This window comes from Scyliorhinus torazame, chromosome 4 (assembly GCF_047496885.1).
Source record: "Scyliorhinus torazame isolate Kashiwa2021f chromosome 4, sScyTor2.1, whole genome shotgun sequence".
NCBI classification, from domain to species: domain Eukaryota; kingdom Metazoa; phylum Chordata; class Chondrichthyes; order Carcharhiniformes; family Scyliorhinidae; genus Scyliorhinus; species Scyliorhinus torazame.
In genome coordinates, this window is record NC_092710.1 from 68,613,623 (window position 1) to 68,685,711 (window position 72,089).

The following is a 72,089-nucleotide window of genomic DNA, read 5'->3' on the forward strand; positions in this document are numbered from 1 at the left end:
CCACAACACACTCACTACTTAAACTGAAATACCACACCTGAAAAGCAACCACAATAATCTCACCTCTCACTGTCTTTAAGTTCTCAAAGCCAACCCAATAGATAGACTTTTATCCCGGACGAGCCCCCAATTTGTTATGGGCCAGGGTTTAGAGAACCCCAAAGTGGATCATGGAGTTCACCTGACCGACAACTTGGAATAGATTGTGGTTATGGGGAACACACGGTACTCTGCAGGTGTAATACAACAGAAATCTATAATACTTTTAAATTAGAACAGTGTTTATTTATGAAACCAGTTAACACTTTATGAGCCCACAGTAAACATCTTAACAACTATCAACAGCAATAAATCCCCAAAGAATACATTTATCTATAGATAACCCTCAATAAATTCCCAAACAACATCCGGAAGACAAAAGACCATTTTTAACACAGAGATCAGGTTTAAATTCTTTACTGAGAACAGTTATCACTTAAAGTGACATTCCCATGCCACAAGGATCAAATTTTATCTCGAGATTATTCAAGGGTGTTACGGATAGATGAGGAATAAAACAATTTAAATCAACTGTGTACCATCCAGAATCACAGGCAGCATTAGAACGGCATCAGACTTGAAAGACAACGTTGAGGGCTTATTGTCAAGATTATCCAGAGGATTGGGAGAAAGGAATTGCATTCGTATTGTTTGCAATTATGCACACGCCTAATAGTCAACCAAATTCAGTCCTTTTGAACTAATGTTTGGTCATGGGGTAAGAGGACCACTTAAATCGATTAAGGATAAATTGTTGAGTGAGCTGTCTGAAACTACATTGTTGGATTATGTGTAAAATTTTAGGGAACGATTAAATAGAGCAGGTGAATTGGGTGCACAACATTTAAAAGTTGCACAACATGTGATGTAACAGGTAACAGACAAGAAAGCAAAAGTTCGTAGTTTTGCCAGTGGAGATAAAGTTTTACTGTTGTTACCAGTGGTAGGTAAACCTTTAAAAGCAAGGTTTTGTGGACCTTATCAGATTGAAAGGAAATTGAGTGAGGTGAATTATTTGTTAAGAACGCCAAATAGAAGGAAAACTCGCAGTGTGTCATGTAAATATGCTAAAAGCGTATTTTTAAAGGGAAGGAGGGCAAAAGGTTTTAGTGATTCTAACTCAAAGTGAAAAACCGAAACTAGATGACTCTGAATTTGACATTCCTCAAATAAATTGCATAACGAGGATGTTCTTAAAAATTGGGATACATTATTGAGTTACCTTCCAGAGAAAAAATGAACTGACCTGAAAGAATTATTAATATCACATGGGCATGTTTGTGGAAATAAGTTGGGAAGTACTAAAATGGTTATACATGATGTAGATGTGGGAAATGCTGTTCCAATCAATCAACATCCATATAGACCTAACCCTTTAAAATTGGCACAGGTTCAGAACAAATTGAAAGTATTCTTAAAAATGGCATAATTGAAGTGGGTTGCAGCCAATGGAGCTCACCCATAGTGATGGTACTGAAACCGGGCGGTACCCAACGATTATGTGTGGACTATAGAAAGGTAGTTACAAGAACAGGATCTTATCCTATCCCACAGTTGGAGGACTGCATTGAGAAGGTGGGATAATCAGCGTTTATCTCCAAACTGGATTTGCTTAAATGTTACTGGCAGGTAACTTTATCCAAAAGGCTGTAGGAGATTTGAGCTTTTATGATTCCAAATGGTATATACCAATTCAAAGTTATGCCATTTGGCATGAAAAATGCCCCAGTTACATTTGAACGGTGAACTAACAAAGTCATTTCAGGATTACCCAATTGTGCTGTGTACACAGACGATCTGGTGATTTTCAGTCAGACATGGAAAGAACATTTGAAGCATTTGATGAAGTTATTCGATTGACTTCAGGAGGCGGGTTTGGTGGTAAATCTAGCCAATAGTGACATTGTAAAAGCCCAATACAATTGGACAGGGTCGAATGGTCCTACGGGATGCGAAAACAAAAGTTATTGGACAGTTTCTAATACCCTCGACATGAAGGGGAATAATGAGAATTCTTGGCATGAGTGTTTTTTACCGTAAGTTTGTGCCAAATGTTAGCAGCCTGGTTCCTCCACTTGCTGCAGAAGCGTAGCAGATTTCTGTGTACGGTGGAGTGTCAACAGGCATTTGACGGCTTGAAGGCTGTGTTAACTCCTGCTGCTGTGTTGGCCACCCCAAATTACACAAAACTATTCAAGGTGCGTATCGGTGCGAGTGATGTGGGCGTAGGTGCTCTGCTCTTGCAAGAAGATGACTAAGGAATAAAAGAGCCTACTAGGTATTTTTCCAAAACATTAAAGATCACCAGAGGAAGTATTCACCAATTGAAAATGAGACTTTGAGCTTGGTGCTGGCTGTGCAATATTTTTACATTTATGTTACCAGCAATTCGTCTGAAACAATTATATATACTGATCATGATCCATTGACGTTTTTGGAGAAATTCAAGAGTGAAAATGCCAGACGGCTTAGATGGAGTTTATTATTACAACCATTTAATTTAAAACTTAAACGAGAAAACGTGATAGCCGATGTTTTGTCATGAATGTGATAAGGAGAAGCAGTTTCGATGGTGGAAAACAAAGAACCGAAATGGACCGTATTATTGTAAATGTTTGCCTGTTTTGGGGTTTTAACATGCATGTTTATTGTCAAGTGTTAGGAACGGGGAGGTGAAAAATGAAACCATCTTTGAAGTTGATGGTTTATTTTTTTTTCTTAGTGGGAGGTGTCATGGGAGTGTTCCTTCAAGAAAGGTTTTTGACTTATCACATGGCTTCAGTGATGTCATTTTGTGGGTGGAGCTGAGCTGTGGCTGTGAGGTTCTTCACTTGCACTTCCGTTTTGACTGTTGTGGACTATAGAGAGATAAAATAATTGATTTGGCCTCGTCTCTCACTATTTTCGTTTTGAATATCTGTTCCAGAAAAAATAAGCATTGAATATAGCCACCTGCTTTGGTAACTTAATATATATAGTTTGCTTTCCGGAACGGTTTAAACCTGCTTGTGGGACGAGGTAAGACTCTCAGGAAAAGCCAGTCTTATTCAAGTCAGAATGCAGAGTGCTGGCCACGCCCTTGAAACGAGTTTCTTGGTTTATGGGATTTTGTTTTTGAATTGGAACAGTTAAGGGGGAATTCATTAAGTGTTAGACATAGATTACAGTAGCTGTGTGGTGTCTTTAATGTTTGTAATTGAGAACAATTCATGCTGTGTGTTTATATAAATGTTAACTATGTTCTTAGAATAGAGCTTGTTTTGATTAAAGTGTCTACGAAGACTGTTGAATCACACCTGAAGGGAAGGCGCTTGTGTTCATCCTAGCCAAATTCAACTTAAAAGTTGTAGGTCAGGTGGACTTCATAATATACTTTGGAGTTTCTCAGCCCTGGCCTATAACAGTATACCCAATGTGCTATTAGGGAGGTAGTTCCAGGATGTTGCCCCTGTGATAGTGAAGGAATGGCGATATATTTCCAAGTCAGGGTGGTGAGTGACTTGGAGGACAACCTCCAGGTGATGTGGTTCCCAGGTACCTGCTGCTCTTACCCTCCTAGATTGTAGTGGTCGTGGGTTTGGAAGGTGTTGTCGAAGGAACCTTGGTGAATTACTGCAGTGCATCTCCTAGATGGTACACAGGGCTGCCACTATTCATCGGTGCTGGAGGGTTTGAATGTTTGTGGAAGGGGGAGTAATCAAGCGGGCTGCTTTGTCCTGGATGGTGTCAAGCTTCTTGAGATTGTTGGAGCTGTACTCATCCAGGCACGTCCAGAGTATTCCATTACACACCCGACTTGTGCCTTGTTGATGGTGGACAGGCTTTGGGGGGTCAGGAGATGAATTACTCACCATAGGATTCCTTGCCTTTGACCTGCCCTGGTAGCCACAGTATTAGCGTGACGAGTCCAGTTCAGTTTCTGATCAATGGTAGCCCTCCTGGATGTTGATTGTGGGGGATTCAGTGATGGTAATGCCATTGAATGTCAAGGGGCGGTGGTTAGATGCTTTCTTGTGGAGAAGATCATTGCCTGGCACTTGTGTGGCACGAATGTAACTTGCCGTTTGTCAGCCCAGATATTGTCCAGGTCTTGTTGCATTTGTACATGGACTGTTTCATTATCCGAGGAGTCGTGAATCGTGCTGAACATTGTGCAGTCATCTGTAAATGTCCCCATTTCTGACCTTATGACGGAAGGAAGGTCATTGATGAAGCAGCTGAAGATGGTTGGGCCTTGGATACAACCCTGAGGAACTCCTGCAGTGATGTCCTCGAGTTGAGATGATTGACCTCCAACCATCACAACCATCTTCCTTTGTTCCAGGTATGACTCTAACCAGCTGAGAGTCCCCCCTTCCCCCCCCCCCCCTGATTCCCATTAACTCCTTTTTAGCTCGGGCTCCTTGATGCCAAAATCGGTCAAATGCTGCCTTAACGTCAATGGCTATCACTCTCAACTCACCTCTCGCATTGCACTCTTTTGTCTATGTTTGAACCAATGCTGTAATGAGTTCAGGAGCTGACTGACCCTGGCGGAACCCAAATTGAGAGTCCGTGAGCAGGTTATTGCTGAGTAAGTGCCGCTTGATCGCACCGTTGATGACTCCTTCCATCACTTTGCTGATGATGGAGAGTAAACTGATTGGGTGGTAATTGGCTGGGTTGGATTTGTCCTGCTTCATGTGTACATGACAAACCTGGGCAACATTCCACATTGCATGGTAACCTGTGAACTTCGCTACCATGAGTAAGCAGTTGAGGTCAAACATTATTTATTTCCAATAAGGAATTCGATATAGATCTTGGGGTTAAATGAACTACAGGATATGGGGGGGGGGGGGGGGGGCGGGGGCGCGGGGGGGGGGGGGGGCAGCAGGAACATGCTGTTGAGTTGGATGATCAATCCTGATCATAATGAAAAGCAGAGCAGGCTCGAATCGTCCACATGGCCTGCTCCTATTTTATATGTTGCTATGTTTCATCTCAGATGGAATCTGTGCAATTCGCTATCGCTCCCCAATATCAGATGAACAAAGGCCTGTATCATGATCCACAAGGATCAGTGTTTGTACCACTGTTATTGATTATTTACATTAATGGTCTGCATTTGGGAATAAGTAACTCAATATCAAAATTTGCAGCCGATACCACAATTGCGGCGTACAACTAATTAATAGACGATACACTGGGAAGGCTGCGACGTATGGTATTATCCATAGAATTCCTCCAGTGCAGAAGGAGGCCATTCAGTCCATCGGCTCTGCTTTCAACCTCCAAAAGAGTACCCTACATAGACCCACACCCCATAAACCTATACATCTTTGGACACCATGGGGCATTTTACCATGGCTAACCTATCGACCCTCCACATCATTGGACAGTGGGAGAAAACGGAATACCTGGAGGAAACCCACACAGACCGGAGAACATTCAAATTCCACATAGACAGTCACTCAAGGTCAGAAATGAACGCGGGTCTCAGGTGAGGCAGCTGTGCTAACCACTGAACCACTTTGCCGCCCTTTTCATTTCCCTAGAAATCCACAGAACAAGTGTAATGCTCTGGGGATGGGGATTTGAATCCCATTGCGGCACTTGGTAAAGGTTTTATTCAATAAAAATCTACACTTTTTTGGCCAGCTATTACCCATTACAGAGTCTGATGGCCCCTTTTGTCCGATAGTTACATTTCAATAGCATTGCACTGTTCTTTTGGGGAGTGGGAAATGGAACAGCCAAGATAACGATAACGGGTTCAAGTTTGGACCCCCCAGGAGGGAACCTTTACGTGAGGGGCTGGGCGAAACTCAGAGAGAGAGGGAGAAAGAAAGATGTTTGAACAGGTAGGGGACAAGGATTTGTAAAGCCACCAAAATAGGTAATGGAAAGCTGCACCAGAGACAGGCTTTCGAAAAAGTGGTTAACACTTCTGCCTCACGGCACCAAAGATCTGAGTTTGATCCCGGGTCACTGTCCATGTGGAGTTTGCATACTCCCCCCGTGTCTGCGTGGGTCTCACCCCCAGAACACAAAGATGTGCAGGATCTAGTGGATTGTCCTTCAATTGGATTTTTAAAAAGAATGCATCTGAAAGAAAAGAGCAGCATATGGGAACACTATCAGCTGAAGGTTCCTGTTCAAGCCACACATCATCCTGACTTGGAAATATATCGCTGTTCCTTCATGTCGCTGGGTCATAATCCTGAAACCCCCTCCCTGAAAGCACTGTGGATGTCCCTACACCACATGGACTGCAGCAGTCCACATGGACTCACCTTTCCAACGACAATTGGGGATAATGAATAAATGTTGGCTACCCAGTGACGCCCACAGCCCGTGAATAAATTTTTAAAGGATTGAGAACAAAAGAAGACTAATTTCACAGTCGCAAAAGTGGCAGAGGTGACCTGAGGGAATGGTTAGGATCTGGAATGCACTGTCTGAGAAGTGGATTCAAATTCAATCAAGACCTTTAAAGGAGAATTGAGGGAGAACGAATATGTAAGGAAGTAGCTCTCGCAAGGGCGGCATTGTGGCACAGTAGGAATTCGATGGCTCTGTGAAACCTCCTTCTGCATTGTTGGAATCATTGATGGATTATATAATTAATAGAGACATCCTCCCACAATCCCCCGCGCCCCAGAAACCACTCTATCAATCTCGCTAATTTCCCCAGGGGGTGTGAGTGCGCATGCTCCCCAGGCCACCCGCGGGGCATTCTGGGCGGCTCCTTTGTTTTGAGTCGGACTCGGTGGGAACGGGAGAAGAAGCCGGGAAACGGCGGCGAGAATGGGGGAGGGGCTGCAGCATCGCTTCAATGGTCACCCCCTATCCCCGACGCCCATACCTTCCCGTCAACCCGGGGTAATGTTGGAGAGGGGCCATTGATTGTCCTGGCAAGAGGAGCTCAGAGGCAGGAGGGGCAAAGGCAGCAGCGAGTTGTGTCCCCAATCTGGGAGGGATTGAGGACTGGAATTTGAGTCAGCCAGTCAGGGGAATCAGTGTGAACCCCTGGGAAATCATTCAGCTCTTCTAAATTCAATGAGTATTTATTTTATCAATAAAACAATTTGACAGTTTTCAGTTTTATTCTTCTAACATACTCTTTATCATTTCAATCCCAGGATATCGCTGGGGTAGTATCTCAAGGCAGTGCCCTTAGCCCAACCATCTTCCGCTGCTTCATCAAGAACCTTTCTTCCATCATAAGTCAAAGTTGGAAATATATCAGCGTTCCTTCACTGTCACTGGGACAAAATCCTGGAAATTCCATCTGAACAGCATCTACACAATGAGTATTGCAGGAGTTTAAGAAAGTGGTTCACCTCCACCTTCGCCAGAGCAATTGTGGATATGCAACAAATACTGGGCCTTGGCAGTGACACCCACGTCCAATAAACAAATTATGAAAAGTTGAGTAACTGGAATTGTCTGTTCGGAATTTCCAACCTGTATTGACTTTTGTAAACTCCTTTGACAGGATATTCAAATAGTTGGATTTGCAGACGGGAAATTTAAACCAGACATAACATCAAGATCTTGCAGATCTGTTCAATGCACCAGGAGCTAGATATCATTCAACATTTATGCGGAAGGAGAAATGTTTTAACCAATTGCACAGCCTATAAAAGCATTCCACTATGCAAAGTAGGACTAAATAATGTGTGAACGAAGCTTGAACTGATCATCCAACCTGGAGAGACACAAGGACACCAGCATCATGGAAAAACCGTGGAAATGTGGCGAATGTGGAAAGGGATTTGGTTCCCCATCAAAGCTGGAAATTCATCAACGCAGTCACACTGGGGAGAGGCCATTCACCTGCACTATGTGTGGGAAGGGATTCACTAATTCATCCAACCTTTTGCGACACCAGCATATTCACACTGAGCAGAGTTTAATCATCTGCTCTGTGTGTGGAAAGGCAATCAGTCATTCATCAAACTTTCTGAGACACCAACAAACTCACAGTGAAGAGAGGCCATTCACCTGCTCTGTGTGTGGGAAGGGATTCACTCAGTCATCTTACCTGCTTTCGCATCAGCGCATTCACACAAGGGAGAGTCTGTTCAGCTGTTCCTTGTGTGGGGAGGGATTTAATCGATTACCCAGGTTCCTGAAACATCAGCGCCTTCACACTGGGGAGAGTCCGTACACCTGCTTTATCTGTGGGAAGGGATTTAATCGGCCATCCAAACTACTGACACATGAGCGAATTCACACTGGGGAAAGGCCATTCTCCTGCTCTATGTGTGGGAAGGGTTTCACTAATTCATCTGACCTGCTGACACACCAGCGGGTTCACACTGGGGAAAGGCCTTTCATCTGCTCTGTGTGTGGGAAGGGATTCATGCGATCATCCCACCTTCAGACACATCAGCTCGTTCATTCTGATCAGAGACCTTTTAAATGTTCTGACTGTGAAAAGACATTTAAAGATGAAAATGATTTACAGACACACCAGCAAGTTCACACTGGGGAGAGCTCATTCCCCTGCTCTGTGTGAGGGTAAGGAATCACTCGATTATATTCCTGGCTGACACACCAGCGAGTGCAGAAGTGACTGAAAGGGTTGGATTCTGGAGGCACTGTTGTTGTTCATCATCTTCAGGATTGAATTATTTCATTCTGACAGTTTGAGATTGATTTTGCTGATGTTAATAAAGCAGATACATGGGCTGCTCTTTACTATTCTAGATAAAAGTCAAATAACATCTCAAGCTTTGTGTTATACACATTGTTGTGGATTTTTATATTTCCCTGGTGAGTTTTTAACATTACCTGGCTAGAGCTCAGAAAGGACAATCTGGGGAAAGAATCATACAACTGGAACAGAACCTCAACCTGAACACATTCCTTCAGGACCACACAGAGGAACAAACGGCACTTTGGTCTTTCTCATCTCTCTTCACTGACAGAAGAGTCCCTGTTTGGGTTAATCTTCAGGTGTGTAAGAAATGTGTCCCAGCTGCTTCTGTGCAGCATGTACCATCTCAAGATGATCAAGATCAGGCTATGGATTCCATGGCCACAGAGAGATATGGACTGAAAAATACCAACTACCTGGAACTCTAACCCTCTGATTTGTAACCATCGTGTTTCAAAGCTCCCAGGCACAGAGCTGAAGCTCTTTTACAACTGTGGGTGTGCAACCTGAGTCAGACAGACTGGAAACGTGCTGTTAAATCAGAGATTGGTGTAAAACTGTGCTCTCTGCTGACTGAACCTGAAATGGCAGGATTCAATTGCCAGTTTAAAATGACCATGGTGATTGTTCTCTGTAGTTTTAAAGGTATTTTTGTGACAGTCCTGAATCAACAACTTTAATTCAACATCAACAATTTGTATTGATATGGCAACAATAACAAAGGGAACATAGCAGCTAAAAATAAATAGTTTAAAATCTGTCTTAAAATAACACATGGAGGTGTCAGGAAGACACTTTAGCTGCTGGAACAATTAAACAACAATCATTTAATCTCCAGCTAAAGTGTCTTAGATCCCAGGGTTTTGTTGCAGTTTTCCTCGGTATTTACTGTACCTCCCAATTTATTCATTAGCTGATTCATAAATGAGACAGCTCATCACTTCCCTGCGTCATTATTTAGTCTATTAATGAATTAAAGATTTAATGAGTCGAGTAAAAAAGTTTAGTGAATTGGAAATTCTTATCTGTGATTTGCTGTCACTCTGCTCCAAAATTTTTTAATTGGACTTCCGATTTCTGAGTCCAAATGGTTGATGTACAAAGAACAAAGAAAAGTTACAGCACAGGAACTGGCCCTTCGGCCTCCAAGTCTGCACCGACCATGCTGCCCGTCTAAACTAAAATCTTCTCCACTTCCTGGGTCCGTATCCCTCTATTCCCATCTTACTCATTCATTTGTCAAGATGCCCCTTAAACGTCACGATCATCCCTGCTTCCACCACCTCCTCCGGCAGCGAGTTCCAGGCACCCACTACCCTCTATGTAAAAAAACTTGCCTCGTACATCTCCTCTAAACCTTGCTCCACGCACCTTACACCTATGCCCCCAAGTAATTGACCCCTCTACCCTGGGAAAATGTCTCTGACTATCCACTCTGTCTATGCCCCACATAATGAAGATTGTGAATAACTGTGATCCCAGCATTGCTTCTGTGGAATTCCACTTCGCACCTCTTACCAGACCGAGTAGCTGCTCTCAACCTCTTCTCGTGCTTTGTAACCAACTTGTTATTCACAACAATATGTACAATCCACAAGGTGAACAAGATCAGGCCATGTGGAGTGAAGAGCCAGGCAGCAGAATGGATGGAAAGATGGCTACAAAACAGATAACAGAGGGTTAGATTTACAGTGAGTTTGCAGCCATCTTTCCATCCATTCTGCTGCGTTGTCTAACCTTCGAAAAGACCATCAATATAAGATGAATTAGCATAATCTCTAACACCACGAGGAAAGTAGAAGGTGTAATTATCCTGGGCTGTTAACTGTATTTTACACTATCTCCCACGGGGGCTGATCATACAGGGTGCCACTAGACTGCTCATTGTTAGTGCTTTGTTGTTGCTTCTGTCCCAGATGTTGTTCAATCTGAATTTAAGCTTCAGTGAAAATGGTGGAATTGGATGGTCAAAACTGCTTACAGTCCCTGCAAGGTAATGTTGAGTCATAAGAATTTTTACAACACGCTGGGGTCCGCGGCAGCGATCAACCATCTACCTATTCTAATCTCATTTTCCAGCTCTTGGTCCATAGCCTTATACGCTCTGGCATTTCAAGTGCTCATCTGAATATTTATTAAATATTGAGTGTCTTGGGTTACAGGAAGATATAGATGGGATTGTCCAATGGGTAGAAAAGTGGCAGGCGGAATTTAACCCTGAAAAGTGTGAGCTAATACACCTTGGAAGGATGATGTGGAGATGCCGGCGTTGGACTCGGGTGAGCACAGTAAGAAGTCTTACAACACCAAGTTAAAATCCAACAGGTTTGTTTCAAACACTAGCTTTCGGAGCACTGCTCCTTCCTCAGGATTCACCTGAGGAAGGAGCAGTGCTCTGAAAGCTAGTGTCTGAAACAAACCAGTAGGACTTTAACCTGGTGTTGTAAGACTTCTTACTTTGGAAGGAGTAATTTGACAAGGAAGTATTCAATGAATGGCCTGACACTACAAAAGTCTGAGAACAAAGGGACCTGAGCATGTTTCTCCATAGGTCTCTGAAGGCAGAAGGGCAGGTTAATAGTGTGGTGAAAAGGGCATATGGGATGCTTGCCGTTATCAATCGAGACATAGTTTACTAAAGCAGGGAGGTCATGTTGGAGTTCTTTAGAACTTTGGTGAGGCCACAGCTGGAATACTCTATACAATTCTGTGTGCCACATTATAGGAAGGATGTGATTGCACTGGAGTGGGTGCATAGGCGATTCACCAGGTTGTTGGTGGGATGGAACATTTAAGTTGTGAAGAGAGGTTGGATGGGCTTGGATTGTTTTCACTGGAGTAAAGAAGACTGTGGGGAGACCTGATTGAGGTATACAAAATTATGAGGGGTATGGACAGGGTGGATAGGAGGCAGCTGTTCCCCTTTGTTGAAGGGTCAGTTATGAGGGGACACAAGTTCAAGGTGAGGGGCAGGAGATTTAGGGGGGATTAAAGGAAAAAACCTTTTTACAAGAGGGTGGTGATGATCTAAAATGCACTGCGTGGGAGGGTGATAGAGGCGGATGTCATAACATTCGAAACTATGGGGAAGGGTGTGGCGCAGTGATATTGTCACTGTACTAGTAATCCAGAGACCGTGGGTAATGCTCTGGGGACCCGGGTGTGAATTCCATCCTAGCAGATGATGAAATTTGAATTCAATGAAAATCTTGAATTAAATATAGTTATTGCAGCTGGCGCAATGGTTAACATGGTTGCCTCACAGCACCAGAGACCCGGGTTAAATACTGGCCTCAGGTGATTGTGTGGCGTTTGCAATTTCTCCCCATGTCTGCGTGGGTTTCCTCCGGATGCACCTGTTTCCTCCCACTGTCCAAAGATCTGCAGGTTAGGTGAATTGGCCGTGACAAATTGCCCCCTAGTATCAAAATGGTTAGGTGGGATTACTGGGTTACGGGGATAGGTTGGAGCGTGGATCTAGTAGGGATGTTCTTTCCGAGGATCAGTGCAGACTCGATGCGCCAAATGGCCTCCTTCTGCACTGAGATATTTTAAGTGCTGGCAAATGGGATTAGGTAGACGGATCAGTTGTTTTTCATGCATCGATGCAAACTTCATGGGCTGAGGGCCTCTTCTGCACTGTGATTCTGTGAAATGTTATCAGGTTTCCTGCCTCTACCGCCCTCTCATGCAGAGAGTTCCAGATTTCATAGAATTTACAGTGCAGAAGGACTGCATTTCATCCTCTGGATGAAAATATTTTCCTCAAATCCTGTCTCAATCTCCTCCTCCATACCTTAAATCTATGCTCGCTGATTATTGATCCCTTCACAAAGGGGAAAAGTTATTTCTTATCCACCCCATCTATGCCCTTCATAATGTTATACACCTCAATCAGGTTCCCCCTCAGCCTCACTGCTCTATGGAAAATTACCCCAAACTCTCCCCACAGCCGAAACGCTTCAGCCCAGGTAACAACCTGGTGAAGCTGCTCCGCACCCTTTCTCGTACGATCACATGCTTCCTATAGTGTTTCCACCAGAACTGCTTAAAGGACTCGATCTGTGGTCCAATCAGTGTTTTATACAGCTGCATCATAACCTCCCTGCTATTATATTCTATGCCTCTGCTAATAAAGGCAGGTATCCCATCTGCCTTCTTAACCATCTCTCCTGCTGTCTTCAGGGGTCTATGGACATGCACACCAAAGTTCCTCTGATCCTCTACTTCCTAGGATCCTACCATTCATTGTATAGTCCCTAACCTTTATGATTCTGCCAAAATGCATTATGGCACACTTTTCAGCATTAAATTCCATTTGCCACTGTTCTGCCCATCTAACCAGCCTAGTTTATATTTCCTGTAATCTCAATATTTACCACCACACCAATTTTTCATTAAAAATTTTTTTTTTCGAGTACCCAATTCATTTTTTCCAATTAAGGGGCAACTTTAGCATGGTTAATCCACCAACCCTGCACATCTTTGGGTTGTGAAGGCGAAACCCACGGAACATGGAGAGAATGTGCAAACTCCACCCAGACAGTGACCCAGAGCCGGGATCGAACCTGGGACCTCGGTGCCCACACCCACCAATTTATGTATCATCTGCAAACGTACTGATCATGCCTCCTACATTCACGTCCAAATCATTCATATACGCTACCAACAGACATGTACCTAATACCGATCCCTGCAGAACACCACTGGCTTCCCACAGGTTTGCAGTCACAAAATTACACTTCGACCATCACCCTCTACCTCCTGCCACTGAGCCAATTTTGGATCCAATTCATCAAATTGTCCTGGATCCCCTGGGCTCTTACCTTCTTGACTAGTCTCCCATGCAAAACGTTGTCAAAAGCCTACTGAAGTCCATGTAGAACACATCAAGTGCACTACTCTCATCTACTCACCTCGCCACCTTCTTGAAAAATGCAATCAAATTTCTGAGACATGATGTCCCTTGAACAAAGCCATGCTGACGATCCTTCATTAATCCTTGCCTCCACAATGGAGATTAGTTCTGTCCCTCAGAATCTTTTCCAATAATTGCTTGACCACTGAAGTTAAACTCACTGGCCTTTAATTTTCTGGTTTTATCCCAACCACCCTTCTTGAATAAACTGTCCTCCAGTCCTCTGGCATCTCTCCTGTGGCCAGAGAAGGTTTGAAAATTATTCTCAGAGCCTCTTCCATCTCCTCCCCCACGTCCCACAGCAGCCTGGGATATATCTCATCTGGGCCTCGTATTTATCCATTTTAAATATGCTAAAGCCTTTAATACCTCTTCCATCTCAATGTTAATTTGTTCAAGTATATCACAGTCCCCATCACGCACATGTTTTCATGCTCCCTTTTCATTGTCCTAATTTCCTTTTTTAAGTAACCCCCTATACTTTCTGTACTCTTCTCAGTCTTCCGTTGTTTTGAGCCCTTGGTATTTGATACAAGCCGCCCTTTTTTTTCATATCCAACCCTGAATATCCCTTGATATCCAGGATTCTCTGGACTTGTTGCTTCACCTTTCCGGGAATATGTTGGCCCTGTACTCTCTCTATTTCCTTTTTGAATGAATCCCACTGCTCTGATGTAGATTTCCCAATAGTTAGCTGCTCCCAGTAAACTTATCCTATTAAAATTGGCCTTTCTCCAATTTAGAACCTTGATTTCCGAATTGAATTTAGAATTGAACTTCTGTAACATTGTGGCCCTTACCCCCAGTATTAGTCAGGCTGGTTGGTATGAGGCAGTGACGAATGTGATATAAAATAGTAAATTTAAATATTAGTTACAGTAATGTAGATGTAGGCCAGTTTAATTCTAGTGTGTTCACAAAAGACAAAGGATTTCAGCAAGCATGGCAAGGAAGGGGGGAGGGGTGTCTGGTAGAGGAGGAGAAAAGGATGCTGGGTAACAAGAGGCCAGGGTTAAGGAATGAGAAGTGAGCCAATTAGGATGTATGGCCAGGTCAGGAGGGGTATAGGATGACCTATGGGAATCGTGTATGTGAAACTTGATGCCATTTGAATGTATTTGTAGAGATTCCTTTGTCTCCAATAGCACTCGGTTCGGAAGACCCAGGAGGCAGCTTGTGTTCTGGGGTTTTGTGAAGCGAGTCAGACTTGCAAGTTGGTTAAAAATAAATAATACTATGCCTACAAATCCATCTCGAGTTTTATTGAGGCCAGACTGACGGGTAAAGAATTCAACATTTGCCAGCAGAATGTTGTCCACCTGATCAGACATGTAGAGTCCCCATGTGGGTCTGAAAGTGTGAGTGTGTCTGTGTGTTTTTTAAGTAAAATCTACACAGCCAGGCCCAATTTCCTTTGGAATAACAAGAAGTGATTGCTGCTTTCCAGACTGATTCCTTTCCCCTCACTATTCTCCTCAGATAATTGACAAATTTCCTGTCTACAGCATCCTCTGAGACACTTACCGTCTTCATCGAGAGTTCCATTTGTCTTACAAGCAGATAGCAATGGCATAGCTCCTATCACATCATCAGATCTGAAATAAGCAAAATACTGTGGATGCTTGAATCTGAAACAAGAACAGAGGATGCTGGAAAAACCTATCAGGTCTGGCATCATCTGCAAAAAAGTAGAGTTAATATTAAGATAAAACAGGCTCTTAACTCAGATAGAGATATGGACAGCATGGTAGCACAGTGGGTAGCACTGTTGCTTCACAGCTCCAGGGTCCCAGGTTCGATTTCGGGCCTGGGTCACTGTCTGTGTGGAGTCTGCACGTTCTTTCTGTGTCTGCGTGGGTTTTCTCCAGGTGCTCCAGTTTCCTCCCACAAGCCCCAAAAGATGTGCTGTTAGGTGAACTGGATATTCTGAATTCTCCCTCTGTGTCCCCGAACAGGTGCCGGAATGTGGCGACTAGGGGCTTTTCACAGTAACTTCATTGCAGTGTTAATGTAAGCCTACTTGTGACAATAAAGATTGTTGTTATATAGATAGGTTCTTGATTTAAAAAAAAAATGTGTTCATGGGATGTGGGCGATGCTGACTGGACCAGCATTCATTGCCCATCCTTGAAGGCACTTAAGAATCAACCACATTGCTGTGGGTCTGGATCACCTGCAGGCCAGGCCACGTAAGGATGGCAGATTTCCTTTCCTCAACGGACATTAGTGAACCAGATGGGTTTTTACAAAAATCGATTCATGATTGTCATTAGACTTTTAATACCAGGCTATTATTGAATTCAAATTCCAGCAACTGCCCAAGTGGTATTTGAACTCTGGGTCTCTGGATTACTAGTCCAATAAAAATATCACTACGCTACTGCCTACCCTAATAGGAGGATTCTCTCTATGCGGATGCTGCCAAAACTACTGTGTTTTTTCAGCATCCTCATAGACATAGAATTTACAGTACAGAAGGAGGCCATTCGGACCATCGAGTCTGCACCGGTCCTTGAAACGTGCACCCTACCCAAGCCCACAGCTCCATCCTATCCCCATAACCCAGTAATCCCACCTAATCCTTTTGGACACTAAGAGCAATTTAGCATGGCCAATCCACCTACCTGCACTGTGGGAGGAAACAGACGCAGACACGTGGAGAACGTGCGGACTCTCCAGACAGGGACCAAGCTGGAATCGAGCCTGGAGCTTTGAAGCAACAGTGCTAACCACGCTGCTACCGTGCCGTCCTCTTCTTGTATCAATTCCAAAATACTGCCAGTCTGATTTTAATTCCTGGTTTAATGCACTGGTCCATATCTTCCTCCCCCATATCAATCCATATTCACATTTGAGTTGTATATTTGTACATAATTTCTAATGTAGAAAACTTTCAATCTTCTTTAAACCTGATTCAGCATGTAGACGACAGAGATAGTCTTTGAGGTCAATAGTTACTTTGTATTCAGTGTTTTCTGAATGATGACGGTATTAACCTTCTCTCCTGTCCTAACTCTCCTGTCCTAACCAGGCACTCTCCTTGTTCTAATGAGCACGTTTACTGTCTGACCAGTTATTCCAGAAGACATGGAATTATTTGTGAATTGTTTCATGTTGCCACATTTTACTGACAAATGTTGAAATGTTTGCTCCACTCCCACAGATATCATGTTTAAAGCCACAAACAAAAAGGTCCAGTTTTTCCCTGGGGTTTTTTGTGAAATTAGTTTTCAAAATGTTGCAAAGTTTCAGCCAATGAGGGAGATCCTGCAGAGCCCCACCCATCATACATTTCAGTTGATTGGAGGGCTGACCACATCAACTCGGTCCTCCGTTTGTTCTTCCATTTCCTATTGGTCCTGGGCTTCCGTCAATCACTCTACGGACAGTGTGATTTCGAGCACGCGCAACGCGGCTGCAGGAGATGGTCATTCGTCCGCCGGAGCAGTGTCGGAGGCTTAGCGCCTGCACAATGTTATAGATCAGTGAGTGGAGGATGGTTCACATCAGAGGATGGGGAGGACAGTGAATCAGAGGTTACACTTTGAACTCAAATTAATAAGACTCTGATCTCTGGGAAGGAATGGAACCCTGGGAAGAGGTAGGGAGGCATTGAATTTATTGTCAGTCTGCACAAGGGAGCTGGAGATCTGAGTTGAAGAGAGAGAGGTTGAAAAATGAGAGTGGAGGAAAGAAATGGTGAGATGGATTTGCTTATCAGTCCAGGGAGGAGGGTGAGTCTGTGGGACGGGGATATACAGCTTTTGGGGAACAAGAGAGGAAAAAATATTCCATAGGAACTAGAATCATCTATTCTGAATTTTACTCAGACATCTTGTCTCATGTTAGACCAGCGAATTCACACTGAGGAGGCCATTCAGCTGCATTCACATTGCAGAGGTTTAGGCCTTCATTTGGCCTCAATATACACCAGCGGCTTCACACTGGTGAGAAGCCATTCACTTGTTCTCTGTGTGGGAAGGGATTCACTCATTCATCTGGCCTTAAGTCACACCAGCAAATTCACTCTGGAGTGAAGCTATTCAGTTGCACTTCCTGTAGAAAGAGCTTCCAGCATTCATCCACCCTGGTTGAGCACCAGCGAGTCCACACAGGGCAGAAGCTATTCACTTGCTCTGTGTGTAGGCAGGGATTTACTCACTCAGCCAGTCTGCTGAGGCACCAGCAGGTTCACACTGGGGAGAGGCCGCTCAGCTGCAATTCCTGTGGAAAGAGTTTCTGACAGCCATCCACCCTCATTGCACACCAACAAATTCACACTGGGGAGAGAACATTCACCTGCTCCGTTTGTGGGAAGGGATTCACTTTGGCATTTGTCCTCAAATCACACCAGCAAATTCACACTGAGGAGAAGCCATTCAGCTGCACTGACTGTGGAAAGAGTTTCAGGTGTTCAACTGCTCTTCTGGCACACCAACGTGTTCAGCTGCTCTGTGTGTGGGAAGAGAATCACTAAGCCTTCAACCTAGTCACACATGAGTAAGTTCATAAGTGACTGCAGGGGTTGAATTCTGCTGTTATTGTTCCAATCCAGGATTGTTAGTCTGACAATATTTGGTTTGTTTCTGCAGATGTTTATAACCTCAGAGCTTTGACAAAGTCATCCAGACTCGAAACATTAGCTCCCTTCTCTCTCCACACATGCTGTCAGACCTGCTGAGATTTCCAGTATTTTCTGTTTTTGTTAATAACCTCATAATTGGCTGGTTTAATATTCTGAAGGTATCACTGATTTTTGCGGCTGCAATGTCCCTTTTTAAACACGCTACTGTAATCTTCTCAATTGAAGAACTTTGCTGGATGGTAGGATCTGTTTCATAGGACATGGGTGACAGAAGAATCAACAACATCAGAAAATAAAGGTGACAGAGTAGATGTCACAATAGCTTTGTCCAACAAAGTCCCTCAGTCTCATCCACTCTCGTGATAACCTTCCCTGTACTTCAGTTTTTACAGCTCCACGTCTAACTGTTTCAGAGTGAGGAATTGTGTGAAACAGTCTTCTCCATGCTCTTGACCGTCCCAGATGATATGGAAGGAATTTCCCTGCAAACTAGGGCAGACAGTAAACTCTACAATCTGTCCAGGCTGAAAGTGAAGACACAAATACAGAATCTTCATCAGAGAATTCCTGTCATTGCTCACACATAAATTCATACTACAAATACTCCGATTGTCTCTCCCACAGGGAGGATTGTCTGTCCCAGAGGGAGAGTGGCTGTCTCTCAAATGCCTGTAACTTGTTCTTCCTTTCTGCAAGCATCACAAAAAACATAGTTTGGGTTCATGGTGTTGTCAAGCAGTTGTGACAAAATGAAAATCAAGGAATCGAATAATTGGGAATGTGTTTTGATGGGTGTAGGATTAAAAGGAGCAAACAATTATAAAATAGGAATTGGGTAGAGAGCCAAATTGGCTAAGGTGAAGGAACTGAGGTTTTCGATATGCGAATTAGCCTAGCAACACCTTAAAACAGATATTTATCTAAGAGAAGTGGATAACCAGAAGACCATAAGACATAGGAGCGGATGTAAGGCCATTCGGCCCATCGACTCCACTCCACCATTCAATCATGGCTGATTTCAACTCCATTTACCTGCTCTCTCTCCATCGCCCTTCATTCCTCGAGAAATCAAGAATTTATCAACTTCGGTCTTAAAGACACTCAACGTCCCGGCCTCCACCGCCCTCTGTGGCAATGAATTCCACAGACCAACCACTCTCTGGCTGAAGACATTTCTCCTCATCTCTGTTCTAAAGTAACTCCCTTTCATTCTAAGGCTGTGCCCCCGGGTCCTAGTCTACCCTGCTAATGGAAACAACTTCCCTACGTCCACCCTATCTAAGGCATTCATTATCTTCTAAGTTTCGATTAGATCTTCCCTCAACCTCCTAAACTCCAATGAATATAATCCCAGGATCCTCAGACGTTCATCGTATGTTAGGCCTACCATTCCTGGGATCATCCATGTGGATCTCCGCTGGACCCGCTCCAGTGCCAGTATGTCCTTCCTGAGGTGTGGGGCCCAAAATTGCTCACAGTATTCTAAATGGGGCATAACTAATGCTTTATAAAGCTTCAGAAGTGCATCCCTGCTTTTATATTCCAAGCCTCTTGAGATAAATGACAACATTGCATTTGCTTTCTTAATTACGGACTCAACCTGCAAGTTTACCTTTCGATAAATCTGGACTAGGACTCCCAAGTCCCTTTGCACTTCAGCATTATGAATTTTGTCATCGTTTAGAAAATAGTCCATGCCTCTATTCTTTTTTCCAAAGTGCAAGACCTCGCACTTGCCCACGTTGAATTACATCAGCCATTTCTTGGACCACTCTCCTAAACTGTCTAAATCTTTCTGCAGCCTCCCCACCTCCTCAATACTACCTGCCCCTCCACCTATCTTTGTATCATCGGCAAACTTAGCCAGAATGCCCCCAGTCCCATCATCTAGATCGTTAATATATAAAGAGAACAGCTGAGGCCCCAACACTGAACCCTGCGGGACACCACTCGTCACCGGTTGCCATTCCGAAAAAGAACCTTTTATCCCAACTCTCTGCCTTCTGCCTGACAGCCAATCGTCAATCCATGTTAGTACCTTGCCTCGAATACCATGGGCCCTTATTTTACTCAGCAGTCTCCCGTGAGGCACCTTATCAAAGGCCTTTTGGAAGTCAAGATAGATAACACCCATTGGCTCTCCTTGGTCTAACCTATTTGTTATCTCTTCAAAGAACTCTAACAGGTTTGTCAGGCATGCCCTCCCCTTACTAAATCCATGCTGACTTGTCCTAATCCGACCCTACACTTCCAAGAATTTAGAAATCTCATCCTTAACAATGGATTCTAGAATCTTGCCAACAACCGAGGTTAGGCTAATTGGCCTATAATTTTCCATCTTTTTCCTTGTTCCCTTCTTCAACAAGGGGGTTACAACAGCGATTTTCCAATCCTCTGGGACTTTCCCTGACTCCAGTGAATTTTGAAAGATCATAACTAACGCCTCCACTAGTTCTTCAGCTATCTCCTTTAGAACTCTAGGATGTAGCCCATCTGGGCCCGGAGATTTATCAATTTTTAGACCTCTTAGTTTCTCTAGCACTTTCTCCTTTGTGATGGCTACCATATTCAACTCTGCCCCCTGACTCTCCTGAATTGTTGGGATATTACTCATGTCTTCTACTGTGAAGACTGACGCAAAGTACGAAATTAGTTCCTCAGCTATTTCCTTGTCTCCCATCACTAGATTACCAGCGTCATTTTGGAGCAGCCCAATGTCTACTTTTGCCTCCCATTTGTTTTTAATGTATTTAAATAAACTTTTACTATCATTCCTAATGTTACTGGCTAGCCTACCTTCATATTTGATCCTCTCTTTCCTTATTTCTCTCTTTGTTATCCTCTGTTTGTTTTTGTAGCCTTCCCAATCTTCTGACTTCCCACTACTCTTTGCCACATTGTAGGCTCTTTTGCTTTGATGCATTCCCTAACTTCCTTTGTCAGCCATGGCTGCCTAATCCCCCCTCTGATAACCTTTATTTTCTTTGGGGTGAACCTCTGTACTGTGTCCTCAATTACTCCCAGAAACTCCTGCCATTGCTGTTCTACTGTCTTTCCTATGAGGCTCTGCTCCGTCGATTTTCGTCGGTTCCTCCCTCATGCCCCTTTGTTACCTTTATTTAACTGTAACACCTTTACATCTGATTCTACCTTCTTTCTTTCAAATTGGAGATTGAATTCTACCATATTATGATCACTGCCTCCTAAATGTTCCCTTACTTTAAGATCTTTAATCAAGTCTGGCTCATTACATAACACTAAGTCCAGAATGGCCTGTTCCCTCGTGGGCTCCATCACAAGCTGTTCCAAAAAGCCCTCCTGTAAACATTCAATGAATTCCCTTTCCTTGGGTCCACTGGCAGCATTATTTACCCAGTCCACTTGCATATTGAAGTCCCCCATGATCACTGTGACCTTGCCTTTCTGACATGCACTTTCTATTTCGTGGTACATTTTGTGCCCCTTGGTCCTGACCACTGTTAGGAGGCCTGTACATAACTCCCATTATGTTTTTTTTGCCTTTGTGGTTTCTCAACTCTACCCACACAGACTCCACATCATCTGACCCTATGTCGTTTAGTGGGATTGATTTAATTTCATTCCTAATTAACAAGGCAACCACGCCCCCTCTGCCCACCTCTCTGTCTTTTCGATAGGTTGTGAATCCCTGGATGTTTAAATGCCAGTCCTGAACCCCCTGCAACCACGTCTCTGTGATGCCTACCACATCATACCTGCCAGTCACAATCTGGGCCACAAGCTCATCTACCTTGTTCCGTACACTGCGCGCATTTAAATATAGCACCTTTACTTCTCTATTGACTGTCCCTTTTTGTTTTCTTAATGTGGTGGACCTTGGTTTACTGAGCTTTTCCATACACTGTGTCATATTTTGTGGGATGGGAACTATCGTAATCTCTCCTGAGTTCTGTCTTTTCGTGCTTTTTTGTATTCCTAAGCAGCTACGCTTCCCACTGATTACTTCACCTCTTGGTTCCCTGACTTTCCCTTTCCCCCCAATCTCTAGTTTAAAGTCCTATTGACCACCCTATTTACTCTTTTCGCCAGAACACTGGTCCCAGCTCGGTTCAGGTGGAGACAATCCCAACGGTATAGGTCCCCCCTGTCCCAAAACTGATGCCAATGTCCCATGAAAAGGAACCCCTCTTTCCCACACCACTCTTTCAGCCACGTGTTAACTTCCCTTATTCTTGCCTCCCTATGCCAATTTGCACGTGGCTCGGGCAGTAATCCGGAGATTATAACCCTTGAGGACCTGTTTTTTAATTTGAATCCTAGCTCTTTATAATCTCTAAACAGGTCCTGTTTTCTAGACTTGCCTATGTTGTTGGTACCGACATGGACCACAACAACTGGATCCTCCCCCTCCCTCTCCAGTATCCTTTCAAGCCGGTCAGAGATGTCCCGCACCCTAGCACCGGGCAGGCAACATACCATGCGGGACTCTTTATCCTGCTCACAAAGCATACTATCTATCCCCCTGATAATAGAATGCCCTACAACTACAACTTGCCTATTTACTCCCTCCCCTTGAATGGCCTGCTGAACCATGGTGCCTTGGTCAGCTGACTCATCCTTCCTGCAGCCCTGTTCGCCATCCACACAGGGAGCAAGTGCCTCATACCTGTTGGACAGGGTCAAGGGCTGAGGCTCCTGAGTTCCTGACTGCTGGTTCCCTTTACCTGCCTGACTTGCAGTCATGCCCTGCTGTCCCTGGCCACTGGCAGGATTTAAACTACTTACTCTGACAGGTGTGACTGCCTCCTGAAACACAGTGTCCAGGAAAGTTTCCCCCTCCCGGATGTGCCTCAGTGTTTGAAGCTCAGACTCCAACTCAACAACTCTGAGCCGAAGCTCTTCGAGCAGCCAACACTTACTGCAGATGTGGTCGCTGCAGCTCGCAATGGGATCTGCCAGCTCCCACATCAAGCAGCTCAAGCACATCACCTGACCAGCCATCGCTAATTAATTAATTAGTTTAATTTAAGTTTACGAGTTTAGCTGTGTTTTTTTTTTAAATTTGGGGCAGAATTGCTATCAACCAATCAGATCACAGCTTCCCTCTGACGTCATTTATTTGGGAAAAACTGGAAAACAGGAAGTTACCGTTAGGTTTTTATACTCACAGAGACTGCTCCTCCTCCGAACGGCTCCCGAAATTAGGCCCGAAGAAAGAGAGAGAAGAAAACAGTCGGGAAAAAGCACCTTCTCCCACTCTTCACTGAATTACCTCACTGCACCAAATTACCAAGTTTCAAATTCTCACTCTGTCTGTGTCTCTTTGACCAGCGCAACGCTAACAATAGGACATAGAAAATCAGGTGTTAAAGCAAGGATGGTAAAGTTCAAAAGAGAAGATAAGGGTGAGTTTCCCACTTAAAAGGGTGAGCTCATGTAAGAAATGTCATTAACGGGGACCTTTAACACAGGTAATCCAGATTTTAAAAAGTTTTATCAGTGGCAGAGTTTATCCTATATAGAGACCTGGTCCAAGATCACGGTATGGCATGGTGGCACAGTAGTTAGCACTGTTGCTTCGCAGCACCAGGGACCCGGGTTCAATTCCCGCTTGGGTCACTGTCTGTGTGGAGTCTGCACCTTCTCCTCGTGTCTGCATGGGTTTCCCCTGGGGTGCTCCTGCTTCCTGCCACAAGTTCCGAAAGACGTGCTTGTTAGATGAATTGAACATTCTGAATTCTCCCTCAGTGTACCCGAATAGGCACCAGAGTGTGGGGATTAGGGGTTTTCACAGTAACTTCATTGCAGCGTTAATGTATTTCTTTTTAATTTAAAGTACCCAATTATTATTTTTTTCCAATTAAGGGGCAATTTAACATGGCCAATCCACCTACCCTGCACATTTTTGGGTTGTGAGGGTGAGACGCACACAGACACGGGGAGAATGTGCAAACTCCACACCGACAGTGACCAGGGGAGGGGGCAGTGTTAACGTAATCCTACTTGTGACACTAATAAAGATTATTATCACAGCTGTACACAGAAAGATTATGGAGAAATCATGTTTGCCATTTTTCTCTATTCCAAGCCAGAAACAATCCCTCAAGAGGCATAGGTGTGGCAACTATTGCTGGATTGTGCTTGTACTTTAAAGCCTATAGGATGTTGTTTGGGGAGGTTCAGCTCTGTTCAAATCCTGAGGGTTAGCACTTGGGGTGACTGCGAGGTTACTGCATTGGGTCCCATAAGAGGGCAGACTGTAAGGGTAGAATGAGGTTCTCAGGAATGCGTTCATTCCTGTCTCATGAGGAATGAAGAGCCTCTCACTTTGGAAAACACAACTGAACTGTGCGTCAAACCCCACACTCAGGAAGAACTCTGAGGACCGAGGGGTAAAGCTCTATTTAACATTATTTCCACTTGTCTCGGAAGTTTTATCTCTCAGGAATATGTGTGTAGGGCTGTGAAATGGGAGAATAATGAGTGTACCCTGTGGGTGTGTGCTTGTCACGCTAATTGTAGGCTTCACTCTAATCAGCTGTGCCTCATCTGTCACAAGAGGCATTCAATTGCTTGATATGCAATTTCACCCTTCATTGAGAAGTCAGTTGTGCCATTGAACCCTGCAGAGCTAAAGTTCACTGCCATTGATTGGAGTTCTGGACATCCTCGTCAACCTCCTCCTGGGCTTGGCCAAACAGGTTCAGACAGTGGGCGACAGGGCTACTTTCATGGCCGTGTCCCTGGAGAGGTAGCATAGTGTCCATGGGCACTATCATGGCCTTCTGAGCCCGCTGGGTCGCAGGGACCGGGGTGCATTATTGGTCCTCTTAATCACATTTTCATTTTATGTTTTAAGTTTCATTTGTGATTTGTTTTTCTTTTAAAGGTAGTATCCCTTTAAGGGGCTGCCCCTTTTAATTTGTCCCTCAGTTTATTTTATTTGGTTTCCACCAAAACAGTTGAACCTCAAGCTCATACAAGAGTTTATATCACGCACGATACACTGATGTGAACCCCAATGCAAGGCTTCATGGTGAAATCTATCATCACTCAAATTGTTACAGGTCATGGTGGGGTATTCTTTGATTTGAGGTTTGGGGGGTAAGAGAGGCACATGACAGGTGGGCAACCCGCGAGTTGACTGGGTAAGAGATCACCTTGGCAGTGTGAAGGGTGGGTGAGGGGGTGCATTGAGAGACTGGAAACTTACTTTTGTAAGGGCCACGAAGAATCCAGCACCAGTTTTAAGGATACAAAGTAATAACATTTATTTACAATAACATATTATATATATATATATAAAGCAGCAACTTCCCTTGCTGCACACTCCTTCCTGCTGCTTCCAAACTGGCCAGCTTTATTTACACATTGAGTTTACTAATGGTTTCTCCGCCCCCCCTCATTGGGGAAGCTCATACTCCCATAGGATTGTGGGATTGTCATTAGTCCCCAGCCAATGGTAAGCAGGAAGGTTATAACACTTACCCTGTCCACATGAAGGTCATTCGTCTTTTTTCACCACTGTTGCCCTGTCCACTTCTGCAGGAGTTGGCACTAACTAAATCCCCTCGAACGTTACAACTGGCCCCGCCTTACCTGTTGATCGTAATTGTGTCTGCAGATTTTTCCTAATCTTGTAGGGGCAAGTGGGTACTGATGTTCCACCTCAAGGATGGAGTCACCAGCCTCTGCCGCTCCGCCCTCGCAATCCTTTCCATGTGCGCTTTGTAGAAAATTATCACCCCCTGATGACCACTCAAAGGGGTTCCCCACAACGTAGAAGGTGAGATAGACTCACTTTTATTACCTTTTATACATTCCCCAATAGCGAAAGGCCATGCGTTCGTAAAATATTTTATCTGCCAACAACACCTTATCCAATCTCCATGGCGGGCATTGGGAAGGACCTCACTAGTATCAAATCCACAAAATGTGGGGCATGTTCTGAAATCACAATTGCCAAATAGCTTGCTCTCTCCACCCAGGGGAGGAGAGATCTACCCACAACAAAAGGTCAATACATGAGTAAAGCTGATGGAATATGGGAAAAGAAAGAAAAATCTTTATCCTTCGAATGCAAAAACGTCACAAGTCTGCACTCCCCGTACCCCCATCTGCTGCATGAAAGTGAACAATGCTTTTGCCACACCTGATGGGAGTCAGATTTGGGCCTGAATCAATCCAATCTCGGATCTAAAACATGGATTGGGAAAGATTGTTATGGTGGTGGTTGCACCCATTTTCTTTGTATTGTATCTATGCATTGAAGTTAAATTGCTGCTTTTTTTTGGAGAGGGGCTATTCAGTGTTGGGAGTAGAGTGTTTAATTGTGCTGCACTCTGGTAGTTATGCTCTGTGCAGTGAATGAGAGATTGTTGAGGGTTGCGGTAGGGCAAGAGGTTGGCTCGAAAATGCTCTGTATGGGGACCATTTTGGGGTGATGTTCCTCCATTGGGTTGGGTGCGGGGGAGAAATGACCCGGGAGGGGCGGCACGGTGGTGCAGTGGTTAGCACTGCTGCCTCAAGGCGCCGAGAAACCGGGTTTGATCCCAGCGCGGGGGTCACTGTTCGTGTAGAGTTTGCATATTCTCCCTGTGTCTGCGTTGGTCTCACCCCACAACCAAAAGATAAGCAGGGTAGGTGGATTGGCCACCCTAAATTGCCCCATAATTGGGAAATAAAAGAATTGGGTACTCAAAATTTATTTTAAAAACGATGAATTGCCTGGAAGGAGGTCTGGAGAAAAGCAACTGTGGGGGGGGGGGGAGGTGCAGAAGGGATGGTAGAGGGGGTGGGGATGGTGGATTTTGGGGTTAGGGCCTTTACGTGGGAATCGCCACGCGAGCAAAAAATGCTCGTGAATTGCCCATTCCATTTAGAAAATCATCACCACAGTCAGTGGGGAGAGTCCATTCACCTGCTCAGAGTGTGGGAAGGGATTCACTCAGCCATCCCACCTGTTGGCACAAAGCTTGTTCACACCAAGGAGAGACTTTTTTAATTCCCAGACTACAGGAAGTACTACAAAGGTCCTAGGGATCTGATGACCCATCAATGTGTTCACATTAACGAGAGACCATTCAGGTGTTCTCACTGCGGAACTGTGTTCAGACGATCATCTGAATTCACCGTACGCCAGTGACTTCACACTGGTGCGAAGCCATTCACCTGCTCCAAGTGTGGAAGAGATTCATCAGGCATCCCATCTGCAGACATGTAAGCGATTTCACAAGTAACAGTGGTTACTTCTTATTAAAGAAGTTGTTTGTAGTATATATAAATGACCTGGAGGAAAATGTGGGTCGTCTGATCAGTAAGTTTGTGGATGACACGAAGATTGGTGGAGTTGGGCAGCACGGTAGCACAGTGCATAGCACTGTTGCTTCACAGTTTCAGAGTCCCAGGTTCGATTTCTGGCTTGGGTCACTGTCTGTGTGGAGTCTGCACGTTCTCCCTGCATCTGCGTGGGTTTCCTCCGGGTGCTCCGGTTTCCTCCCACAAGTCCTGAAAGACGTGCTGTTAGGTGAATTCTCCCTCTTGTGTACCCGACCAGGCACTGAAATGTGGTGACTAGGGGATTTTCACAGTAACTTCATTGCAGTGTTCATGTCAGCTACTTGTGACAATAAAGATAATATTATTATAGTTTCTGATAGTGGCGAGGATCGTCAGAGGATACAACAGGATATAGATAGATTGGAGACTTGGGCACAGAAATGGCAGGTGGAGTTTAATCCAGACAAAAGCGAGGTGATGCATTTTGAAGGATCAAATCTAGGTATGAATTATATTGTAAATGGCAGAACCCTTAGGAACATTAACATACAGAGGAATATGGGCGTGCAGCTCCATAGTTCCCTAAAAGTGTCAACACAGGTGGCCAAGGTGATTAAGAAGGAAAATGCATGCTTGCCTTCATCAGCAGGGGCAATGAGTACAGGAGTTGGGAAATAATGTTGCAGCTGTATAAAACCTTTGTTAGGCCGCATTTGGAATATTGCGTGCAGTTCTGGTCACCACATTATAAGAAGGACTTGGAAGCTTTGGAGAGAGAGCAAAGAAGGTTCACCAGGATGTTGCCTGGTCTTGAGGGTGTTGGCTGAGGACAGGTTGAATAAACTAGGATTGTTTTCACTGGAAAGACGAAGGCTGAGGGGAGACCTGTTAGAAGTCTACAAAATTATGACTGGGTGGATAGTCAGAGGCTTTTTCCAAGAGAGGATGTGTCAATTCCAAGGTGGCACATGTTCAAGATGAGAGGGCAGAGGTTTAAGGGAGATGTGCGGGGTGAGTTTTTAATTCAGAGAGTGGTGGGTGCCTGGAATTCAGTTCCAGATGATGTGGTGAAAACAGGCACATTAGCAACATTTAAGAGGCATCTGGGTGGGGACATGAATCAGGAGGAAATAGGGGGATACGGACTGAGTAAGGGCAGAAGATATTTTTTGTAATAATAATCTTTATTACTTCTACAATAAAAGTCCACGCTTCATCCGCCGTCTCAAAGTAGTGGTGCCTCCCTTGATATGTGACCCACAGTCTTGCCGGTTGCAGCATTCCAAACTTTATCTTTTTTTTGTGAAGTACCGCTTTGGCCCGATTAAAGCTCGCCCTCCTTCTCGCCACCTCCACACTCCAATCTTGATAGACGCGGATCACCGCGTTCTCCCATTTACTACACCGAGTTTTCTTCGCCCATCTAAGGACCATTTCTCTATCCTTAAAACGGAGAAATCTCACCACTATGGCTCTGGGAGCTTCTCCTGCTCTCGGTCCTCGCACCATAACTCGGTATGCTCCCTCCACCTCCAATGGACCCGTCGGGGCCTCCACTCCCATTAACGAGTGCAGCATCGTGCTCACATATGCCCCGACGTCCGCCCCCTCCACACCTTCAGGAAGGCCAAGAATCCTCAAGTTGTTCCTCCTTGCGTTATTTTCCAGTGCCTCCAACCTCTCCACAGATCGTTTCTGGTGTGCCTCCTGTATCTCCGACTTCACCACCAGGCCCTGTATGTCGTTTTCATTCTCTGCTGCTTTCGCCTTCACGACCCGAAGCTCCTGCTCCTGGGTCTTTTGTTCCTCTTTCAGCCCTTCAATCGCCTGTAATATCGGGGCCAACAACTCTTTCTTCATTTCCTTTTTTATCTCCTCCATGCAGCGTTTCAAAAACTCTTGTTGTTCAGGGCCCCATATGAAACTGCCACCTTCCGACGCCATCTTGGTTTCTGCTTGCCTTCCTTGCCGTTGTTCCAAAGGATCCGCTGCAATCCGGCCACTTTCCTCTCCTTTTTCCATCCGTGTCCAGGGGGAACACCCTTCTGGTTTACCGCACGGTGTTTTCAGCCGTTAAAATTGCCGTTGGGACTCCTATCAAGAGCCCAAAAGTCCGTTTCACAGGGAGCTGCCGAAACGTGCGACTCAGCTGGTCATCGCCGCACCCGGAAGTCTATAATCTTTATTACTGTCACAAGAAGGCTTACATTAACACTACAATGAAGTTACTGTGAAAATCCCCTCATCTACACACTCCGGCGCCTGTTCGGGTACACTGAGTGAAAATTGAGAATGTCCAATTCACCGAACAAACACATTTTTCGGGAGGAAACCAGAGCACCCGGAGGAAACCCATGCAGACAAGGGGAGAACGTGCAGACTCCACACGGACAGTGACCCAAGCCAGGAATCGAACCAGGGTCCCTGGTGCTGTGAAGCAACAGTGCTAACCACATGATTGGCACAGGTTTGTTCTTTTCTTTGTTCTTTGTAAAGAGGTTTTGGCAGGACACATAGAAAATTCAATGAAATGAGGCAGTCAACTTGATTTTGTAAAACGGAAATCATATTTGACTAATTTATTAGAGTTCTTTGAGGAAGTAACAAGAACGTGGATAAAGGGGAAGCTGTGGTGATGTGGTGAACCTGGCTTTGCAAAAGGCATTTCCTGTGGTGCAACATCAAAAGTCACGACAACAAAAATAAAAACTCATGGTGCAGGGGTAACATATTAACATGAATAATGGATGGGTTAGCTTCAGGAAGCAGATAGTAGGGATAAATGGGTCATCCTGGGTTGGCAACTGTCACGACTGTAGTGAGACAGGAATCAATGTTCGGGCCGCAATCATTTATAATCTATAACAATCATTTGGAGGAAGTGACCAAATGTGTGGCAGCTAAATTTGCTGATGACACAATGATAGGTAGGAGAGTAAGTTGTGAAAAGGACATAAGGTGTCTGAAAAGGGAAATAGATTGGTTAAGTGAGTGGACAAAAAAATTGACAAATGGCTTATAATTTCAGAAAGTCTGAACTTGTCCACTTTGACAGGAAGGATAGAAAAGTGCCAATTAATTAAATGGAGAGAGATTGACGAATTCTGTGGTAGAGGGATCTGAGTGTCCTGGTATATGATTTACAAAAGGTTAGTATGCAGGTACACCGAGTACACAAGTATGCTGGAAGACAAATGAAAGGTTGGTGTTTATTACAAGTGGGATGAAATATAAAGTAGGGATGTTTTGCTCCAGTTGCACAGGGCATTACTGAGATCACAAGGTCTACAAAATTATGAGGGGCATAGACAGAGTGGATAGTCAGAGGCTTTTTCCGAGGGTAGAGGGGTCAATTACTAGGAGGCATAGGTTTAAAGTGCGAGGGGCAAGGTTTAGAAGAGATGTAAGAGGCAAGTTTTTACACAGATGGTAGTGGGTGCCTGGAACTCGCTGCCGGAGGAGGTGGTGGAAGCAGGGGCGATAGTGACATTTAAGAGGCATCTTGACAAATTCATGAATAGGATGGGAACCGAGGGATATGGACCCAGAAAGTGTAGAAGATTTTAGTTTAGGTGGGCAGCATGGTCTGCACCGGCTTGGAGGGCCGAAGAGCCTGTTCCTGTGCTGTACTTTTCTTTGTTCTTTGTTCACATTTGGAGCACCGTGTACAGTTCTGGTCTCCATACTTTTAAAATACATAATTGTATTAGGTCAGAAAAACATCACTTCACTGATTCCTGGGACGCAGGGGTTATCCTGTGTGGAAAGGTGGACATGTTGCATCTCTGTCGAAGAATGAGAGGTAATCTTATTGAAACATATCAGATCCTGATGGGACCTGACAGGGTGGATGCTGAGAGGGTATTTTTCCCTTCTGGGATAAACGCGAACTAGGAGACATAGTTTAAAAATAAGGATCTCCTATTTAAGACGGAGATAAGGGGAACTTTTCAATCTCTCATAGTTTGTTAGTCTGTGGAATTCCCTTCCTCAGAGAGCAACCGAGGCTGGGTTATTAAACATTTTTAACACAGAGATAGATGTTTTCTTGATTAACAAGGGAGTCAAAGGTTATATAGCTGGTATAAAGTAGAGTTAGGGCCACAGTCAGATCAACTATGATTTTATCAATTAGCGGAACCGGCTTGAGGGATTCAATCGCTGACTCCTGCTCCTAAATTGTATACTCATGTAGGAATCTACCGTGTGGTTTAAGTGTAGTCTCTTATATACTTCAAAACTCAGTAGAATTTAAGTGACACTTCTCGGAAGTGAAATAAAAATCTTTTATGGTGTCTATTGATTATAATTGAGAGACTAAGATCTTCTTGTGGTTACAAATCAAATGTTCCCAAAAAGCCCTTGCCAGCAAAAGACTTCAAGAGAAATAATTGGCTTAATGGTTTACAATAGATTTAACTTTCAAAAAAACAGTAACGGTTCTTTGCTTAAAGCAAAACTGCTTGCGCGAACTTCAAGAGTTAGAGCGGAAAAATTAAAATACAAAATAAAGATAGCGAGTAGTTAGATCAAAGGTAGAGTAAGATCCTGGATGGAAAATGGCTTCCCAAACCTCAATGTTTAAGGAGAATGTTATCAGTCTGACTCCATTTGTCCCTACCCCTGCAATGTGCTGATTGGCTTGGATGGGTTTCAAATACATTTGGTTGGATGGTTAGTTGTCAATCATCAATGTGCAACATATATTCGGATATGTTGCATTTGTAAATTTTTGTGTGTGCTGGAATGTGATATATCTTCTTAATCACTTCTAGTTTTCGCTGATCCAAGATTCCACGCTTGGGGGCCTCGCATCCTTCCACTGAAGAATCCTTCGCCGGGCGACCAGGGACGAAAAGGCCTCTTTCGCCTCCTGCACTCCCGGCTCCTCTGCCACCCCAAATATTGCGAGCCCCCAGCACAGTTTGACCCTGGATCCTACCACCCTCGACACCGTCCTCGCTACACCCTTCCAAAATTCCTCCAGCTCTGGGCATGCCCAGAACATATGGGTGTGGTTTGTTGGGCTCACTGAGCACCTAACACACCTGTCCTCATCCCCCAAAAACCAGCTCATCCTTGTCCCGGTCATGTGTGCCCTGTGCAGCACCTTAAACTGTATGAGGCTGAGCCTCGCGCACCATGAGGAAGAGTTCACCCTCTCCAGGGCATCTGCCCACGGCCCTTGCTCAATCTTCTCTCCCAACTCCTCCTCCCATTTACCTTTTACCTCCACTACCGAGGCCTCCTCCTCCTCCTGCATCACCTGGCAAGTTTCCGAGATCGTCCCCACTTCCACCCCCCCCCCCCCCCCCCCCCCCGAGAGCACCCTGTCCTGTACTGTGTGTGGCAGTAGCCACGGGAATTCCACCACCTGCCGCCTGGCAAACGCCCTTACCTGTAAGTACCTGAAGGTGTTCCCCAGGGGGGAGCCCGTACTTCTCCTCCAGCTCACCCAGACTCGCGAACTTCCCGTCCACAAACCGGTCCCCCAACTTACGTATCCCTGCTCTGTGCCACCCCGAAAACCCTCCACCTGTTCTTCCTGGGACGAACCGGTGGTTTCCCCCCGTATTGGGGTCCACGCTGAGGCCCCAACATCCCCACTGTGCCATCTCCACTGCCCCCAGATTTTGAGGGCAGCCGCCACCACCGGGCTCGTGGAATACCTCCTTGGAGGGAGTGGCAGCGACGCCGTTGCCAGCACCCCCAGACACGTACCCACACAAGACGCCGTCTCCAGCCTCTTCCATGCAGCTCCCTCCCCCTCCATCACCCACTTGTGCACCATCGTCGCATTGGCGGCCCAGTAATGCCCAGAGGTTGGGCAGCACCAGTCCCCCCCCTGTCTCTACTCCACTCCAGGAACACCCTTCTCACCCTCGGAGTCCCTGGCGCCCACACAAACCCCATTATATTCCTGTTCACCCGCCGAAAGAGGGCCTTCGGGATAAACATGGGGAGGCACTAGAACAGGAACAAAAACCTTGGGAGCACCGTCATTTTGACTGACTGCACCCTACCCGCCAGGGACAGCGGCAACGCGTCCCACCTCTTGAACTCCTCCTCCATTTGCTCCACCAGCCTTTTGAAATTAAGCCTATGCAGGGCCCCCCAGCTCCTTGCCACCTGGACCCCCAAATACCTGAAGCTCCTCTCTGCCTTTTTTAGTGGGAGCTCGCCAATCCCCCTCTCCTGATCCCCTGGATGAACTACAAACAGGTCACTCTTCCCCATGTTGAGCTGATACCCCAAAAAGTTCCCGAAGAATCCTCATTACCTCCGGCATTCCTCCCACCGGGTCCGCCACATACAGCAGCAGGTCGTCCGCATAAAGCGACACCCTATGCTCCTCCCCACCCCGCACCAACCCCTTCCAGTTCCTCGACTCCCTCAGTGCCATAGCCAGGGGTTCAATCGCCAGTGCGAAGAGCAGGGGGTACAGGGGACACCCCTGTCTCGTCCCTCGGTGCAACCGAAAGTACTCGGACCTCCTCCTGTTTGTGGCCACACTTGCCATCAGGACGTCATACAACAGCCTGACCCACCTGACAAACCCCTCCCCAAACCCAAACCTCTTCAGCACCTCCCACAGGTACCCCCACTCTACCCTATCGAAGGCTTTCTCAGCGTCCATCGCCACCACTATCTCCGCCTCCCGCTCCCTCGCCAGCATCATGATAACGTTCAAAAGCCTCCACACATTCACGTTCAACTGTCTCCCCTTCACAAACCCCGTCTGGTCTTCATGGATGATCTGCGGCACACAATCCTCAAGGCTAAGACCTTCGCCAGCACCTTGGCATCTACATTTAGCAAGGAGATCGGTCTGTAAGACCCACATTGCAGGGGATCCTTGTCGCGCTTCAGGATCAAGGAGATCAGTGCCCGGGACATCGTCGGGGGCAAAGCCCCCCTTCCTTGCTTCATTAAAGGTCCTGACTAACAGCGGGCCCAACAGGTCCATATATGTTTGAGAGAACTCGACAGGGAAATCGTCCGGCTCCGTTACCTTCCCCGCCTGCATGCTTCCTACCCCTTTAATCAGCTCCGCTAGCCCAATCGGGGCCCCCAATCCCGCCACCAGTCCCTCTTCCACCTTTGGAAACGTCAATTAGTCCAGGAAGCGGCCCATCCCTCCCTCCTCCCGTGGGGGCTTGGATCGGTACAATTCTTCAAAAAAGACCCTGAAAACCCCATTGATGCCAACCCCACTCCGCACCACACTCCCTCGCCTGTCTTTAACTCCCCCGATCTCCCTAGCTGCATCCCGCTTCCGAAGCTGATGCGCCAGCATCCGGCTTGCTCTTTCCCCATACTCGTAGATCGCCCTCTGGGCCTTCCTCCACTGCACCTCCGCCTTCCTTTCTTCACTCACCATCTCCCCCACCAGCCTCTCCCTCTCCTCCCGTTCCCTCTGCTCCTTATGGGCCCTAATGGAGATCAGCTCTCCCCTCACCACCGCCTTCAGTGCCTCCCATACCACCCCCACTCGGACCTCCCTGTTGTCGTTGGTCTCCAAGTACCTCTCTATACCTCCTCATCCGCCAACAGCCCCACCTCCAAGCGCCACAGCGGGCACTGGTCCCTCTCCTTCCCCCATCTCCAAGTCCACCCAATGCGGGGCGTGGTCCGAAATGGCTATTGCCGAATACTCAGTATCCTCTACTCTCGCTATCAGCGCCCTACTCAAAATGAAAAAGTTGATTCGGGAATAAGCCTTATGGACATGTGAAAATTCCCGAGCCCCCGGCCTTGCAAATATCCAAGGGTCCACCCCTCCCATCTGGTCCATAAACCCCCTCAGCACTCTAGCCGCCGCCGGCTTCCTACCCATCCTCGACCTGGAGCGATCCAGTGCAGGATACAGCACCGTGTTAAAGTCTCCCCCCATTATCAGGCCCCCCACTTCCAAGCCTGGGATCCGACCCAACATACGCCGCATAAAACCTGCATCGTCCCAGTTCGGGGCATACACATTGACCAGTACCACCCTCTCTCCCTGCAACTTACCACTCACCATGATGTACCTACCGCCATTATCTGCCACGATGCTCGACGCCTCGAATGCCACCTTCTTTCCCACCAAGATCGCCACCCCTCGATTTTTGGCATCCAGCCCAGAGTGAAACACCTGACCTACCCACCCTTTCCTCAATCTTACATGGTCTGCCACCTTCAGGTGTGTCTACTGGAGCATAACCACATCCGCCTTGAGCCCCTTCAGGTGCGCGAACACGCGGGCCCACTTAACCGGCCCATTCAGTCCCCTGACGTTCCAGGTAATCAACCGGATCAGGGGGCTACTCGACCCCCTCCCCCGCCGACTAGCCATAGCCCCTCCTCGGCCAGCCACTCGCCCGCACCCCACTCCCGGCCCGTTCCCCACAGCGGCATACCCCGTCTCGACCCCCCTCCCAATCGCTCCAGCTCCCCCTTGACCATAGCAGCAGCAGCTCGATTCCCCCCCCCCCCGGCTAGGACCCACCCTAGCTGATTTACTGCCCCCATTGCACTTCCGCAAGTCAGCTGACTCCTGTTGACCCCGGCCACTCCCGCCTCTCCTTCGACTCCTCCCATTGTGTGGCACACCCTCCTCTCCCATTCCCCTTCCATAGGCTCTCCCCCTCCCCCTTCCACCTTCCACTCTAAGCGCGGGAAGGAACCCTCGCTTCCCTGCCCCGGCTCCGTCCCTCCAGTCTTCAGACCGGGAAAAAGCCCACGCTTTCCACCTACCAGGGCCCGCCACATCTGACGCAGCTCCATTTACAGGCCCGGTCCCCTCACCCCCGACTCGGGCCTCCCCTCACCCCCGACTCGGGCCTCCCCCCTCCCCCGCGGGGCCCCATCTCACCGCCGTCACCCCCCCTGTTCCATTCAACTACCCCCTCCAAAAGCCCCCCCCGACCAACACAGTGCCCAACCCGCCCCAGCCTCCCTCACCGACCCGAGAGAGAAAAACACAGAGAAAAAGAAACCCGGAGCATTACAAAGGCCCCCCACTCGAGAAAAATGATAAACATAACACATCAACCGCAGTCCCCAATCGCAACCCTCAATCTGTGTCCAGCTTCTCGGCCTGAACAAAGGCACACGCCTCCTCCGGAAACTCGAAATAATGGTGCCGGTCCTTGTAGGTGATCCACAGTCATGCCGGCTGCAACATGCCAAACTTCACCCCCTTCCTATGCAGCACCTCCTTCGCTCGACTGTACCCGGCCCTCCTCTTCGCCACCTCCGCACTCCAGTCCTGGTATATTCGAACCTCCGCGTTCCACCACCTGCTGCTCCTCTCCTTCTTGGCCCACCTGAGCACACACTCCCGATCGACGAACCAATGGAACCTCACCAGCACCGCCCGCGGAGGCTCGTTAGCCTTGGGCCTCCTCGCCAGCACTTTATGGGCCCCTTCCAGCTCTAGGGGCCCCTGGAAGGACCGCGCTCCCATCAGCGAGTTCAACATGGTGACCACATAGACCCCCACCTCCGGCCCCTCCAGCCCCTTTGGGAGGCCCAGAATCCGCAGATTCTTCCGCCTCAACCGATTCTCCATCTCCTCGAACAGGCTCCTGCCATTTCTTGTGGAGTGCCTCGTGCGCCTCCACCTTTACCGCCAGGCCTAAGATCTCATCCTCATTGTCAGAGATCTTTTGTCGAGCCTCGCGGATCACCACCCCCTGGGCCGTCTGTGTCTCCAGCAGTTTATCAATAGAAGCCTTCACCGGCTCTAGCAGGTCCGTTTTAATTTCTTTGAAGCAGCGCTGGATAACCTCCTGCTGCTCCTCCGCCCACTGCATCCACGCTGCCTGGTCTCCGCCCGCCGCCATTTTGCCCTTCTTCCCTCACACCTTCTTCGGGTCCACCACCACCTTTTTACGCGCCCCTCTCCTGGTTGAGGCCATATACTGACGGGGAGCTGTTATAAACTCCTTCCCACACCGGGAAACGTCGGAAATGTGCCATTGGAGGCCCTCAAAAGAGCCCAAAAATCCATTTTTGCGGGAGGCGCCGAATGTGCGACTTAGCTCCACATCGCTGCAACCGGAAGTCCTCAACATGCCTCAGGTTTAACCCACATATTTAGCCATGGATGTGATGAACAGCAGCAGTAATAGCAGAATCCAAACCCAGCCCTCACTCATGAACTTGCAGGTGCCTCAGAAGATGAGACGAATCAGTGACTATTTTTCTACACCTGGAGCAGGTGAATTGCCTCTCCCCTGTGGGAACTCACTGGTGTTGCAGCAGGGCGAGTGTTTGACAGAATCCTTCCCACACACGGAGCAAATAAGGAGAGCACAGTGGTTAGTACTGCTGCCTCACAGTTCCAGGGACCCTAGTTCAATTCCGGCCTCGGATGACTATCTGTGTAGAGTTTGCACTTTCTCCCTGTGTCTGTGTGGGTTTCCTGCGGATGCTCTGGTTTCCTCCCACCGTCCAAAGATGTGCAGGTTAGGTGGATTGGTCATGCTAAATTGCTCCTTAGTGTCCAAAAGGTTAGGTGGGGTTGCCAGGTTACGGGGACAAAGTTGAGGCTTATGTAGGGTGCTCTTTCCAAGGGCCGGTGCAGACTCCATTGGGCCGAATGGCCTCCTTCTGCACTGTAAATTCTATGAAGTGGCTTCTCTCCATTGTGAGTGCACTGGTGTCTCAACAGACCATTGTTGCTTTTAAAGCTCTCCTTACAATCAATACATTTAAAGGTTCCTGACTTACTGTGAATTCACTGGTGTCTCAGGAGATTGGATGAATGAGTGAATCGCTTCCCACACTCTGAACAGATGAATGGCCTTTCCCCAATGTGAACTTGCTGGTGTATCATGAGGTCAGATGATGTCCTGAACCCAGTCCCACAATGAGAACACCTGAACGGTCTCTCGTCAGTGTGTTGGAAGGCAATATTTTCCCGCTTCTGTAGTAGAAAGATTCAACACGCTTGTTAAGACAAAATAACAAGCTTTATTTTCAAAACGACTGCATGCAGTAATGGCTGAAACTTGAAGTCAGAGAGCAGTTAATGAAACTTGATGATTCCTTCTCAAGTTCGCATTTTCACAGAGAATCAGCTCAATATTTATACATTATCATTATCAAGATTGCGTGACAACAGCTTAGTCAGGAATTTGATCGGAAATAGAAACGGAAGCAATGTCATAAAACAGACCTTTTTTGGTGGCATCACTCATACCATTATCTTGTCCTTGGAGGGAACAGTGAAAGGTCGGAGTAGAGTTATTTCTTCCTGAACTTATCTTGTTTTATTCCTATGGTCCTGGGTTATGACGAGTTAGTTTTATCAGGAGTTGCCGAGATCCGGTATTTTGGAATGGCTTGACCTTCTCTGATCTTTTTCAGACTTCGAATTATGCAGAGTTGGCCTTATCAGTCTTACAGTCTGAAATGGTTAGGGCAGCATTTCTTACAGGGGTCTGGTGAACTGTGAGCATTCTTTACATGGGCCTGGTGAGCTGGAATGAGTAGTTCAGCCTTTCTTACATTGTATCAAACATTTTGACCAGTCTTCCCATTGACCAGTTTTCCCATCATGCCATTAATTTATTCGTACCATATCACAAGTGTGAACACATTGATGGAGAATCAGTTCCCTGGAACCTTTATAGCACTTTTCACAATCTCAACATTTAAAGGGTCTCTCGTCAGTGTGAACTCTCTGATGTTTCAGCAATGGAGGAATTGCCAAATCCCTTCCTTCACATGGAGCAGATGAACGGCTTCTCTCCGGTGTGAAGCAGTTGTTGTTTCAGCAGGGTGGCGGAATCAAGTGAATCCCTTCCGATATTCAGAGCAGGTGAATGGTCTCTCTCCAGTGTGACTGCGTTGATGATTTCTACATCTGACGGATAATTGAAATCGTTCCCACATTTCCACGATTTCTCCATGGGTGTCCTCATGTCTCACTAGGTTGAACAATTAATTGAAGCCTCGCCGATGTGTGGCTTCTCTCTGCTGTGAAGTTTTCTCAGGCTCTTTCATGGTTAAAGCTCTTTCCACAGTCAGCGCACTTGAACACTCTCAATCGGGCATGTGTTTCTCGGTGCTTTCCCAGTGCCACAGACAGAACAGACAAACATTTCTCCTTCCACATTCAAAGGCTGATGATATTCAGGTCATGAAGTGAGAAATTTTGTCCAATCTTGATGTGATGTTTGGTTTGAATTTTCTGCCTGCCAATCCTCATCCAGTAATACCTGGAAAAGGAATTAACACATGTCATCACTGCAAGTCCAGGACAGAAATTCAGAAAAAACAATTGTAATTTCTGAACAATTTTTCCCTCAATGCTTTTACTGCCTACCTCACACCCACTCCCTGTTACCTGTGCAGGATCCAGATAACTTCCTTTCCTCCACTCTCAAAATGTTCTCCCTCGCTCTCCTCTAGCTGGGCTCAGTGTTCCAATTTCAGTCTGCAGACCCAGAATAAAACAAATGAGTCAATCTTTTTCTCTCCTGGTCACTGAGACTGTGAAGGCCTGCCTATCCACAATTCCCTCACCAAGGTGGGCAGCACGGTAGCATAGTGGTTAGCGCAATTGCTTCACAGCTCCAGGGTCCCAGGTTCAATTCCTGGCTGGGTCACTGTCTGTGCGGAGTCTGCACGTTCTCCCCATGTTTGCGTGGCTTTCCTCTGGGTGCTCCGGTTTCCTCCCACAGTCCAAAGATGTGCAGGTTAGGTGGATTGGGCATGCTAAATTGTGCTTAGTGTCCAAACATTGCCATTAGTGTTGGTTGAGTGGGGTTACTGGGTTATGGGGATAGGGTGGTGTGGGCTTGGGTAGGGTGCTCTTTCCAAGAGCTGATGCAGACTTGATGGGACGAATGGCCTCCTTCTGCACTGTAAATTCTATGAAGATGGACGCACATACTGGCTGGACATTCCTCACTCAAATGGCCTGCGTAACCTGGACCTGCCAGTAGGAAGGGAGGCCACTTCCCTGATCTTCTCTGAGTCTCCCTTTCTTAGGCAGTCCCTCGCTATCAAGGATGATTCATTGGGTTCCGAGATGACTGATAATTCCAACGTCCGATGTACACTCTGCCACACATGGGGCAGGTGATTCTGGAGGGTTGGGTAGCTGAGTTGTTACGAGGTTTGTGCGCTCCCTCAGACCCCTCGACTTTGCCTCCTCACATTCCTGACCAATCTCTTGATGTGTTTCCCGAATGAGACTTCTCCATTTTAACCAATCACAATCCAGGGTCTCCATGGGTTGGTGGGAATATTTGATCTCTTCAGTGGGCACATTGAGGGAACCTCAAAAGTGTTTCAGCTGACCTCCTGAGAGTGTCGTGCTATGCCGACAATCAAGCTTTGGGAGTCTCGTGTCAGGGATACACACATGTCCCACCCAGTAGAGTTGGTTTTGAGTGATTCTCGCCTCAATGCTGGGCGAGTTGGCCTGGGAGAGAACCCTGCTTTTGGACCTTTTTTTTCCAGCAGTTTTGAAGGATTTTGTGGAAGGCAAGACTGGTCATACTTCTGCATTGCTTAAAGGTGTTTGCTGTAGACTGTCCAAGTCTCCGAAGCATTTCGGAGTGTGGGAATCACTGCTGCCTGTTAAACCATAACCCTAGACTTGGATTTGACATCCTGTTCCTTAAGCGGGGAAGACAGTGGATTTCTGGTAGTGTCCCTGGTGAACAACTCGGAGATCCAGGCTAATGCTCTGGGGACCACCATGGTAACTGATGGAATCAGGGGAGGGGGGTAAGGGAGGGGAGGGGGGTAAGGGAGGGAGGGGGGGAAGGGAGGGAGGGGGGAGGGAGGGGAGGGGGGAGGGAGGGGGGAGGGTGGAGGGGGGGGGAGGGGAGGGGGCAGGGGGGAGGGGGAGGGAGGGGGAAGGAGGGGGGAGGGAGGGGGAGGGAGGGGGGAGGGAGGGGAAGGGAGGGAGGTGGGGAGAGAGGGAGGGGAGGGGGGAGGTGGGGAGGGAGGGAGGGGAGGGGGGAAGGGGGGGAGGGAGGGGGAAGGGGGAGGCAGGGGAAGGGGGGAGGGAGGAGGGGGGAGGGGGGGCAGGGGGAAGGCAGGGGGAGGGAGGGGGAGGGAGGGGAAGAAGGGAGGGAGGGGGGGAGGGAGGGAGGGGGGAGGGGGGGGAGGGAGGGGGGGAGGGAGAGGGGGAGGGAGGGGGAGATGGAGGGGATGGGGAGAGGGGAGGAGGTGGGAGGGGGGGTGAGGGGGGCTAGGAGTGGAAACAAAATGGTGGAGTCGGTGTGATTTGTTTTGATTTCAGTCCAGCGTGGAGTGAGTGTGTGTGAGGTGGGTATTTTGTCAAAGGGAAATCATGTCTTACAAATTTAACTGAATTTTTTGAGGAGGTGGCTAGGTGTGTAGATGTTGGTTGATCATGTACTTTAGTGAGGCTTTTGGAAAAAAAATCCCACATGGGAGGCTGATGAAGAAGGTAAGAACCCGTAGGATTCAGGGCAGTTTGGCAAATCGGATCCAAAACTGGCTTGTGGTAGAGGGTGATGGTTGAAGGTTGTTTTTGAAAGGGTGGCAGAAGCGGGAACCCTCACAACAGTTAAGACGTATTTAGATGAGCACTTTAAATGCCATTGCATACAAGGCTATGGACCAAGTGCTGGAAAATGGGATTACAATATGTAGAAAAGTACAGAGAAAATAGAAGCAGGAGTAGGCCATTCGGCACTTCAAGCCTGCTCCGCCGATAGGTGTTTGATGACCGGTGTGAACGTGATGTGCCGAAGGGCCTCTTTCTGTGTTATAAAACTCTAAGACTCTATTTACTGGGTAAATGAGACGTAAAAATGTTCCATAGAAAGGAGAAATGTCTGTTCTGAATTTGTTTTGTGAACTACATTTCCAGGGTATTAGAAGAGAAGGATTTATAGACAAGAAACTCAAATTAAACTTCACATCAAAGTCTGACAGTGCTACACAATTCACCATGACCTAAACATCATTGGCTTTTGACAGTGGAAAGATAAATATTTCCCTGTTCTGTCTGTGGAAGATTTCACAATTCAGTATGATGGAAAAGCACCAAGAGACACACACATACCTGAGTGAGTGTTCCACTATACTGACTGTGGAAATTATTCTTTATGAAGAAAGCATCATTCACAGTTGGAAGAAACCAGATACGTATTATGTGTTTGGATGAGGCTTCAACTTGATTGTCCAGCCTGAAGAGACACAAGGACACCGGCATCATGGAGAAACCGTGGAAATGTGGGGACTGTGGTAAAGGATTCAGTTATCCATACCTGCTGGATAATCATCGACGCAGTCACACAGGAGAGAAGCCATTCATGTGCTCTGTGTGTGGGAAAGGATTTACTTTGTCATCCCACCTGCGGTTACACCAGCGTGTTCACACGGAGGAGAGACCTTTCAGTTGCACTTACTGTGGAAAGAGGTTCTCATGTTCATCCAACCTGAATGCACATCAGCGAGTTCACACCGGGGAGAGGCCGTTCACCTGCTCCTTGTGTGGGAAAGATTTCTCTGGGCGATCTGGACTTCGGTCACACCAGCGAATTCACACAGGGGAAAAGCCGTTCACCTGTTGTGTGTGTGGGAAGGCATTTGCTCTGTCATCAAAACTGATCTCACACCAGCGAACTCACACTGAGGAGAAGCCTTTCAACTGCACTTTCTGTGGAAAGAGATACAGGTCTTCATCCAACCTGAATGCACACAAGCGAGTTCATACTGGGGAGAGGCCGTTCATCTCTTTGTGTGAGAAGGAATTCACCAAATCATCCCGCTTTCTGTCACATCAGCAAACTCACACAAAGGATAAGCCATTCAGCTGCATTCACTGTGGAAAAGTTTTCAGTCAGTTATCAGCCCTCACTGCACATCGACGTATTCACACTGGGGAGAGACCATTCACCTGCTCTGTATGTGGGAAGGGATTCATTCAGTGCAGCAGCCTGCATGTACACAAACTCACTCACACTGGGGAGAGGCCGTTCACCTGCTCTGTGTGTGGGAAGGGATTCAAGCAGTCATCCCACCTGCTGACACACCAGCGAGCTCATAGTGAGGAGAGACCTTTTAAATGCCCAGACTGCGGGAAGTGCTATAAAAGTTCTGGGGAACTGATATCACATCAACGGGTTCACACTGATGAGAGACCATTCAGGTGCTCTCATTGTGGGACTGGGTTCAGGTGATCTTCTGAACTCACTGTACACCAGCGACTTCACACTTGGGAGAGACCATTTACTTGCTCCGAGTGTGGGAAGGGATTAATTCAGTCTTCCCACCTGCTGACACACCAGCGAGTTCAAAACTGTCATGAGACCGTTCCTGGGCTGCAGGATGTGCTATAAATGCTTTGGGGAGTTGCTGTCCCATCAATATGATTACGCTGTCGAGAGACTATTCAGGTGACCTATCTGTGGGACTGGGGTTCAGGAAATCATCATATCCACAGACTGTGCACCAGTGAATTCACAAGGGGGGAGACTGTTCACCTGGCCCAAGTGTTGGAAAGGATTCGCTGAGTTAGCCAACTTTCTGAACTGCCCACACTCACACCGGGGGGGGGGGGGGGGGGGGGAGCATTTACCTGCTCGAACTGTAGAAAAGGGATTCACGCAATCATCCACCTGCTCAAACAGCAGCATGTCCATGAGTAACTACTGTGATTCCATTTTGCTGTTTACCATATTCAACACTGAACCGTGTTCATTGGTGCGGTAACTTGACCACAAAAAAGTAGTTGAGAACATGTTAAAAGTAAACCTTCTTTAATATATAAAAGCAACAAAGTTTAAAATACAGTATGGACTCAAATGGGAGCAGCTAGTTAAACATCAAAACATCAGTAACAGAATAAAATTACAACTAGTGGCAGTTAAATATAAATATATACAGGTAACAATTATAAATGGCGTCACAGCACTTACTGATGACATCAGCAATGGATTTAAATAAGATCCATAATAATAACACTATATAACCCCCCCCTTAAATTTTAATCCTCTTTAAAGACAAAAATGCAATGCCATTACACTAATGCCTTAATTATACATCAGTCTTTCAGGACCTTTGTGACTATACTAAGATCAGCCATAGAACATACAGTGCAGAAGGAGGCCATTCGGCCCAACGAGTCTACTCCGACCAACTTCAGCCCTCACTTCCACCCTATCCCCGTAATCCAATAACCCCTCCTAACCTTTTTTGGGTACTAAGGGCAATTTATCATGGCCAATCCGCCTAACCTGCACGTCTTTGGACTGTGGGAATAAACCGGAGCACCCGGAGGAAACTCACGCAGACACGGGAAGAACGTGCAGACTCCACGCAGACAGTGACCCAGCAGGGAATCGAACCTGGGACCCTGGCGCTGTGAAGCCAAAGTGCAAGTTAATCACTTGTGCTACCGTGCTGCCCTCATGATCTGATTGAATGGCGGAGCAGGCTCGAAGGGCTGAATTGCCTACTGCTGCTGCTAATTTCCATGTTCCTATGTCTGCAGTACCACTGGTGACTCAACGCTGGTGATGCTGGACTTAGGTACATGAATAGGTTGAGTATCTGCATGAGTGTCACCATCCTGAAGCAGTGTCCACTGGAGTCCTGGTGCAACAGGAACCATTTCTTGTTGCATTTCCACAACCACATTTTCTTCTGTTGTGTTATTGGTACTTTTGCAATACAAATATGATTAAATAAGATCCTTAAATTAAATAACACCCTTAAATAAGGGCGCTCTTTGTAAGGGCTGGTGCAGACTCGATGGGCCGAATAGCCTCCTTCTGCACTGTAAATTTTATGATCTTGGTGCCTGCGAACAATTCTTCCATTGTTCAATTTAACTGTCAAAGATACTGGACTATTTGGGTTAAGAATAAAACAGATAGCCAACACTGGTTATTGCCAAAATTCCTACTACAAACACAATCATTCGGGTTAAAAAGTCTCTGCTTAGAATGATAATCATGTGTCTCCTGCTTTTGCTTTGACATTTGTATGTAGCAGATCCAGGTGAGACTTTGATCTACCACCCATCGATAATTCAGCTGGTGAGAGGCCCGTAGTTGTTTGTAGTGTCATACAATATTGAAATGAAAACCTCGAGAGCTTGGTCCCTAAAGTATCACCTGCCATCCTCGTAATCCTTCCTTCAATGTCTGAACAGCTCGCTTGTAAGTGTTGTACCATTATCAGAAATGAGAGAATCTGGTAACCCATGAGTTGCAATGGCTTGCCGTATCTTCTTTATGGTACAGGGAGCTGTAATGTTTTTCATGATATGTATTACTGACCACTGAGAACGTGCAAGCACAATGACTAACACCATATGCCCCATGAAAGGACCTGCAAAACCCACATGAATTCTCGAACAAGGGCGACTGGGCGACTCCCAAGAATGTAATGGTACTATTGGCGCCATCTTCTGGTTAGATTGACATGCAGAACAGGATTTCACTGTGTTCTCCAAATCCTGGTTAATATTAGTCCACCAAACACGACTTGGCGAAACACTTAAGTCAAGCAGCACCTGGATGAACCTCGTAAATTTCATCCATTCCCTGCAAACGACCAAGAGGTGGAACAACCATTCTCAAGCCCCAAAGTATGCAACCATCCTTCACACTTAACTTGTCTTTGTGCCTCACGTAAGGCTTCAACTCATCATCTTCTATGATGGATGGCCAACCTTGCTGCCAAATTTCTTTTTCATTTAAAGTGCCCAACTCTTTTTTTTCCAAATAAGGGGCAATTTAGTAGGGCCAATCCACCTATCCTGCACATCTTTGGGTGTGACCCATGCAGAAGATACGGGAGAATGTGCAAACTCCACATGGACAGCGACACAAGGCCGGGATTGGACCTGGCTCCTCGCTGCTGGAAGGCAGTAGTGCTCACCACTGTGCAGCTGTGCTGCCCTCCTCTGAAAACATTTAATTTATGACAGAATAGGATCTCTATCCGGCCACTGTTTCATTTGTTTGGCACTCACTAGAGATGGCAAGTCTCTCCAGTACAAAAATTGTCTTGGGGGGACACAATACTGGATTGGCAAATCCAGTAAAGGGAGATGACTCAACATGTCCGCATTAGCATTGTCCTTCTCTGCTTGGTGTACTAATATTGTTATGGGCCAGGGTTTAGAGAACCCCAAAGTGTATCATGGAGTTCACCTGACCCACAACTTTTACTAGATTGTGGTATGGGGAGCACATGGCCCACTGTACAGGTGTGGTACAGCAGAAATCGAAAAGTATTTTTTCAAGCAAAACAATGTTTATTCTATAGACTCAAATTAACCTTTTTAAAACATACAGCGAACATCTTAGCAACCATCAATTCAAATACAACACCCAAAGAATACAACACTAAGTAATCCTTAATAATTTCCCAAACAACATCCAGAAGACAAAAGAAACACCTTTTAACAGGAGCACATCAGGTTTACATTCACTACTGAGAACATTTAAAAAACAGAGCCAGAGCTTAGCTCCACCCACACTCTGACATCACTGCAGTAACATGAGTAGCCAAACATTTCTTAAAGTGACATTCTCATGACAATATGCTGACAATGGAAGTGCTCATTGCTGTATTCTTGTTGAGGCCATGGGAGGAATACATTTTGACTCACTGAACAGATTCATCACAGCTTGTGGTCAGTACATATGGTGAACAAACGACCATAGAGGTACTACTGATGGATACATTTTAACCACAAAAACGATAGCTAGACATTCTTTGTCCAACTGTTAATACCCTTTTTCAGCCTCTCCGCATTCTAGATGCAAAACCAATGGGTTTTTCAGAACCGTCCTCCATTAATAGAACCATAGAATCCCTACAGTACAGAAGGAAGCCCATTGAGTCTGCACCGACCCTCTGAAAGCATCCTACCCAGGCCCACTCCCCCATAACCCTAGCTATCATTCACATCTTTGGACTATGGTCGGAAATCCACGCAGACCCACGGGGTGAACGAGCACTCCATACAGTCATCCAAGGCTGGAATTGAACCTGGGTCCCTGGTGCTGTGAGGCAGCAGTGCTAATCACTTTGCCACTCCTGACAAGAGAAAGTATCACCCCCACACATAGGGCAAGGCATCGCATGACAGAATAAGTTCCTGTCTGGATCAAAATGGACTAGCAGATTTTTTGATTGCCGCAGCGCCTTCACATCTTTGAAATTCTCACTTCCATTTTGTTTCTTTGTGGAGAAGTAGGTACAGTGGAGCCAAGACTGTCGACAGGTCTGGCGAAAACTTTTCCATAATAGTTTGTCAAACCTACAAATGATGTGTACTACTGTATTCCTGGGCTCTCGAGCTTTCTTAATCACTCAAACCTTCCCTTCCACAGGAAATAAACCTCGTGCAGTGGTTGTGTGGCTGAGATACTCCATGCTTGGTGCCTGAAAAATGCACTTGTTCTGTTTCAGATGCAGTCCTGCCTCTGAAAATCTTTTAAAAACTTGACCCAGATTGCTGAGGTGTTGCTCCGCGGTTTTACCCAAAATTAAAATGTCACCTAGGTAGACTGCAGCATGGGGAATACTTTGTGACAGGTTGTCCATCAATCTTTGGAAGATCGCTGGAGTGGAGCATGCACCAAAAAAACTCACAATTATATTTGAACAACCTTTTATGCACGTTGATGGTCACGTACAGCTTCGAATCTTCCTCGAGCAAGAGTTGTTGACTGGCTCATGTCCAGTTATATCTCACCCCAGTCCAACTGAGTTACCCTGAGCCTGTCACACCATAATCGACGAGGCCCATGCCTTTTTACGACCAGGAGCCGTGCTTTTGTTTCTTGGCTGTTGTATGCAATGTCTACCTCTAACCCTCCAAATAATGGTACAATCTCGCCGTTGTACATCTAAAGCTTGATTCCTGCGTGGGTAAGGACTGGTGCCTGCTTAAGAGCCCCAAATCCTCCTGAAGATTTCCTCACTGATTACCGGCGCAGAGGCTTCAGTGTACACTGCCATCTTGATTTTCTGTCCATCGCCCTCCACTGCCGCATAAATAGGCTCGGCCTGGCCTTCACTCATTTTAAATATGTCATAATAGTCGTCCTGTGTCTGCTCTGAGCTTTCCAAGCAATGTGCCATCGACTGAGGCTTCCTTGCATTTGAAGTTCACGGCTCAGCCTTCAACTTTCTCTTTGTACCCAATTCTTCACGAAAAGCCCCTTCTTAATGCACTGTGACAAACAGGGTCCATAAACTTACAATAGTGTGACCCTCCACTCCCCAAACACTCCACTGTCTTCACTTTTTTACTTGCAGTTTCTTTCTTTACTTGGTGCAATGCGCCCACCTGTGTGCCGCCATTGATCTTCTGAATACCTTTTACATTATTGACAGCCAGTTTCATGCACTGCAGAATTTCTAGAGCCTTTTTAAAAGTGTGTCTTCTCCCAGCAAACGCTGCTGGATGCTGTCCTCCTTAATGCCACAAACTAGTCTGTCCCGAAGCATATCTTCCAAAACTGCCCAAAACCTTCAGAGTGCTGGAACAATTCAGTAACAACAAAGTTAGCTACACACTGTCCTGTCTTCCAAAAATGAATATGGAATTTGAAACATTGTACAATTACTGAGAACTTTGGATTATGGTGATTGTGAACAAGTGTAACTAAATCCATAAATGAAATGTCTCCCGGTTTCCGGGGTATCGCTAAATTCCCCATTAATTTGTAAGTCTTTGCCTCACACACTGAGAATTGGGTGCTTTCTAGACTCATCTGCAATCTCATTTGCCAAGAAAAAGTGTTTCAACCTTTCCACATATTCTGTCCAGTTTTCGTTTCCTTCCACAAACTCACTGATGGACCCAAACATAGCCATGGTGTTGCTAACTTGTCTTCCATTGGTTAACTTCATTTTGAATGTGTTGACATTTTTGGGGGGATGTCAAAAAGGTGTGGTAACTTGACACAAAATAGTAGTCGAAAATGCATTATAAGTTAATCTACTTTAATATATATAAAAATAACAAAAGTTTAAAATACGTGGTCTCAAAAATGGGAGCACCTTATTAAACATCAACATAACAGTAACAGAATAGAATTAGAGTTAATGGCCATTCAATAGGGGCGGTACGGTGGCACAGTGGTTACCATTTCTGCCTCACAGCTCCAGGGCCCCAGGTTCAATTTCAGCTTCGGGTTACTGTCTGGAGATTGCACTTTCTCCCCGTGTCTGCATGGGTTTCCTCCGGGTGCTCCGGTTTCTTCCAACTGTCCAAAGAAATGCAGGTTAGGTGGACTGGCCATGCTAAATTACTCCTTAGTGTCCAAAAGATTGGGTGGGGTTACTGGGTTTCAGGGATAGGGTGGAGGTGTAGGCTTAAGTAAGGTGCTCTTTCCAAGGGCCGGTGCAGACTTGACAGGCTGAATGGCCTCCTTCTGCAGTGTAAATTCTATGATTCTACGAATACAAATGTATGCAGGTAACAACAATTAATGATGTCACAGCACTCACTGATGACATAAGATGCATAATAATAACAATTGGGATCAGTTTCTTTCTTGAAAGGAACTTGGTTGTGGTTGTTGGAGACCAGTCATCTTAGTTCCAAGACAGCATTGCAGGAGTTCTTCAGGCTAGTGTCCAAGACACAACAATCTTCATCAATGACCTTCCTTCCATCATTAGGTCAGAAGTAGGGATGTTCATAGATGACTGCATAACGTTCAGCACTGAAGTGGTCCATGTCCAAATGCAGTAAAAATGAACAATATCCAGGCTTCTGCTGGCATGTGGCAAGTAACATTCATGCCACACTAGTGCCAGTTAATGACCATCCCCAACAAGAGAGGATCTAACTATTTCCCATTTCCTATTTTATTAGAATTGCAGTCATACCCCGATATCAACATCCTGGGGGTTACCCTGGACCAGCCGCTTAGATACTGGGGTTACAAGAGCAAGTCAAAGGTTAGGAATTCTATAGCATGTTTCTCACCTCCTGACTCCCTAAAGATTGCGCACCATTTACAAAGCACAAGTCAGGAGAGTGACAGAATACTCTCCACTTGCCTGTATTTGTATAGCTTCATAAAACTCAAAAAGCTCCATTCCCTCCACAACTGACCCACAGTGGCAATAGAGTGTGTACCATCTGCAAGATGCACTGTAATAACATACCCAGGGCTCCTTCAACAACATTTTTAACACTTGCGACTGCTATCAGCCAGAAGGACATGAGGGCAGATACATGGGAACACCACTACCTGGAAGTTCCCCTCCAGGGAACACACTATCCTGATTTGGAAATATATCTCCATTCCCTCACTGCCACTAAGTGAAAAATCCTGGAACTCCCTCCTAACAACACTGTTGTGTACCTATGTCACATCCTATAGCAGTTCAAGAAGGCAGCTCACCACCACATCTCAAGGGTGATTAGGGATGGGCAATAAGAATGCTGATCTAGCCAGTGACGCCTACATCCTGTGAAATCAGTCAACATTGTTGTTATTCCCATTATAATTGGGATCACTACAATCTTCTGCATCTTCTCCGATCAGTCACTCATTCCTCACCCAATCATGCTCCATTTTTAAAATCTGTACAGAGATCTTTCCACCTGGTCTTAGACCTTCCTATTCTTGTTCTTCCTAATAATCCCATGCCCATCACTTGTCTCGCCACCTTTCATTTCCCTTCTCTCTCCCCAGACAATTTAAGTCCCTTGTCAGATACTTTCTTCAATGTATCCACAATCTTCACTGATTACTGGCCCCTGATCTCGTTCTTTACTTACACTCCACACGTCTAACTTGGTACCTGTGTCTCATTAGTATCCAGTCTTGTTCCTCTTTCTGATATTGTCCAGATTTCTGCACTATATTACGAGACCACTAGCAACTCTCTTGCAGATTCTTCTTTCAGAATGTCAGTGACATTTTTCCATCACGTAACACTCGGCAGCCCTTCATCCAATTACTCCAATCAGAAACCAAACGTTTACCACTTTAGCCTGGGATGAATGTAGAAATTGATATATATTTTATACCTTTGCAAGAATGTTTATAAAATCCTGGATTAAGGTATATATTTGTTGCAGTAATATTAGAAAATAACCTTGGTTATGGGTGTCCAGACTGTGTCTGCTAAAGCTATAATTAGGGAGTCATAAAAGAAGAGGTCATGAGTGATTTGAACAACTTACTTGGTTACAGATAATGGGCTAATGGGATATTGTCATGACTGCTGGAGATTCTCTGGAGGGTAGATAATTTATGAGGGATTGTATTTAGTCCTAGCTAAGCAGGTTATGTCACACAGATGATGCAATTAATGGGAGGAGCCAGGTATGTCTGCAGTTTTTCAGTTTGCCATAGGATTTGAGTCTGACAAGACAAAGATTTTACGTGGAACAAAATTTTGCCAAATGCTGCCAGGTGAGCAGAAGTGTACTTGTTTTGTCCTTGAAAGTGTCACTTTCTCCAAAAGTCTCTGCACATCTAAGCAAGTAATCTGTTTGTTAACTTTATAAATAGCATTTGAACTGTATCAGGTTGCTTAATTGGAATTATTAGCTGGTATAGATGGTCAATTCCAATTTTTCCTTTTTGATTAAGAACTGTTAACTAATAATTGTAAAGCTATTTGATATTAATGTGGTTAATTCTGTGTTTAAATTAATGTTTGTTTTAACAAAAGATACCCATTGGTCAGAGTTAGCACTCCTGGGGTGACGTATCCTTCCTTCACAGTTTTAAACATTTATAAAAAATGTTTGGAGTTCTTGTCCAGTATCCTAACAAATGTTGGGGTCTGGTCTGGTATCCTAACAACAAATGGATTTGTTAAAGGAAGGCCTTGCCTCACAAATTCTTTGAGGAAGTGACAAGAAGGGTTAATGAAGGTAGTGCAGTGAATGTGGTGCAAATTAATTTTTGCAAGGTGTTTGACAAAGTCCCACATGGCAGATTGGTAAAGAAAGTGAAAGCCCATTGGATACAGGGCAATGTGGCAAACTGGATAAAAAGTTGGCTTAGTAACAGGAAATAAAAGGTAATGGTCGATGGCTGCCCTTGCAATTAGAAAGTTGTTTCAAGTGGTGTTCCACAGGGCCCGGTATTGGGACCTTACTATTTTTGTTATATATTAATGATTTGGACGTCAACGTGGGGAGCAAGATTGGGGAATTTGCAGATAACACAAAGATTGGCCGAGAGCTGGACAATGTAGAGGATAGCTATAATCTCCGGAATGATATAGATAGATTGGTGAAGTAGGCAATAAAGTGGCATATGGAACTGAACAGCCAAAACTGTGACGTCATGCATTTAGGGAGGTCAAACAGTTGTAGGGAGGACACAATAAATGGGAATATACTAAGAGGGGTCGTTGAAGTGAGAGATCTTGGTACACAGGTCCCTAAAGACAGCAGTTCAAGCAGACAAGATTGTGAAGAAAGCAGATGGAATTCTCTCCTTCATTAGCAGGGGTATAGAATATAAAAGTAAGGATATAATATTAAAGTTGTGTAAGACTAGTGAGGCCACAACTGGAATATTGTGTGCAGCTCTGGCCGCCACATTACAGGAAGGACGTTATTGCTCTGAAGAGATTGCAGAGGAGGTTTACAAGAATGTTGCCAGGGCTAGAAAAGTGTGGCTGTGAGGAGAGATAGATAGATTGGGCTTATTTTCCTTGGAACAAAGGCTGAGGGGTGACTTAATTGAGGTGCACACAATTACGGGGGAAGAGATAGCATGGACAGGATAAAATTGGTGGAGAATTCTGAAACTGGTGACATAGATTCAAGATAAGTGGCAGGTGTAGTGGGGACATGAAGAAAACTTTTCTGTAGTGGGAGTCTGGAATTCACTGCCCGAGTTGGTGGTGGAGGCAGAGACACTAAACTCTTTTAAAAGATACCTGGATCTGCACCTTAAGTGCTCTAAGCTACAGGGCTATGGACCGGATTCAGGAAGGTAGGATTAAAAAGGGCATCTGGGTATCCTCCGGCTGTCATGGACAGGATGGGCTGAATAGTCTCCTTCTGTGCTATAACATTTCTATGATTCTAAGACGTAATCTTGGGCAGATCGTGCACCACCTAAGGTACTCAGATTTCAGGGACCTGAGGGTTTTGAAAGAGTTAAAGACCCCAGCCTTCGACGATTTCCGGTGGCGGCCATGGAGTGAGTGGTCGCATGCAGGGCAGCTCCAGATCAAAGATGTTGGTTTGGTCACTTTATACCCATTAGTGGGATAGCTCTGGCAGGAAAGTAGTGCACAAGGTGTAGAGGGAGAGGTTCTCCCCAAGATTGGCATGTCTACTGGCTACCTGACAAAAAATGGGAAAAGACCTGACAAAGGAATTGGAGTGAACCTGCGGCACAGCAACAATTCCCAGTGGGAAGAGCCCAGGTGGAACAGTTGATGGCCTTCATCAAAGATGAATTTCGCAAGCAAAGGAGTGACTGGTCAAAGGTCATTGAGGGAGCAGTAGTACCTTTGCGAGGATCGATGGACTGTGTACATAATATATTTTTAAAATAATTTAGAGTATCCAATTTTTTTTTTCAGTTAAGGGGCAATTTAGTGTGGCCAATCCACCGACCCTGCACATCTTTGCATTGGGGTGAAACCCATGCAGACACGGGGAGAATGTGTATACTCCACACAGACAGTGACCCGGGGCCGGGATTGAACTCTGGTCCCCAGCGCTGTGAATCAAAAGTGCTAACCATTGTGTTAACATGCCGCCCAAAAAGTGCTTGAGGCACAAGGGGTGAAGACAAGAGAGAGGTGGAGACAATGGTGTCCAACCAGAGTGATTGGATCATGCCGGTGGACCCGGAGCTTGGGGTTTTGGGGGACCTGTGCAAGTCATTGAGGGTGAAGATGGTGGAGCAGGAAAACGGGTCCAGGTGACACAACCTACGGATTGTGGGGCTTCAAGAGGGTGTGAAAGGAACGAGCACCACAAAATATGTGTTGAGGATGTTGGAGGGGTTGCTGGATTAGGCGACAGAGGTAGACAGGGCTCACAGGTCTTTAAGGCAGAGGCAGAGAGCGGGGGAGCCTCCGCGGGTGGTGATTGTGCGGTTGCACAAATTTTTGAGAAGGAAAAGATTCTACAATGGGTGGAGTGGAGGTATTTGAGATCTTGGGTAGGTTTTTATTTGGCCTGAAGTTTGTGGCGTGGGTGCGTTTGTTATATGTAGCTCCGGTGGAAAGTGTATGTACAAATGGGATGAGTTCATGGTGTTTTGGGCTGCATAGAGATACGAGACAGGATGTCTGCTGTCGCCGTTATTGTTTGTGTTGACGATTGAGCCCTTGACGATGGTCCTTCAGGCGTCTGTGGAGCGGCATGGGATTGTGAGGGGGAGCAGGGAGCACTGGGTGTTTTTGTACAGCAGAAAGCCTGTTGTTGTTCGTGTCGGACCCGTTGGAGAGTATGAATGGGATTGTGGGGAGATTGGAGAGGTACGGGGCGGGGCCTTAGGGTTTAGATGAGATTGCGGAGTACTTGGAAGTGCATGATAAAATAGGACTTAGTCAGCACGGCTTCGCCAAAGGGAGGTTATATCTGACAAATCTGTTAAAGTTCTTTGAGGAGGTAATGAGGAAATTAGACAAAGGAGAACCAGTGGTAGTGATCTATTTCGATTTCCAGAAGGCCTTTGACAAGGTCCTATATCGGAGGCTGTTAAATGGTGTTAAGGGTAACACCATGGATAGAGGATTGGCTGACTGGTAGAAGGCAGAGAGTGTGGATAAAGGGGTCTTTTTCAGGTTGGCAGCCGGTGACTAGTGGTGTGCCTCGGTCTGTGTTGGGACCACAACATTTTACAATATACATTAACGATCTGGAAGAAGGAACTGAGGGCACTGTTGCTGAGTTTGCAGATGATACAAAGATATGCAGAGGGACAGGTAATATTGAAGAAGCTGGAAGGCTGCAGACTAGGAGAGTGGGCAAAGAAGTGGCAGATGGAATACAATGGAAAAGTGTGAGGTTAAGCACTTTTGTAGGAAGAATGGAGGCATAGACGGGAAAATAACAAGTACAAAGTTACTTGGGAGTCCTAGTTCAAGATTCTACCGTTAACGGGCAGGTTCAGTCAGCAGTTAGGAAGGAAAATGCAATGTTAGCGTTCATGTTGAGAGGGCTAGAATATAAGAGCAGTGATGTACTTCTGAGGCTGTATAAGATTCTGGTCAGAAACCATTTGGAATATTGTGAACAGTTTTGGGCCCTGTATCTATGGAAGGATGTGTTGGCCTTGGAAAGGGTTCAACAGAGGATGTTCACAAGAATGATCCCTGGAATGAAGAGCTTGCCATATGAGGAGCGGTTGAGGACTCTGGGTCTATACTTGTTGGAGTTTAGAAGGATCAAAAAACAATAGCGCAGGCCCCTTGACGCTCCAAGCCTGCGTCGATCACGTGTCCTATCTAGACCAAACGCCTGTATCCTTCTCTTCAGGTGTCTATCCAGATAAGTTTTAAAGGTCGCTAATGTATCTGCCTCAGCCACCTCTCTTGGCAGTGCATTCCAGGCCACCACCACCCTCTGTGTAAAAATTATCCCCCGCACATCTCCACTGATCCTATCCCCCCTCACCTTGAACTTGTGCTCCCTTTTAATTGTCATTTCCGCCCTGGGAAAAAGCCTCCAACTCTTATCAGGGGGAGATCTTATTGAAACTAAGAGGCTGGATAGAGTGGACGTGGAGAGGATGTTTCCACTAGTAGGAAAAACTAGAACCCGAGGCTACAGTCTCAGACTGAAGGGACAGTCCTTTAAAATTGAGATGAGGAGGAATTTATTCAGCCAGAGAGTGGTGAATCTCTGAACTTTATGCCACAAAAGGCTGTGAAGGCCAAATCACTGAGAGTCTTTAAGACAGAGGTAGATGGGTTCCTCGATTCATAAGGGGATCAGGGGTTATTGGGAGAAGGCAGGAGAATGGGGATGAGAAACAAATAAGCCATGATTGAATGGTGGAGCAGACCCGATGGGCCGAATGGCCTAATTCTGCTCTTATGTCTTATGGTATAAGTTATATGTCGGGAACAGCGAGCTGTTTCCAGTGAATACGATGGGGTTGGAGGATAACTTGGGATGTTGCCATGAAAGGTAGCTAGGTGAAGATTCAGACACTTGGGGATTCAGGTGACAAGGGAATGGGCTACGATGCATAGGTGAAATTTGACAACGTTGGTTGAGAGATTAGGGAAGATTTTAAGAGATGGAAATATATTGCACCTGATGCTGGCAGGTGGAGTGCAGGTCGTAAAAATGAATGCGCAGTGAAGGTTGTTGTTCGTTTTCCAGACCCTCCTGATTTTGTTCCCGAAGGCATTCTTCCGTAAATTGGAGACAGTGATTTCAGAGTTTATATGGGCGGGGAAGGTGCCGAGGGTAAAGAGGGTCCTGCAACAGAGGCAGTGGCAGAAAGGGGGGGTTGGCACTCCTGAACCTGCTGCACTATTGGGCAGCGAAAGTGGAGAAGGTGATGCGATAGGACTAGAGTATGAGAAGGTGGGGGAGGGGGGGGCGGAGTCAGTCAAGATGGATGAGGAGTCCTGTAGGGGATCCAGTCTGAGCACTCTGGTGACAGCTCCACTGCCACCAGCACCGGGGATATATTCGGGGAGCCTAGTGGTACAATCAACGGTTAGGGTGTGGATTCATCTGCGGAGGCACTTAAGTTGGAGGGGATGTTGGTGTTGACACCATTGTTCGGGAACCACAAATTTAAGCCCGGGAGGAGGATGGGATGTATGGGAAGTGGAACTGGTGAGGGTGGTGGACTTGTATCTGGAAGGGCAATTTACAGGTCTGGATGAGTTGCAGGAGAGGTTTGAGCTGCTGAGGAGGAGTGAATTTAGGTACATGCAGGTGAGGGCCTTTTCAGGAAAGGAGTGGAGGACGTTTCCCTGATTGCCTGGGGATGCCCTATTGGAGTAACTGCTGCTCCCGGTTGAGTTGGGGTAGGGTAGGATTGAGATATATATGGGGGGGGGGGGGGGGGGGGCGTGCGAGGATCTAGTGCAAATGGGAGGAGTTGGGGGGGGGGGAATATTCTGAGGACTATGAAGTAAGGCGATGCGTGGGGTGAATTCAAACCCCTCCTGTGCGAGGATGAGCTTGATTCATTTCAAGGTGTTACAAAGGGTACGTATGACCCAGGCAAGGATGAGTGGGTTCTTTCAAGGGGTGGCCAATGAGTCTGGGTGAATCATGCACACGTTTTGGGGTTGTGAGAAGCTGGAGATATACTGGGAAGTGGTATTTTGGACGTCGTCTAAAATTGTTGGAGTAGAGGTCAGGCCGAACCCAATGGTGCCGATCTTTGGGGTACAGGAAATGCTGGAGGGAATGGGGGCCAATGTTATGGTCTTCGCCCCTCTAATTGCCCAACGAAGGCTCTTGCTGAATTGGAGATCGGATGCTCCATTGGGGCGGGTTGTAGGGGTGGTCTGACTGGGGGACCTGTATGGCTTTCTTTGGTTGGGACAGATCAAATTTAAGTTGAGGGGGTAGGCAGAGGGCTTTGAGACACGGTGGAGGTTGTTTATGACAATGTTTCGATGGGAGGGTAGGGGGCAAAAAGGGGGAAAATTGCACAAATTACGGACGATGAGGTTGTGGAGTGTGTTGTTGTATATGTTACTGTTTTTTTACACATGTTTGGAATAAAATACATTTTTTTAAAACAGCTTTCAACTTCAAGCACATGTTAAATTTCAAACTGTAGACTAGACTGATTTCCAACTAGGAGACAACTGCAGAACTGACAGAGAAAAGACCATGTGTCACCTCACACTCAAGGCTGAATCAGGAAACAAGAACCACATTGTGCCAGGAAAGTTGCTACCTAGCTTCGTTAAGTATTACTTCTGTTGTTGAATAAATATTTTCTAAGGTACATCACTAGATTGTCTCCGATTTCCTGAAGTTAAATTTCCAACAGATTTATGTCTTTTTAAATAAATTTAGAGTACCAAATTAATTTTTTCTATTAAGGGGCAATTTAGCATGGCCAATTCACCTACCCTGCATAATCGTGATGTGGGAGTGAGACCCACGCAGACACGGGGAGAATGTGCAAACTTCACATGAACAGTGATCCGGTGCTGGCATCATTTTGAAGTGGGGAATGGGAAATGTGAGAGAGGTGTAAGAAGGCAGCCTTGGGACGGAGCAGATATGGGCCAGAAAATCAGCTCAGGGTGAAACCCACAGATGATGAAGAGTTCAATTCCGGCTCAGACAGTGGCCAGGATAACAACAGAATCCAACTAATACAGTCAGATGGGAAATCGCTGATCTTTTTTTCAAATTCATTTACGGGATGTGGGCTTCGCTGATTGGGCCAGCATTTATTGCCTACCCCCAGTTGACCTTCAGAAGGTGGTGATGAGTCGCCTACTGCAGGGCGGCACGGTCGCACAGTGGTTAGCACTGTTGCTTTACAACACCAGGGTCCCAGGTTTGATTCCCGGCTTGGGTCACTTGATGTCTGATTCAGAAAGAAGGTTTTTAGACGAAAGGTACCCACTGGCTTAAATGCCTGTTTGAGAGGCAATTTGTAGGAATAGATAGTGTTTAAACTATGTGTGTGATTTTTATAACCTAATAATTACAAATATCAGAAAGGACAGACACACAATTAAAAGCTACTCAAAATGGCTGCTAGCTGAACTGACGATACTGAAGACACAAAATGGCTTTCAACAGAATTAGCCACATTCCTGAACAACCATTAGCTGGGTTAAGTTGCAAACTGGTATAAACTACCAGTTTATACTGAGAGCAGAGATAGTCAGGGAGACAAGGATGACTGATATTAAGTCATTGAATGGGAAACAGACATGGGGGAATCTAGGGAGTATTTTACCAGCAAGTGATAACAGTTCCAGAGGACAAGAAGCATTATGTATCGTCGCCAGCGCAAGGTCTCCAGACGCAGGCAGGAAAGATAACTTTAACACTCATGAAGTCAGCGGCAGGTAAGGTACCAATCCACTTTACGTAATGTCAAATTTAATTGGGTGTATAACTAATGTATGTAATCTATAATCAATATTATTGGACAAAGTGCAGTCAAAATGGGCTGTGTAGCTGTTTCGAAAAATGTACAAGAATGGATGTTTTCCTTTCTTCGGTGGAGAGACGGTCTGCGACTTTAACAAACACCATCTCCCTGCTGGCGAAATAAACCGTTTGATGCGAGGACCAGCCCTGAATGTTGAGTAATTTCTTTGAGATTCTCTCCCGCTAACAGTCACTGTCTGTGTGGATTCTGCATGTTCTCCCTGTGTCTGGGTGGGTTCCCTCCTGGGTGGGATTCTCCCATTCGGCGGCAAAGTGTCCACGCCGTCGGAAACGCCGTCGCGTTTCACGACGGCGTGAACAGGCCGCTGGGAGTACCGGTTCTGGCCCCTACAGCGGGCCAGCACGGATCTGGAGTGGTTCACGCTGCTCCAGCCTCCCATTCCGGTGCGAACTGTGCGCTGCGCCAACCCGCACATGCACGTGGCCACCCTCAAAGTGCTGGCCCTGACACGATGGCGCGAGAGTTCAGGGGCCGATGCGTAAGAAAATAGGCCTGGGGAGCGAGAGGACGGCCGCTGATCGGTGGGCCCCGATCGCGGGCCAGGCCCCATCGGAGGCGCCCCCCCCGACCCTGCACGCAGAGTTCCTGCCGGCTGCGATCAGGTGTGGACGGTGCCGGCGGGACTCTGCCTTTTTAGAGCGGCCGCTTGGCCTATCCGGCCCAGAGGATCGGCGGCCCGGCCGCGTAGAGCGGCCCACGACTGGCGCCGCGCCAAACGCGCCAGCGCCAATTCTCCGCTCGGAGGAGAATCGCGTGCCGGTGTCGGGTGGTATGGCACGGTTGCGGGGATTCTCCGGCGCAGGGCTGGGAGAATCCCGCCCATGGTTCCATAGCAACCGATAAGATTCATAAGAAAGGCATATTTCAAATCACCTCATGTTAAAATTTGATGGATAAATACATATCGGATTGAATTAACTATGAAAGAACTTTAACCCAATCTCAGCCAGAAAAGGGGAGAGACATTAGCGACAACAATAATCTTTAAAATATACATGCCGGTTTGAACAATCCATTCTGGAATCACTTACTTTAATCTCTGAAGCTACTTTTTCTGCTCTTTCGCTTTGAACAGCTATTTTGTTTTATTTTCAACTTTCTGTATTCAATTAGAAGAACCATTCGAGCTGTGATTTGCATTAAATTCAGTTCAGTACTCTGTATTTGCTTGGACAAAAAACTTTAAAAAGACTCTGTATTGCAAGTAAAAAATACTGATCAAGAGATATCTGAAATTCAAACCGAATAAAAGCAATTTCCTTCATACACGAAGCTCTGTTTCATAATCTGACGAGTAGTGTATATCGTGCGGCGACATGTAAGATACACTAACCAATGTTCAGATCTAAAAAGTACCCAATTCATTTTTTTTTTAATTAAGGGGCAATTTAGCATGGCCAATCCACCTACATTGCATATCTTTGGGTTATAGGGAGTGAGACCCACGCAGACACGGTGTGAATATGCAAACTCCACATGGACAGTGACCCATGTCTGGGATCAAACCCGGGTCATCGGCGGCGTGTGTTAGCAGTGCTAACCACTGAGCCACCGTGCCGCCTCCAACAAATTAGAACTGTCCGTTTCATTTTACTGCACAATCGTGTAGTTCTTGCAAAATCATAGTTTTTTTCATGTGAACTGAATTTCCCTGTTCCTGAGAGCTCACCCATTCCTCTGTGATTATAGATAACTTCTGCACTTCTATCGTCTCACAGTTCTAAACTAGTACAAGCCAGGTCAAAACACAGCATCAGTCCCACGGATTCAATCCTACAGATTAACACACAGGCAAAGAAAGAACACAACTCCTACGGACTATATTAAACACAAGGAAAGAAAGAACACAACTCCTACAGACTATTAACACACAGGCAAAGAAAGAACACAACTCCTACAGACTATATTCATCCACAGAAAGATAAAGAACACAACTACAGACTATGTTAACACAGAGACAAATAAAGAACATCGCCAAATTTATCTCCAAATTTGCAGATGATATAAAGTTGGGTAGGAGAGTGAGCTGTGAGGAGGATGTAGAGGTGCTTCAGAGGAATTTGGACAGGCTGAGTGAGTGGGCACATGCATGGCAGATGCAGTATAATGTGGACAAATGTGAGATTATTCGTTTCCATAGCAAAAATAGGAAGGCAGATTATTATTTCAATGGGTGTAAATTGAGAGAAGTAGATACTCAGCGAGACCTTGGTGTCCTTGTGCATCAGTCATTGAAAGTAAGTGCGCAGGTAGCAGGCAGTAAAGAAGGCAAATGGTATGTTGGCCTTCACAGCGAGAGGATATTTTTTCATAAATTTAGAGTACCCAATTCTTAATTTCCAACTGAGGGGGAATTTTAGCATAGCCAATCTACCTACCCTGCACATCTTTGGGTTTGTGGGGAACACGGTGCCACCGTGCTGCCCCATAGACAATTTGAGTTTAGGAATAGAGATGTTTTACTGCAATTGTATAGGACATTGGTGAGGCCACACCTGGAGTATTGTGTGCAGTTTTGGTGTGCTTATCTGAGGAAGGATGTTATTTTTATGGAGGGAGTGCAGCGAAGGTTTACCAGGCTGATTTCTGGGATGAAGGGACTGTCATATGAGGAGAGACTAAATCGGTTTAGAAAAATGAGAGGGGAATCTCATAGAAAATGACAAAATTCTAACAAGCTTAGACAGGGTAGATTCAGAAAGAATGTTCCTGATTGTGGGGGCGGGGGAATCTTGAACTAGGGGTCATATTTGAGGATAGGTGGTAAACCTTTTAGGACCAATGCAAGGAGAAAGTCCTTTACCTAGAGAGTGGTGAATCTGTGGAATTTGCCACCACAAAAAGTAATTGAGGCCAAAACATTGTAATTTCAAGAGGGAATTAGATATAGCTCTTGGGCAAGGAATCAATCGATATTGGAGGGGAGGGGGGGAAGTGGGATCAGGTTATTGAACTTGATCATCCATGATCAGAATGAATGGCGGAGCAGGCTCGAAGGGTGGAATGGCCCCCTCCTGCTTCTATTGCCTATGTTTCTATAATTCTTACAAACTGTACCGAGACTGTATCTACAAATAGGTGTGTGGGACTGGGATATTATAGCCATAACTGAAACATGGCTAAGGGAGGCACAGGACTGGCAGCTTAATGTTCCAGGGTACAGGCGCTTTAGGCAGGACAGAGGTGGAGGAAAGAGGTGGGGAATTTGAATTTTTGATTAAGGGGAGCATCACGGCAGTTGGCAGAGATGAAATAACTGAGTGATCATCCAGTGAGGCTTTGTGGATGGAACTAAGAAATAATAAGGGTTGGTGACCTTATTGGGGTTGTACTACATTGTGTTATGCTTCTTCACGTAGCATAAGCTGCTTCCTTGATGTATGCTCTGACAAAGGAAGGTTCAGACTTGGAGATAGGTTTAACACATTTATTGAACAGTTAACAATTCTCCTACTTGAGTTCAACTCTCCCGCTAATCTTACTAAAGTAACTCAGTCTAACTAACCAGTCTGCTCTCAGCCATGCGGTGGGTGTGAGGCTTCCAATCTGTTCCTGTCCTTCTCTCTGAGTTTCGCCTGTGGAAAAGAGAAAGAGCATGTGTGCCCTGTCCTTTTATATGGGTTGCCCCCTTGTGGTAGTGTCACCTCTGGGTGTTTTGACTGCCCATTGGTCGTGTCCTATTCTATGTGTTGATTAGCTGTATGTCATGATGTTCTGGTGCTCCCTCTAGTGTTCACATAGTCTTAGTGTATTTACATTAATCCCTTGTGTATTTACTGTGTGCATTTCACCACATCCCCCCTTTTTTCGTGTTACATATTTTCTGTACAGTGTTAAAGAAAATTGAACAAAATAGCTAGATAAGTGATGACATGTACAAATCCTGATGACAGTGATGAACATACAATACCAAATAATATGTATGAGTCCAAAGTTTATGAATTGGTACGGTCGAGTGGCTTTTTTCTTTGTTGATGAAGTGGCGATGTTGATGTTGTCATTGCTTTGTGAACACCGTCAGTGTTCCTGCGCTTGAGGAACCAAGGAGTCATCAGGAGGTGTGCAAATGGTCAAATCACTTCGTTGTCTGATTTGGACTCTTTTTTTTTTCTATGCTTGTGGTAGCTGCCTTGAAAGCTGGTTTGCTTGTTTGTAGTGGAGCAAACTTGAATCGGTGAAATTTGCTGTCATGCCATGTATGGCTGTACTCTTGCCAGTGTTAGGAGCTGTGCTGTTACATTGTTCTGCACTTGCAGAGTTGTACCATGTCATACCAGTCGTTGTTCCAGTGTTGTTGTTTTGTCGTGCTTTTTGTTGACGTTGGTGCCTTTGGTACGCTTCTTGTTGTTGTCTTTGTTGTTGTGTTTGTAGGTTTTGTTATTGTGTTTGTTGCGCTCAATGACCACCGAGTGGAGAATTCGAGTCCTTCACAAAGTCACTTGTGTCAGTGTCCTTTGTGGCATCTGCTGTTTCATTGAGCGTGCCGTCTCTGATTCCTCAGCGCTCCCCGTCTGGAGTCATGTCTGATTCACTTGAATCACATTGGCTTGTTGATGCTCCCTGTCTGGAGTCCGTTCTGGTTCACCTGAATCACTTTTGGTTTCTGGACACTCCCCGTCCGGAGTCATTTCAGGTTCACTTGAATCATCTGAGGTGGCACTTGAATCATCTGAGGTGTCTTGATGCTCCCCTTCCGGAGTTAAAAAGTTCAGGAATGTATTTTCTTGTGGAGAGGCCCGAGTGGATGAGGTTTGAATTAACGTGGTGCCACTGGAGTCACTAGTAACCGCACTTTGACCGTCAAGTTCCTCTGTACTTACTAGCTGAGGTCTGACAGTCTCGTTGAGATATCGCACATCTTGTATGGGAATTGTGAAGCCTTTGTCACTTGTCGCACACACAGTGGGTAGACCTTCAGTGTCTTCTTGCCGGTTACATGAGCTGGGTAGACTGTCAGAGTCTTCTTCTGGTGGCTCAAATAATCTGGGTAGACTGTCATAGTCTTTTTGTTGTTCACGTGAGTGTGGTAGACTGTCATAGTCGTCTTGCTGTGCACTTGAGTGCGGCAGACTTGCATCGTCTGCTGCTGGTTGCTCAGATAAGATTGCTAGACCTTCAAGGTCTTGTTCATTCAAGGATCGCGCTCTGGAGACTTGCGTTGCTTCCATCGTGGAATCTGTCAATGAGCTCGCTGTGGAGACTTGTACCGCTCTCTCTGTGGAGTCTGGCATCGTTCCCTGTGTGGAGTCATGCAGTGGTCTTGCTGTGGAGTCGATCTGTGCGCTCTCAACGGAGTCGTGCAGTGGTTTCGCTGTAGAGTCTTTCTGTGTTCTCTGTGTGGAGACGTGCAGTGGTCTCGCTGTGGAGTCTGTCATCACTTTCTGTGCGGAGCCGGGGACTCTTCATGGTGCGTGGCCAACTCTCTATGTGGAGTCGGGGACTCTTCGTGGTGCATGGACCACCCTCTGTGCGGAGTCGGGGACTCTTTGTGGTGCGTGGAGCACTGTTCGTGGCGCATGGACCACTGGCGTGGCGTCAGGCCACTTTCTGTGGGCTTGGACCTCTCTCTGTCTCTTGGCGTCAGGCCGCTCTCTGTGGGCTTGTACCGCTCTCTGTTTCTTGGCATCAGGCCGCAGCAGAATCCTGTACTTCTGGGTGAGGATGTCGTCTGTGCTGGGCTGAGGATCCTCAAATCCGAAGAACTCGCCCATGTCTGTGTCGGATTCTTCACTGTACAACACATCTCGTTGCGGTTCGGATTTGGTACGGAGGTCGCCACGTCCAATGATGAAATCACCGGCTGAGTCGTAGTCTTCAGGGACCATATCATCACTTTTTGTGTCAAAACTGTCATTGTGCTTGTGATGTCCAAAGAAGTAATCAACGTCTGAGTCGTAGTCTTCAAGGACCAAATCATTTCTTTGGGCGGTGCTAACTGCTTGTTGCAAGGTTCTGCGGAGGTTACTTTCAGCCACTGATCGAAGTTCAGGCATTGTGCTGTCGTTCTAGGTGAAAGAATTGTGTTTTACGGCTTAAAAATGTTTTTTTCTTATTTTCGGGCATTTCCCCTTTAAGTGGGCGTCCGGGGTCTCTGACGCCATGACGCTTGTGGCGTAAAGCGACGGAATGGATTGCTCATGCGCAGATCGCTTTTCCTTTACTACGCGCTTTGAGCAACTGCGCATGTGCGGCTCCTTTCTCAAGATGGCTGCCAATCAAAACTGCCGTTTTGTGCATTTGCAGGCCTACCTTCGCCTCGTGGCACCTCTTTTATCGTTCCTTCTTGTGTTTTCCTCGCAGTATTCTTCAAACTTGTCCAGGACTGTCTGGAAGTCTCTCTTGTCTTGCCCTTTTGAATATTTGAACGTCTTGAAGATTTCTGCTGCACTTGCACCTACAATGGTCAGTAGGAGCTTTATTTTCTTTGCATCCGCCACGCCATCTAGGTCAGACGCTACCAGGTAGATCTCAAATCTCTGTTTGAATGCACGCCAGTTTACACTGAGATTGCAGTGGTACCTGCGCTGCTGTGGAACCGGAATCTCGAACATCTTGCCTGGGTGCTGTTGCTGGTAGTCATGGATCTTGAGTTGAACTGTATAGATTCAAGAGGGCACTCCTGGAACCATGTTGTGTTATGCTTCTTCACGTAGCATAATCTGCTTCCTTGATGTATGCTCTGACAAAGGAAGGTTCAGTCTTGGAGATAGGTTTAACACATTTTTGAACAGTTAACAATTCTCCTACTTGAGTTTGACTCTCCTGCTAATCTTACTATAGTAACTCAGTCTAACTAACCAGTCTGCTCTTAGCCATGCGGTGGGTGTGATGCTTCCGATCTGCCTCTGTCCTTCTCTCTGAGTGTCGCCTGTGGAAAAGAGAAAGAGCATGTGTGCCATGTCCTTTTGTATGGATTGCCCCCTTGTGATCGTGTTACCTTTGGGTGTCTTGACTGCCCATTGGTCGTGTCCTATTCTATGTGTTGATTAGCTGTATGTCTGCATGTCATGATGTCTCTGGTGCTCCCTCTAGTGTTCACATAGTCTTAGTGTATTTACATTAACCCCTTGTGTATTTACAGTGATGCATATCACCACATACTATAGGCCCCCAAATACCAACGGGAATTAGAAGAACAAATATGCAGGAGATTGGGAGACTTGCAAGAGTAATAGGATTGTCATAGTAGGAGATTTCAATCTTCCTAACATAGACTGGGACTGCCATAGTGTTAAGGGCTTAGATGAGTGGAATTTGTTCAGTGTGTTCAGGAAAATTTCCTCAGGCAGTATGTGGACGGTCCTATTCAGGAAAGGGCCAAACTTGACCTACTCTTGGGAAATAGGGCAGGGCAAGTGACTGAGGTGACAGTGGGGGACCACTTTAGGACCAGTGACCATAGTTCTTTTAATTTTAAAATAATTTTGGAAAGGGACAAAACTGGTCCACAGGTGAAAATTCTAAATTGGGGCAATGCAAATTTTGATGGAATTAGACAAGAGCTTGCAAGGGTTGATTGGAGTGGCTTGTCTGAGGGCAAAGGTGCCTCCGGAAAGTGGGAGGCCTTCAAAAGTGAAATAGCTAGAGTTCAGGGTCTATATGTTCCTGTTAGAGTGAAGGGCAAGGTGGGGTCAGTAGGGAACCCTGGGTGACAAAATCATTGAGGTTTTGGCCAGGAAAAAGAAAGCATAGCTCAGATATAAGCAGCTGGAATCAAGGAATTCCCTGGGGGTGTACAGGGCACTCAGAGTATACTCAAGAAGGAAATTAAGAAGGCAAAAAGTGGGCATGAGGTAGCTTTGGCTGTGAGGATTAAGGTGAATCCAAAGGAATGCTTTAAGTATATATATATTAAAGGAAAAATAATAACGAGAGAGAGAATAGGACCCCTCAAAGACCAAGATGGACACATATGCATAGAACCGCAGGGGATGGGCAAGGTTCTCAATGAATATTTCTTCTCTGTGTTTACCGTGGAGAAAGACATGAAAACTTCAGAACCTGGGAAGGTTAGTAGCGATATATTGAGGGCAGTTCGCATTACAGTGGAGGTGATGGACGTACTAAAATATATGGTGGATACATCTTCTGGTCCTGACCAAGATATACAAGAGCACTGCGTGAGGAAAGAGAAAAAATTGCGGCAGCCCTGGCTGAGATATTTGCATCATTGAAGCAACGGGTGAGGTAGCAGAAGACTGGAGGGTAGCAAATGTTGTGCCCTTATTTAAGAAGGGCTGCAAAGGAAACCCTGGGAATTATAGACCGGTGAACCTAACATCTGTGGTGGGTAAGTTACCAGAGAGGATTCTGGTGAATAAAATATACAGGGTTTGATTAGGAGTAGTCAGCAAGGCTTTGTGTAGGGTAGATAATGCCTCACAGATTTGTTAGAGTTCTTTGATGAAGTGACCAGGAAGGTTGATGAGGATAGAGCGGTAGACATAGTCTATATGGACTTCAGTAAGGCCTTTCATAAAGTTCCACATGGTAGCATGTTAGCACAGTAGTTAGCATTGTTGCTTTACAGCTCCAGGGTCCCAGGTTCAATTTATGGCTTGGGTCACTGTCTGTGTGGAGTCTGCATGTTCTCCCTGTGTTTGCGTGCGTTTCCTCCGGGTGCTCCGGTTTCCTCCCGAAGTCCCGAAAGACGTGCTGCTAGGTAATTTGGACATTCTGAATTCTCCCTCAGTGTACCCGAACAGGCGCCGGAATGTGGCGACTAGGGGCTTTTCACAGTAACTTCATTGCAGTGTTAATATAAGCCTACTTGTGATAATAAAGATTATTATTATTAAGCTGCTCTGGAAGGTGAGATCACATGGAATCCAGGGAGAGCTAGCAAAGTGGATATACAATTGGCTTGATAGTCGGAAGCAGAGGGTAATGGTGGAAGGATGCTTGTCGGACTGGAGGCCTGTGACTAGTGGTGTGTCTCAGGGATCAGTGCTGGGCCCATTGCTGTTCATTATCTATATCAATGATTTGGATGAGAATGTACAAGGCATGATGAGTAAGTTTGCAGATGACACTAAAATAAGTGGTATTGTAGACAGTCAGGAAGGTTATCAAAAATTGCAGCAGGATCTTGATCAGCTCGGGAAGTGGGCCGCGAAATGGCAAATGGCGTTCAATACAGATAATTGTGAGGTGTTGCATTTTCGAAAGACAGGACTTTCACGGTGAATGGTAGGACCTTAGGGAGTATCGCGGAACAGAGGGACCTTGGAGTTCAGGTGCATGGTTTTCTAAAGGTGGAGTCACAGGTAGATAGGGCAGTAAAGAAGCTTTTGTCATGCTGTCAGGGCGTTAAGTATAGAAGTTGGGAAGTTATGTTGTAACTGTATAGGACGTTGGTGAGGCTGCATCCGGAGTATTGGCTTCAGTTTTGGTCGCCTTGGCATAGGAAAGATGTTATTAAACTGGAGAGATTGGAGAAGAGATTTACAAGGATGTTGCCAGGACTCAAGGGACTGAGTTATCGGGAGAGATTGGACAGGCTAGGACTTTTTTCTTTGGAGCGTAGAAGACTGAGGAGTGATCTTATAGAGGTGTACAAGATCATGAGAGGAATGGATAGGGTGAATGCACTCAGTCTTTTTCCCAGGGTTAGGAAATCGAGAACTAGAGGGCCTAGTTTTAAATTAAGAGGGAAGAATCTCCAGCTAGTTATAAGGTTGTTAATGGCTGCAGAAACAAATCTCATTTTGTCAGACTATCAGTCCTTGATGTGATTAATAATGGCAAAAACAGCAGAATCCAATCCCTGCAGTCACTTGTGAACTCGCTCATGCTTCAGCAGGTGTGACTGAGTGAATCCTGCCCCACACAAGGAGCAGGTGAACGGTTTCTCCCTGGTGCGAACAGGCTCATGTGTCAGCAGCTGGGATGACCAAGCAAATCCCTACCCACATACGGAGCAGCTGAATGGCTTCACCCCAGTGTGAGTGCGTTGACGTTCATTGAGGTCACTTGACTGCCTGAAACTCTTTCCACAGGAGGTGCAGCTGAATGGATTCTCCTTAGTGTGCATTTGATAATGTGACTGGAGGGCGAGTACCTGACTGAATCTCATCCCACACACAAAGCAAGCGAATGGTCTTGACGCCATGTGAATTAGTTGGTGCTCAATGAGGATGGATGAAGCTTTGAACTTCAGTCCACAAGTTGCACAACTGAATGGCTTTTTCTCAATGTGAACTCGTTGATGTGAGCGAAGACCAGATGACCACGTGAATCCCTTCCCACACTCAAGAGCTGACGAACAGTCTGTCCCCTGTGTGAATTCGGCGATAGATTTCCAGCCGGGATGGATAATTGAATCGTTTAGCACAGTCCTCACATTTCCACGGTTTCTCCATGGTGTCCGTGTCTTTATGTCTTCAGGTTGGACAATCAGTTGAAGCCTTGTCCACACACAGAACGCATGTACTGTTTCTTTCCACTGAATGTTGTGATGTATTTTTCAGGCTCTTTAATTGGTTAAAGCTTTCCAAATCATTTCTGTGGAACACTGTCACTTGGACCTGTGTGTCTCTTAGTGCTTTTCTTGTCACACTAATGTTTGAAATGTTCTCTTGCAAACAGAACAGATCAACGTTCCTCCTTTCACATTGAAAACCTGAAGATATTCAGGTCTTGGTGAACTGAGTGATTCTTTCAGGTCATGTTGTGATATTCACCTTGTCTGTAAATCCACCTTGAAATGTCTTGGAAAATGAAGATACAAAACTCATCACTGTAAATACAGAATAAAAAATTCTGAATATACAATTCTAGATTCCATGGTTCAGGTTTTCCCTCATTCCTCTGGCAAAGCAGTAAATCCTCATCCAAAGCTTACCCTCCTCTTTCTGCTGGAATCCAAACCTCAGATTGATTAGCAATACACTATTTTATAGGATTGTCCTACATCTGAGAGTCGGCCGTCCTGGACTTTATGGTTCCAGAACACTATTAGGGGGCCTTAGATCAGTTTGCTAGACAGCTAGTTCATGATGCAGATAAAGCCCAGCAGCATGGGTTCAATTCCTGTATTGGTTGAGTTATTCAGGCTCTGCCTTCTCAACCTTGCCCCTCAACTGAGGTTTGGTAATCCTTGGGTTAAACATCACCAGTCAGCTCTTCCACTCAAAGGGGAAAACAGTCTATGGTCATCTGGAACTGTGGTGACTTTATCTGTCCCATAACTCATACTTTTCTGGTTGCTCACAGCTCGTTTCCTTACTAGTTCTGAGTTCAAACAGCACTGCAGCCAATCACCCCCCCGCCCCTCCCCCCACACCCATCCCAAGGCTGCCACAACTCTGGTAGCACGACCCTACACTCTTCCACCTATTCATCCCATGGCAAACTGACATGAGAGTTGGTCAGCCTGCCAAATACATCACACCACTATTATCTCCACTCTTTTCTGCCTCCTCCACTCTCTGGTTGGATTCAGCTCACAAGCTCCTTTGTGCAGAATGAATATAATCAATTAATTAACTATGTTCTCTCCTAGGCAGCATAGTGGCGCAGTGGTTAGCATTGCTGCCTCACAGCACTGAGTTCCCAGGTTCCGCCCTGGGTCACTGTCCATGTGGAGTTTGCACGTTCACCCTGTTTTTGTTTCAACCCAAAGATGGGCGGGGTCGGTGGAATGGCATGCTAAATTGCCCCTTAATTAAAAATAAAAATGAATTGGTACTCTAAAGTAATAAAAAAAACTATGTTCTCTCCTGGTGACGAGGGCCTTGAAGGCCCGCAGCTATATTGCTTCACCAAGTTGGCAACCCGTAAAGCAAGAAAATCCCGGAGCTGCAAATGTAGGACTGCAACATTTTTGTTTGGGTGTGTTGCGACCTCCAGCTTATGGGCAGCACGAGTGGATAGCAATGTGGCTTCACAGCACCAGGGTCCCAGGTTTGGTTCCCCGCTGGTCACTGTCTGTGCGGAGTCCGCATGTTCGTCACATGTCTGCGTGGGTTTGCTCCGGGTGCTCCGATTTCCTCCCACAGTCCAGACGTGCAGGTTAAGTGGATTGGCCATGATAAATTGCCCTTAGTGACCAAAAAGGTTAGGAGGGGTTAAGGGGATAGGGTGGAAGTGAGGGCTTAAGTGGGTTGGTGCAGACTCGATGGGCTGAATGGCCCCCTTCTGCACTGTATGTTCTGTGTTCCAGCTAGTATTTCTGAATCCTCCCTACCACCTCGTACGTTTTCGTTCCTTCCCAGAGTTCTTATTGATTTGAGCTGAAAATGAACCTCTAATTTATTGTCGCCCGTCCCCTGATGTGAACCATTCCCACTCGCTGAAACAGGATGGCGGCCGTTAACCTGGGCATGTTCCCGGGAGGGAGAAGCCCCTCAGCTGCAAACAATGGGGCTGACAATGATTCAAAAGGATTTGTGGACCCACTGGGCACGATTCTCCACTCCCACGCCGGTTGGGAGAATCCCCTGGGCCGCCAAAATTTCCGGGGCCGCCGGTCCGACGCTCTCCCGCAATTCTCCCATGCGGCGGGAACGGCCCGGTCGAGTTTCGCAGCCCGCAGAATCACCGGAGACACCGAAAATGGCGATTCTCTGG

At 46.2% G+C, this 72,089-nt stretch overlaps 1 long non-coding RNA gene and 1 pseudogene across 2 annotated transcripts; one reads left to right on the forward strand and one right to left on the reverse strand.

Moving 5' to 3' along the window:
- Positions 1–6,769: 6,769 nt before the first annotated feature.
- Positions 6,770–43,766, forward strand: LOC140411387 (uncharacterized; annotated as a pseudogene).
- Positions 38,384–42,628, reverse strand: LOC140410289 (uncharacterized). Of its 2 annotated transcripts, none has more exons than XR_011940611.1 (3): positions 42,488–42,628; positions 39,785–39,874; positions 38,384–39,656 (listed from the first exon to the last, which is right to left on the reverse strand). It is a non-coding gene; the product is annotated as an uncharacterized lncRNA (long non-coding RNA). The 2 variants fall into 2 exon arrangements; XR_011940610.1 differs by having other exon boundaries at positions 39,764–39,874.
- Positions 43,767–72,089: the final 28,323 nt, after the last annotated feature.